General features: G+C 35.7%; 1 protein-coding gene, 1 long non-coding RNA gene and 1 pseudogene across 9 annotated transcripts in view; 1 reads left to right on the top strand and 2 right to left on the bottom strand.

Moving 5' to 3' along the window:
• The first annotated feature begins 1,809 nt into the window (after nucleotides 1–1,809).
• Nucleotides 1,810–6,298, top strand: LOC145823786 (uncharacterized; annotated as a pseudogene).
• Nucleotides 6,299–37,548: 31,250 nt separating this feature from the next.
• Nucleotides 37,549–48,077, bottom strand: LOC114297630 (uncharacterized). Of its 8 annotated transcripts, XR_014366593.1 has the most exons (5): nucleotides 45,996–48,077; nucleotides 45,165–45,206; nucleotides 44,817–45,055; nucleotides 44,623–44,702; nucleotides 37,549–38,854 (listed from the first exon to the last, which is right to left on the bottom strand). It is a non-coding gene; the product is annotated as an uncharacterized LOC114297630 (long non-coding RNA). The 8 variants fall into 8 exon arrangements; XR_014366590.1 differs by adding an exon at nucleotides 42,989–44,108 and having other exon boundaries at nucleotides 44,817–48,077; XR_014366595.1 differs by adding an exon at nucleotides 42,989–44,108 and having other exon boundaries at nucleotides 37,549–38,392; nucleotides 44,817–48,077.
• A 15,868-nt stretch (nucleotides 48,078–63,945) lies between these two features.
• The window catches only part of LOC145823785 (uncharacterized), an 11,267-nt gene continuing 3,123 nt past the window's right edge, over nucleotides 63,946–72,089 (bottom strand). The window contains exons 2-4 of the mRNA XM_082923308.1: nucleotides 68,528–68,756; nucleotides 67,215–67,413; nucleotides 63,946–64,721 (exon numbers count right to left, since the gene is read on the bottom strand). Coding sequence (XP_082779434.1) covers nucleotides 63,946–64,721; nucleotides 67,215–67,413; nucleotides 68,528–68,756 — 1,204 coding nt within the window. The remainder of the gene's footprint in view (nucleotides 64,722–67,214; nucleotides 67,414–68,527; nucleotides 68,757–72,089) is intronic.

Here is a 72,089-nt window from a genome sequence, read left to right as displayed (position 1 = left end):
TATTTTAATAATTTTTTAGATTTTTGACTAAAATAAGAGGTAAAAAAAAATTAATATATTTGAAATAATTTTTTAGTTTTTCTGAAAATATATGCAAACAATAGAGAGAATAAGGAATCTTTAACTTTTTGATATATATTGTTAACTTTTTAATTTTTTTTATGACCTTTTAACTTTTAAACTAAAATTTTGAATTGTCAAACGAGACTCAATGTGCTTTGGGAGACTAAGGGACAACAATACACTTTGTATTGTTATTTGTGTAGTGCTGCAAATTGTCAATTCAATTTCGATCAGTTGATTTGGTGAATAGTGCTGTGTGTCTTTAAAACCGTAGTGCTCTTCTTAGTGCTGCTTTTGGCTGGTGTTTCGAGGTCTTCTCTGTTTTTGTTTCTGGCTGCTTCGAAGCACTGTTTAGGTGCATATTTGGCTGCTTCAGTGGAGACTAATTTGGGTCTATTATCTTGGGTTTTAAACAACTTATTTGAAAATAGTTTGTTTATCTATTTGATGAGGTTTCTTCTCTTAATTATTTATGATTATTTTAAATTCACTTAAGGATGATTTTGAGATTTTTTTGACTCATTTGTAATCATTTATAAATTCTTTATTGATAGTGAAATTGGATTACGGTCTCGTAGACGTACCTCATATTGAGAGAATCACGCAGGGCCGACCCTACCCTAAGGCAGGTAAGGCTTGTGCCTTAGGCCCCAAATTTTGGCCGAAAAATAGGGCCCCCAAATTTAAAAAATTGTTAAAGGCCCAACCTTTTTTTTTTTTTTTGGTTTTAAGATCAATTTAAAGGGCCCCAAATGTTTTATTGGGCCCATGTATAATTTAGCCCATATTTATTTATAAATGTGTTTGGCCCATATTTATTAAAATGAAAATATATAAATAAAAACAAAAAAAAAACAAAAACTGAAAATGTGTTTGGGCCCAACCTAAACCATACATACAAATACAATATACAATACATGTCCAGTGCACTGCTAGTGTGGTGAGTACTTCTGTTTTCAATTTCTCTTTAACGAAACGAAGTGATGAAATGAAATGAAAGACTTTTATGTACACCAACTTGAAGGCAGACAGACGCAGAGCATAGCATAGCACATTGTGAGCGACTCACTCTCCCTCTTTCACACACTCCTCCTCCGGCGATTCACTCTCTCTCACACACACTCTCTCTCATGTAAGTCCTCTCTCTCACTATCAGATTTTATTAAATAAAGTTGCCCTAATTTTTTTTATATTCTTTCTCTATCAATCAGTGGAATAATAAATTTGCCCTAATTTTTTTTATTACCTTCTTTATCCATTAGATTTTAATGGAATAAATAATTTAGCCCTAATTTTTTTACCTAGGTATTTATCTATTTTAATTGAATAATTTGTTTGCCCTAATTTTGTTTCATTAAATTTTTTTTTATAATTTATTTGCTATCAGATCAGTGGATTGTGATTTGTGGATTGAAGTGTTTGTGATTTGTGGATTGATTTGAAGTGTTTGTGATTTGTGGATTGATTTGAAGTGTTTGTGATTTGTGGATTGAAGTGTTTGTGATTATAGCCATGTTTCCTAGGAAGTATAGTTCTGGAAATGAAAAGAGAAAGAAGATGATGAAAGTAGAACAATTAATTCAATCTTAATCGGAAGCACTTGATAAATATTTTGGTACCAAGAAACAAGTAGATATTTTGGGTTCAAATGACAATGATGATGAAGATTTGGTAATTGAAGAACCTACTCATTGTGTGAATAATAATGAGAATGATAATTTGGTGATTGAACAACCTAGTGAACATATGAATGGGAATGAGAATGAGAATGAAGATTTGGGGAATGGTGAATCTAGTGAAAGTGAAGATGTCAATGTTGAATGTGGACCTCTAAACATTTATGACCCTAGTAATTGGGACAAGATTGATCAAAATTTAAGGGATTTACTAGTTGAAAGGGGTCCTATAAGAGGTAATGGTGTGAATTTTTCCCTAGATGGCAAAGATAGGCATTTTTCTTCTACATTTTACATGCGACAGTTACAAAATGGAGAGAAGCAGGATAGGAAGTGGCTAGTATATTCAGATGCTTCAGACAAAGTGTTTTGCTTTGTTGCAAGTTGTTTAAGCAAGATGGGAACAATATTCATTTGGCTACTGATGGATTGAAAGATTGGAAGAATATAGGCAACAGGCTTAGAAGTCATGAAACTAGTTATGAGCACTTTATTTGCATGAGCAAATGGATTGAATTGGAAAGTAGATTGAAGAAGAATGAAACAATTGATAGAATTGTTCAAGAACAAATCAACAAAGAGAGGGAACACTGGGGACAAGTGTTACTAAGGATAATTGCTATTATAGCGATCCCGGCTCTTCCTCCTTTGGTTGTTGTATTCGGACTTGGTTCCGTGGATGTCAGTTGTGGTTTATATCTTGTTTCCGTCCTTTAATACTTTGTATTTGAGTTATAGGATGTTTTGGGCAGGATTGTTACAGGTTGGGTGTGATTGGGAGCAAATGGTTGCTGTCCAGAATTTTGGTTCTTCGCTCGAGAGAGGCTTTTGTCGCTCGAGCGAGCTCTGTGTTTTAGATCCTTCGCTCGAGCCAGGGTTCCTTCGCTCGAGCGAGAGTTGAGTTTTGTATCTGGTGGCTCGAGCAAGAGGTCCTTCGCTCGAGCTTGTGTCTGCGTCTAGTTCTGGACCTGAGGGTTGTAATTCTTCGCTCGAACGAGCTTTCCTTCGCTCAAGTGAGCGAGGTCTATGTTTTGGGTTTCTTCGCTCGAGCAAGCATTCTGTCGCTCGAGCGTGCTTCTGGGTTGCATACCTGAAGCTTCGAATTGTTGGCTCAAGCGAGGCTTTCTACGCTCGAGCGAGTATTCTTTGTGTTTGGTCGCTCGAACGACCATTTCTTCGCTCGAGCGAGCCTGTGTTATATCAGTAGACAGAAACGGGATTACACTTCACTTTTTCATCTCTTTTATCTTCAAAACCCTAGATCCATCCTCTCTCTCTCTCTATACACCTTCTCTCTAGGGATTGATCTACTTTTAGTGTGTTTCTACCCTAAGTTCTTTGTAAGAAAGGTAGAGGGTGGTGTGGGCTTCATTTTAATCTGAAGAATCTTGGATTTGGAGCACTTTGGGTTTTGGTCATCTTCTCCATTTGAGCTCTTCATTTTGAGGTAGGGATAACCTACTCCATCTTATGAGTTTTGACATAAGTTTCATGCATTTTGAGTAGTTGGTGATGTTGGGTAATTTTGGAAAAAGTTAGGGTTTGATTTGTAATTTGATAAAAATGGGGTTTTTCATATATTAAACTCCATGTGTATATAAGACTTGAAAAATGGTATTATTAGTGTCAAATTGAGGAAATTGAATCTTAGGGTTGATTTTTGATAAAAGGGGGGGGGGGGGGAATGCCCTAATTATTGTGATAAATTAGTTGGTATAATTAATTTGGGAAAATATGAAATTGAGTTGAGATCCATGAAATTGGAAAATTATGGAATTGAATGGTGTAGTTGGATTAATTTATCAGTCACATATGGAAATGTTGAGATTATATCTGTTTGATGCATTTATTATCTATTTAGAAATAACTGCTTTGGGCTATCGGTGGAGGATAGTCTTGATTATTGTAGACACTGTATGTTGATTAGGGAAAACTGAAACTAATCACATTGTATACGACGGTTGGAATAATACATCGAAGTTGTGTATTGATTGAACATGTATATGATAAACGTTTATATGCATTATGTTGTGTGGGAGGAGATAAGGGATGTACTCCACGGTTTAGGAAGAGATAGGGGATGGACTCCTAAACCGGATGTTATTTGGGAAGAGATAGGGGATGGACTCCAATGATACAGCAAATATGTGTATTAAATGGAAGTGTTAATACAACGAATATGTGTATTATTTGAAGTATGGAGGTGTTTAAATTGTGAGTCATAGACTCATTTGAATTGTGAATCAGGGTTATGTTTTAATGTGAGATGTGGTCTCACTTAACTGTTTGGCCAGGTTCTGAGCCATGTCCATGGAATGATTTGGATAAGTAAAGAATTATGAAATGAAACATGGACTTTATGTCATGGAATTGGATGATGTTGTAAATTGGTTTATAAGTGTTAACCATCTATCAAATGCTATTGTTTTAGTCATTGTTCATATTTGGTTTAGTATATCTCTACTGGGCTGTAGCTCACCCTATATGGGACATCATTTTCAGGTACAGATGGTATGCCACCACCAAGGACGTAGCTGGAGAGGCTAGAGGCTGAAAGATTTTTTGTATTATCTTTTATGTATTGCATGTAAATCGAGCCAGGGGCTTACTTTGTATAAAGAGTTAGTACTCTTCTTTTGTTGTACCCAAGTGTTGACTTGGAAAGTTGTAAGCCTATAGGGCATTTACTTTTATTGTCAACATGTAATACATCTGTAATCAATACTCTGATAAATAAAAATATGCTTTACTCTCTTATGTCAATGCATGTAAAGAATGTTGGGTTTTATGTATTTTTTTTAGGGCGTTACAGTTATTGTGATCACTCTTGCTAAAAATAATTTAGCTTTTCGTGGAGACAATGAGACGATTTATCAAGAAAGAAATGGAATCTTTTTAAGCTTAATTGAAATGCTTGCTAAATTTGATCCAGTAATACAAGAGCACATTCAACGTATTCAAAGGAGTGAAATTCATTACCATTATTTTGGCCACAAAATCCAAAATGAATTGATACAGATGTTAGCGAGTGAGATCAAGAGTACGATTGTGGCAAGAATCAAAGAAGCAAAATATTTTTCAATTATTCTTGATCGTACTCCAGATGTTAGTCATGAAGAACAAATGTCTCTTGTGATAAGATGTGTAGATGTTTCAACTAGTCCGGTAAAGGTAGAAGAATTCTTTTTAGAATTTTTGAAAGTGGATGATACATCGAGGTTTGGAATTTTTAATGTACTTAGAGAGGCATTGCACACACTCCAGCTTGATATTAGTGATATAAGAGGGCAAGGATATAATAATGGCTCTAATATGAAAGGGAGACACAAAGGTGTACAAAAAAGGGTACTTGAAATAAATCCAAGAGCATTCTACACACCATGTGGGTGTCATAGTCTTAATCTTACCCTTTGTGATATGGCTACCTCTTGTTCCAAGACTATCTATTTCTTTAGAGAGTGGTACAACGCATATATGTGTTGTTTTCATCTTCTACAAAGAGGTGGAAAATTTTCAAAGACAATGTGGAAGGTCTCACACTTAAGCCATTATCACAAACTCATTGGGAAAGTTGCATTGAAAGTGTTAAAGCTATACGGTACCAAGCTCCACAAATTAGAGATGCTTTAATTCAGATGGAAAAAGAAGCTGATGATCCCAATACAAAGCGTGAAGTTGAATCCTTAGTTACATCTGAAATTGAGAACTTTGAGTTTTTGCTTGGCATGATTATTTGGCACAATCTATTGTTTGCTGTTAATTCTGTTTGCAAGACATTTCAAGCTGAAGACATGCATATTGATGTTGCTATACATCAATTAAAAGGACTCATTACATTTCTTGAAAAGTATAGAGAAACTGGATTTTTGGAGGCCATGATTGAAGCTAAAGAAGTTGCAATTGAAATGGAGATTGAACCTACATTTCGTGAAAGGCGTGTCATTCATAGAAAGAAACATTTTGATGAGAATGTTGGTGAAGAGGTTGCACAATCAGCTGAAGAATCCTTTAGAGTTAATTATTTCATATATATAATAGATCAAGCTCTTTCTTCACTTAAGAGTAGATTTGAACAATTTCAAATATATGAAGAAAGTTTTGGATTTTTGTTTGATTTGAAGAAGTTAAATTCTACCAATGATGAGTGCTAGAAGACTTATTGTGCTAATCTTGAAGAGTTTTTGAAACATGATGGGCTTATGGATGTTGATGGGAGAGGTTTATTTTCTGAGTTGAAAGTCTTCAAAGAAATTTTGCCAAAAGAAATCAATAGACCAATTGAGGTGATGAATTATTTGAAATTGATGGATGGTTGTTTTCCAAATGCCTAGATTGAGTATAGAATATTATTGACTATTCCAGTTACCGTTGCATCTGGAGAAAGAAGTTTTTCAAAGTTAAAATTGATCAAATCCTACCTTCGATCAACAATGTCACAAAAAAGATTGAATGGATTAGCTATATTGTCTATTGAAAAGGATTTGGTAGTTAAATTAGATTATACAAACTTAATTAGTGATTTTGCAGCTAAAAATGCAAGAAGAGTAGTATTTAAGTGATCGTTGGGTTAATTGTAAGCTGGATATTGCTAAATTATAAAGCAACAAAACCAGTTTTTAATATTTTTGAGTCATTGTACTGATTTCTTCCTATCTTAATATATGAAAGTAAATTTTAGTTTATAATTTTAATGATTATATGTTCAAGTATACTTAAATAAAAAATTTGTGAATACTTATCATTTTATGCATAAATTTTTTATTAAAAAAAATATATTAGAGGAGCCCATTTTCATAGTGCGCCTTAGGCTCCACAAATCTCAGGGTCGGCCCTGGAATCACGTTAAATTGTTATGTCGTTGTTGATTTATTTTTTTGCATTAATTTTATTTCCTTCGATTGATTTATACTTGTGAAAAATCATTTATTTTTCTCTAACACTTTCTATCAATATTTTAAAATTGAGCGAGGAAAAAATTACATAAAGACAAGATTTGAAGTTTGAGAACTTGTTACAATTAAAAAGTGCAGGACCAAAGTGAAATTCAAATGAAAATTACAGGTTGAATATATCTACATACATGTATATTAGCTTTCTAAAGTCCAGTTGGCAGTACATGTGTGGTTTGCGTAGAAAAGGATTGTGAATTATGTTTTTACCTTTCCAATAATATGACTGGATAGTCACGCCGGGGTTTTTCGTTTGCTTCTCTAACATGGGTTATACATTGGACTCAAATTGGAACTTGATCAAAAGTTTGAAAGGTTTATTGTCACAATTAAAAGGTTAAGAGATAAAATGACACAGAGTATAAAGTATATGTCACTAAGTGTAATTTGCCTATCAAAATTTGATTGTAACATTGCTATTTTGACATTAACAACGAGAGAAGCCAATTCTTATGCTGTAAAAAGATTTGACATTGTTGATTGTTGCACCTAATGTACTTTCACAATAGTTATTATTTAACTAGTATGTGCTTAGACATGAAAGTGTTTTAAAGATAGAAAAATTTAGATTTGTGCGGAAAACTCTTTTGAAAAGTCTAGAGACGTCCCGTTTAGCGTGATTATTGATTTAGGCAATCTAATAAAAAATTAATACAACCATGATCAATATAGAGAAGAGAGAGTAAGAGCAAATCAATCCATGACACAAGATATTTTTTACGTAGAAAAATCACAATTAGAATCTACCAACTTGTGATAAAAAAATCACGAGTCATCAGCCAAACGAATAATCCACTATGCAAGAAAGGTAGGACAAGAGATATCGTACAAAGGCCAATCCAGGCACATAAGTCCACTCACCGGCACACGACTTGCTCAATCTACAGGTAACTTTGCAATCTCCATTAGATATCCACTACAGTTGTCGAATCACCACGACACCAATGATTTCAGAATCCACTGAAATTTACAATCTTGGAATCTACCAAGAAGGTTCACTTTTTGAAAAGGTGAAGAACTTATACAACAACTTGATGATTAGCTTTGAGGCTCTTGGATGATAGTGTATCATCAAACAAATGAGAGTACAAACAATCCTCACTACAAGATCACTCTCAAATAATAAACTCTCTTACAAACATACACCCTCTCAAAAATGTATTTCTCTCAAAACTAAACTCTCTAGGGTTTTTGTAATGTTGAGCTCAAGAGAAGTTTTGGAGAGCTAGAAAATATGCTAAGAGATATACAAAATGGTCTTGGAGATGTGCCTCAACAAATGAGCAAAGGATCATTTAAATAGACTTGAGGCAGGACAGGTTCGCAGGTGCGGACAAATTTTTCGCGGGCATGGTAAGCCTTGGTCGTGACCATGGTGTCCCTACGTGGGTTACAAATAAAGTACTGGGAGTTGGACTTTTGGACTTACCATGGTCGTGGGAGCGATTAGATGGACTGTGGGTGCGATGGCTTGATCTACAAATCATAGGCACTAACGTCTGGGTCGCGGGCGCGGCTATGTATACTGGCTCAGTTGTTTTTTAAGACTTTTGCTGCAACTTTCTTCCACAAATTTGGCCATGCTCCCCATGCGTTGACAACTTATTTTCCCAAGACAAATATCCTCCTTTTGGGTTGGGAAGATTACACAAGTTGTCCACCAAAATCTTTGAACCATGCTTATGCCAACAAGGTCAAGCAAACATGTGAAACTCCATCTCTTCACCCATGTGTTGCCACCAAAAAGCTAAGACAAACAGCCAACAAATCTTTGTCCTAACATGCCTAACTCATCTTGGAGCCACCAAAACCAAGAAGATAAAAAACCAACTAATAAACAATTTTTGTCAACTTTGTCTTGGTATTTGCCAAAATAAATTACATGCAACAAAGATTAGGATTAAAAATCCTAACAGTCTCCCCCTTTGGCAATGCCGGTACAAAACTACATCCTACACAAAATCTTTTAATTCAAACAACAAAATGAGACAAAAATGATTAAGCAGGAAATCATGATTTTTGTCTTTGGAACGGGATTGCCAACTTACATTGTAATGCACACAATTAGGATTGACAATCCTAACAATCTCCCTATCATGATGCAAACCCGCCCCTATAGGTTTAGCGTCGTAACCGACCAGTAATCCTGGGATTACCGAAGGCCTCTGAATCAGATTAACAAAATAAGGGGCTAGTAGAAGCAATTAGCAAAATACAATGTCCATAGAGTTATGCGGACTTATATGGGATATAAATTTAAAACTTATATTTACATATAAGTGATGTCATTATAGCATCATCACATGTACAGATAAATAGGAAAGGACTTAGCCCTATATACAAAACAAACAAAAGAAAATAAGAGCTTAAAACTTGTTCATAACACATTGATTTCGGTACTCATCCACAAAAAACTTTCAATAACCTCCACGCGAGGCTTGATAGTTGGCTTGACAAAACAGAATCCAAGTTGTCATCTCTAGACCTGGTCATTCACCTAATCACCTACATATATAATATAAATAATGAGCTAGAGCCCAATGAATAACAATAGAGTAAAGGTTTTATGAATGATGTCCATAATAGATTCAAAAATCAAAAACATATTCATAAACATTATCAGATTTTGCAACCAGTTATACATGGTACATCTATTAGCTAACATATCAGATTGGTCATAAAGACCCACATACAGAGTAATTGGTCATATAGATTTATATTCACATGAGATGGTTAAGACCCACGTGCAGATCAAATCAGATAATTGATTATGCATAATCAGTTCCATGTATGGAACCTACATGAAACCCTGTTACTAGGTAACAGATAACAGATATCAGATACAGATTTAAATGATGCTAAGGATTCCATGAATACAATTCAAAAAATTAGGCATTTATTCATGATTCACAAAATAGCATTTCAAAAAACAAATCATATCATATCAGTCAAAAAATACTTTTACTTAAACATAGTTTTACAAAGTTATTACTCACAGATAGCTCCAGAAGTAAAACAGATGACTTAGACAGACCGGACTGATCAGGCGAACGATAGCACGTGACCACATGGCAGATACACATTGAAACACACATTTTGAAAACACTTGGCTTATTATATTTCTCTCTTAGTATTTCTAACTATTTTTCTCATTATTATGGCTTAAACAATGGCTTAAGAATGCCTAAGATGGAATGAGGATACAATTATACACTTTGAAACACTTGAAAAAATTTCTAAAAACAAGGTAGTTCGCTCGAGCGAACCCCTTGGTCTGCAAAAGTATTGGATGTTCTCATTTTACGCTTGAACCAACTTCTTGGTCGCTCGAGCCAAGACTGAAAATAAAGGGTGGTCGCTCGAGCCAACCTTCGAACCCTACAAAAGTACTAGGAGCTTGCAAAGTACGCTTGAGTGATGGTTTCACCACTCGAGCAAACTGTGCAAATTCTAGAATTTCCAGATTTACTCTCCAAGTTCAAAACTCAAATTCAAAGCCTCAAAACTCATTATTTTGGGCCAAAACTTATGAAAACACTTAGAAACTTGTAGAAAATCTTGAATTGAAAATCATTTCGCCAAATCAAGGCCTAAAAGCATGTCAATTCTTCAAAACTAAGTTGAAACTTCAAGTATATTGTACATACACACAATTACTTGAAATCTTTGCTTTCATTACATAAGTTATTGAAGTAATAAAAGTGGAATCATGTTGAATTCTCAAATTCATGCAAGTATAGGCTCATGCATCATTACAAGAAATAACACATTTACCGACCACTTTTGCCGACCAAAAATATTTTTGTCGCAAAAAAATCACATTTGGCTACTAAGAAAAAAATTGGTAGGCAAAAGTTCATACTTTTACCGACTAGAGTAATTTAGTCACCGAAAAGTGATTTTTCGCAACTAATTTGAAATATTGGTCGCCAAAAATTTAGGCGGGAAAGTGACACACTGGGAGGGAGATTAAAATCTTTTAGCAACTATTGCAATTTAGTCGTAGATTTCAAAATGATGTCGTTTTGCTTGTTAAATGCACAAAGTCCAAATAGCCGACCAACACTGTTGTAAGGGAAAACAAATTCAAGAGCCTTTTCCCAAATTAAGGCAAAATAGCAACCTATTTCCCAAACTTGGCCTAGTTTGGACGTATTTCCCAAACTAAGCTAAAACGTGGTTATGAACCACGCTTTCACCATTTTTCAGGCCCTCTCGCGGAAAATTTGGAAAATCTTAAAAGCGTGGTAACAAACCACGCTTTTAATTGAGAAAACGTGGTTACGAACAACGCTTTTAAGGAAATTTGATTTATAGAGAAAGCGTGGTTACAAACCACGCTTTTAAGTAATTTTTTTTTTTGAGAAAACGTGGTTACGAACCACGCTTTTACTGTAGGCAAAGAAAGCGTGGATGATAACCACGCTTTTAGCTTTTAAATGAAAGCGTGGTTCGTAACCATGCTTTTACGAATTATATAGAATTCCCCCAGCCCCCTCATTTGCAACCACGCTTTTTACACTCAGGGTTTTTCGACTTCAGCCTCTCTCTCACTCTCTGCTTCTCACTCTCGCTCTCTCTCTCTGCTTTGCTCTCTCTCTCTGCTTCGCTCTCTATCTGCTCTCACACTCTCTCTCTGCTCTCACTCTCTCTCTCTCTCTGCTCTCTCTCCGTCTGTGGGTTGCTCTCTCTGAATTGCTGGTATGGCATCTGTCTCTCTCCGTCTCAGATTGAATTTTATGTGTTTATTGTGTTTATGAAAATGTGAATGTGGGTACAATGTGGGTAGAATAGGGTTTGTGAATGTGAAAATGTTGTGAATTGATGAAAATGTTGGTAGAATAGGGTTTGTGAATGAAAATGTTGTGAATTGAAATTGTTATCAATGTGGGTAGAATAGGCTTTGTGAATTGAAATTATGGTTTTGAATTGGTTAAATGTTGTGGTTTTGAATTGTGAAAATGTTCTAGGGTTTTCAATTGAACGTGAAATCATAAATTAGGGTTAGGGTTTTGAATTGTGAAATCAAAAATTAGGGTTAGGGTTTCAGAAATTAGTGTTTTGAATTGTGAAAATGTTCTAACCCAAATTTTTGTTTGAATTTGTCTGACAATTCTAGGGTTAGGTAGTCATATTCGTATCTATATGTATATTTGGTTATGAGTAATATTGATTAATAGTTTTATAATTATAGATCCGATTTTATTAATATTGATTTTGTTTATAATATTGATTCACACAAAGATATTAAACTCTTCTATATGTGTGTTGAATCCATAATTTTATATAACTTTATATCGTGATCCACAACCACATGGTAAAAGCGCAGATTCTTTTTTCGACTTTGAAAATTGTAGTTGATTGTAATGATAAGGGTTTTCAAACCCCAATTTTAATGAATGCTTTCCAATTTTAATTTTTTTAGTTTCGATTTTGGATTGTCACGACTAATTAGAGTGATCAGAGCCATAAAAATTTTGAAATCAAATGAGACTAAACCAATTTGAACTCCTAATTTTAAAAATTATTGTTATTAATCACATTATAATCGAAAAATATTACTCATAATTTAAGATTTGTTAGATAATTCTTCAGAGTTAAATTTACCACTATATTAGAATATAAGAGTAGATAATTACAGCTTGTATAAATAGTTAATTTAATTCAATTTAAAATCGGATCTATAACTATAAAACTATGAATCAATATAATTCACTTATTTTAACCCTAGTCCAATTAATTCTAAACAATTCAAACTTCAAATTGTCAAGTTAGTAGCAAATTTTACAACATTAAAATAATCCAATAAACATCATATTACTAACCCTTTGGGAGGTCTTTGCCATGTGCTCCACAATAGAAACATTCCAATGATATGATACTACTTTTTTTTTGAACTTTTGATGCAAACATGATTAGATTCCATAATTTGTATAGTTCGAGTCCTGTTCTTTGAGTTAATCTAATGGAGATGCTCTTGCTATAGTAAAGGAGAAATTATTTCGCATTCTGAAAACACAACGTGATTATATGTCACTCAATAACACAGTGTAACATTTCACAAATTTTTTAGAAAAAATTAGAACAAAAATGATCATGTTATTGTATCATAAATCACGTTGAAATTCTTAACGCACCGAATGATTTTTTTTAATTATTATACAAAGTATAGTTGTTAATTTGCATCATAGTCCATTGTGGTTTACTTTTTATTGGATTGTGATCAAAAGGCCACTACTACATTAAATATTTAAAAAATATTTGGAGAAACAATTTTTAACACTTTCCACTCCATAATGGGAAAAAGTAACTCTTAAGTTAAAAATATAACTAAAAGTTTAATTAATCTTATGGAGATGCTCTTGCTATAGTATATGAGAAATTATTTAGTATTCTGAAAACACAATGTGATTATATGTCACTCAACAACACAGTGTAACATTTCAAAAAAAAAAAAATTAGAAAAAATAAGAACAAAAAAGATCTTGTTATCGTATCATAAATTACTATGAAATTCTTGACACACCAAATATTTCATTTAGATGTTCAGAACAAAAAGTTAAAAGATCTTCAAAACAAAAAGTTAGCTAAATTACTGACAAACCCAAAACAAGATAAACTGAAAATAACACACACAACAAAGTAGGAGGACGAAACAAACAAAAACACACACAAGACTAAGATATTCCACAAGACACGAAACGGTCCAAAAGAATCTTATCTCCATTCTCTCAATTTGAAAAATAGAATTTTATCAAAATTGAGAATGTTCAACAAAGTGTAAAAAGACGCTCTTACTTGAAAACCATTGGACCGGCAAACATGAATCCCATACAAAGGTAGTGTGTTATGTGAATTGAGAATACCATGTTTAGCAATGCCATGTAGAGATCAAATTTGAACATTTTGTATCAAAAATTGAACCGCTCTTTTTGGAAGTCAAACCTCAAGTTTTTCAAAGTATTTTTTTTTAAGAGAGAGAGCATTTTTCCAAACTTCCATAACGTCCTTCTTTTTTCTTTTTTGTTAATTACTTTTCAATTTTTTTTCTTTCATTTCAAAAATTCGAATGAGGCTTTCACACTGCTAAGAGCAGTAACTGAATCCAATAAATCATGAATTTTATCCTCTCAAAAATGGCAGTTATAATACACTCTTACATGTAGCCCTTTCCCTCGAGCTTAGCACAAAAGCAACAAAATATTTTTCAGTTCAACTCTCATCATCATACATGGAGTGCTTGGTATCGGTCAATCTGCAAGAGTTAAGGCACAAAAATTAACACATTGTTCAGGATTTCTCATAAGCTATCAATAAACATTTAATCCTACTAAAAATGTGTACAAAATGTGATCATGTTCATCAATCCTCAAGTATTCAAAGGAAGTAAGAATTACACAAACCAAACATGTCATGCAAAATAAAACAAAGTTTTTCAAGTCTAGAGACAAAATTCCTTTTTGACCAACAACGATTTTTTTCTTTTTTTCTTTTTTTAAGATTTTAAATAACTCAACCACACAAAGACTCACAAGACTTGACAAAAATAGAAACACACAATTTTTTTTTAAAGAACTCAAAAATAAATTTTAAAAAAAAATGTATTTACAACACAAGAACATGAAACCCTTCATCCCAAATCGTTTTTCCTAACCTAAACAACTCTGTTTTTAACATAAGGCATTTTACCAAAGTTGTTGAGAAAGTCCGTAAAATTCTAAAAATCCTTTTGACAATTTGGGTTTTTGTTGGGTAACAAGGGTTGCTCAAAATTCTAACATGCTACCTCTATATGGATTGTGGCCATGAAGCAAATAATAATAGGAATGAAGATGGCCTAATTTTTCACAAAAATCACAACAAAAAAAGGCTTACCACCATTTGGATACCTTTTGGCTAGCTTACCCCATTGAATGTTCCGCTTATGCACATGTTGTTGCCTATGAACTTGTCTAGAAACACCTTCATCCCTGCTATAGTTAGCCTTATACAAATACAAGCAATGAGGCCTAATATGACCACAATCTCCACAATGATGACAAACATGCATAAATTTCTTCTTTAAAACATTTGCATGAGAAAAACTTGAAGTCAAAGAAATTGTACCTTTTTCCTTGACAAAATCTTTTACCTCTTGTGTGCGTGCACCATTGTTGGAAGATAATGCTTCGAACATGGAGTTGCAGTTGTTGAGGTAGCCTAGTCCACTCTTATCACTCGCCATTTGTTGTGAATTTAGAACATAGCTAAATTCTTTGAACTTGTATTCCACAAATTGAGTGTAGCATTGGCACCGATCAGTTCAAGTTCCCTTTTTGCACACTTCTCCTTAAGCTCTTTGATCATCTTGGCACAAATTTCAGCATCTTCTTTAAGAAGATCATTTTTCTTTTCGAGCTCGTCATGTGCGCCACAAAAATGACATCTCTCCCTTCCATAGGTGGAGAGTGTATCGATCAAAATGTCGTTTTCATTTTTTAGGACATTGATCTTTGCTTAAGCCTCTAAAAGTTCATTTTTCAATCGATCCTTCTCCTTCACACATTTTTCCAAGCTAATTATGAGTTTTTCCTTTTGTTTTAGCAACTTACAGCATTGGAGGTACATCTTATGTGTTTCTTGAGAATTCCTATCTTCACTATCAGAAGTGACTTCATGTTCTGAAGCCTGGTCAAGACTTGCAACCAAAACAATGTGGGTTGCATTTTTCTCAAGTTTGGAAAGACATTCAATTGAAACATGTCTAAACCCATGACATTTAGAGCATTATGTTTCTTGAAAAATTATTTTCTTTTTGTTGGGTTTAGAAAAGTTTTGCTCATAATTAAATCTCTCTCTCTCTCTCTCTCTGTTGTATTTTTCTCAAGTTTGGAAAGGCATTCAATTGAAACATGTCTAAACCCATGGCATTTAGAGCATTATGTTTCTTGAAAAATTATTTTCTTTTTGTTGGGTTTAGAAAAGTTTTGCTCATAATTAAATCTCTCTCTCTCTCTCTCTCTCTCTCTCTCTCCCTCTCTCACTCTCTCATTTAAATCCTTCAAATTAGGCTTTCTCATTTCCACAAATTGTTGAAACGTTTTAGTAAACAAACCCATCATTTTGGATTCAAACTCTTGATCATTTTTGGAAGTTTTAACGAAATTGTTGCCTTGAATTGAATCCATAATCTATAATCACTAAAGATCACACTCCTATAACTTTGAAAAACAAAGTACGAGTGACCAACTCTAATACCAATTGAAAAATTTAGATTTGTGCAGAAAACTCTTTTGGAAAATCTAGATACATCTTGTTTAATGGGATTATTGATTTAGGCAATCCAATAAAAAATTAATGCAACCATGATAAATATAGAGAAGAGATAGTAAGAACAAATCAATCCATGACACAAGATATTTTTTAAGTGAAAAAATCATAATTGGAATCCACCAACTTGTGATAAAAAACCATGAGCCCTCGACTACACAAATAATCCACTATACAAGAAAGGTAGTATATGAGATATCTTACAAAGCCCAATCCAGGCACACAAGTCCACTCACCGGCACATGACTTTGCTCAATCTACAAGTACCTCTGCAATCTCCACTGGATGTATACTACAGTTGTCGAATCGCCACGACACCAATGATTTCAAAATTCACCGAAATATGCAATCTTGGAATCCACCAAGAAGGTTCACTTTTTGAAGAGGTGAAGAACTTATAGAAAAACTTGACGATTAGCTTTGAGGCTTTTGGATACTAATGTATCATCAAGCAAAGGAGAGTACAAACAATCCTCACAACAAGATCACTCTCAAATAATAAACTCTCTTACAAACATACGCTCTCTCAAAAATGTATTTCTCTCAAAAATAAACTCTATGATTTTTGCAATGTTGAACTCAAGAGAAGTTTTGGAGAGCTAGAAAATGTGCTAGTAGAGATACAAAATGGTTTTGGAGAGGTGGCTCAACAAATGAGCAAAAGGTCCTTTAAATAGACTTAAGGCAGGACATGTTCATGGGTGCAGATATGTTTTTCGTAAGCGTGGTAAGCCTTAGTCACGGCCGTAGTGTCCCTTTATAGGTTCCAGAGAAAAGTACTGGGAGCTGGACTTTTGGACTTACCATGGTCGCAGGTGCGGTTAGAAGGACTGCGGGTGCGGTAGCCAAGGTTGCGAGCGCGGCCTGGTGGTCGCGGGCATGATGTCTTGATTTGCAAATCGCGGGCACAAACGTCTAGGTCACAGGCGCAACTGTGCATACTGGCTCAACTATTTTTTGAGGCTTTTGCTGCAACTTTCTTCCACAAATTCAGTTGTGCTCCCCATGCTTGACAACTCATTTTCCTCAGAAAAATCCTGTCATGACCCATACTTGTCCCTAGAGGTTTGGATCATAACCGGGTAGTAATCATAAGATTATCTGCGACCTCAGATAGATTTCAAAACATATTTAAATATATGAGGCCAAAAGTAGAAGCAAAAGCAAAAATATAAAATTTTGTCCAATGAGCTTTGCGTATATGGCATAAACAAAAACATTTCATACGTTAATAACTCACAACCATATAATACACCTTGTTCATACATTCATTACAGACTTTCATACAAGGCTTAAGCACAAAAGTGTTATTCATGATCTTACAAAACTTAAACTTCGTATAAGAAAGAGGTGGTCAAGCATGACCAATAAAAAACCAAACAAGAGACAAAAGCCTCGCGCGTGAGGCATCCTTGGCTGACTCCACAAAACTTGGTATTCCTCCTGGACATCTCGCTGCTCACCTACATACATATATATATGTAGACCGCTCGAACGCTCTCTGCGTGCCCCCCTTTCGGAGAGGGCGCAAATTGGGTTCTAGCTACTACAGTTCGAACTCCTGTCACAGTTCTGAATCTAATCTCACAAAGTGCAATGCAAGACTGATAAACCACCAAAGAGTCCAAATCCGACAAATCATTTTGGAAAATCGATTTTAATCAAAAAGCGCCAAACATGGACTGCTTTGCCAGATTTTAGAGTCGCCACCTAAATATTTTGTTTTGGGAAATTTAGGAAACCCTGACTCGTGCCTAAGGCCACGTGTCCGTCATCACCAAAGTTGCCTCGGCTCGAGAACTTGGGTACGAGGGGGAAAGGTCATGAAATGAGCACCCCCGCTCGCCCGATCAAAGGATCGGCCTCTACTAACATGATATGTTATTTTTGAAAATACATATGTTCTTATTCCAGTTTAGTAGCTAACCTTACTATGTGATGCGCACAGCATACAAGTATAGACTCAATCACTCGATTTGGAACAAAATATCTCATGTTTGTTTTGAAAAATGGTTTGAATGTGCTACTCGCAAGTAGGCTAAAGCACGGATTTGCCACCCTCAAGTGGGCTTAAAACAACATGATTTTGCCACTCCGCAAAGTGGGCTTAAAACACACATTTTGATGAATTGTCCCAATTCAAGCAATGAAGCCTTCATCCACAGGCATTCATGCAATTATAGCAGTTAAGCAAATAGCCTCATGGCAAGCATGCTAACATGGCAACATACACATCTCATGCAGTGATGCTAAAGCATAAACACTTACAGTGTACTCCGAGCCAAAACAAAAGCTAGTTAGTAATCATGCATGATCCTAGCTATGTTAAGATGCCTAATGCAACACATGCAATGATGCAACTAAAATAGGCTCGGCTATTCTAAGATGGCATATGAATGCAACACCCGATAACATGCTTTGAAACATATATTCAAGTAAGTATTGAAATTCAATGCAGTTTGAATGATGCGCCGAGCCTGGTGCATGCAATACGGATGAATAATGCATGCATGCAAAGCATAAGGTATGCTAATCAAAAAGTGCCCTAAAACTAACCATCGAAAGCTGATAAGTAAAAGGGAGAAAGAAATGGGGGTTGGAAGACATGCACACACACATGCACACTTATTACAACATTTGCCCTCTCAACGGAGGGTCCGAATGAAATGAAAGCTAACTAGCTATGCTAATTAAGCTAACTATTACAAATCACAACTAATTAACTAGAATCAACGAGTTAACCATCTAAGCAAAGCAGCTAAAAGGAGCCTCGGGGTGAGGAATGCATGCATGCTCGGTTGCTTCTTCCCGAAATCCCGTCGCCTTGCCACTGGTTACCTCTGTTTGCATTCGCTTTGATCCCAAACACTGAACCAATTCCCAGACTGCTTCTGCTCCAGAACCAGAATCACTTTGAACCATCTTCAAGCTGGTGGACTGTCGGCCACCAGGGGAGGCTGTAGGCCACTTGTTGGCCACTTAAGGAGGCTGTAGGCCACTTCCTCTAGCCGGTCGGCCAGTTACATCTGCATACTCCAGTTTTGCTACAAACAGAGTACAAAAGAGGCAAGGCAACGCATTTGCAGGGTATGTGTATACAACCACCCTCCTTATCATTTCTCAAGCTCAAATGAGTGCGGTACTCAACTCTCGGGCCACTAACCGAGCATCGCAATGCACGATGGCTGAGAAGCCAAGTTTGTACAAGTTAATGAATGCACAAGTAACACACAAGACTCAAGAGGCCTCCACCCTATCATGCACAATCAAGGGGGGGCGGCGACTAAGAAATGAGGCGCGTTTCATCACTTTGAGTATGAAACGTCCCTTATTTCTCGTGTTTGGATTAACGTCTGACCCAAACACACGCAATGCATCATAAACATGTTATCTTGACATGTTTTACTTTGATTCATTTTGTTTACTCGTTTTAGATTACCGATAAGCCCTTTAACCGGTTAAGTCCAAAAATGAGAAGTCTTCTAATTTGAAAGACGAACCAAGCAACAAGCTTCTTGAGCATGAAAGAAGCATCATGCCATTGGGCACGAACGCCTCAATTTCGTGTTCAAACCAACAAAGGGCTTAAGACTTCTTTCAAAGTGATACGACAAATGAAAGATGGCATGCCATGGTATACATTTCAACACTAAAATGGCACGACAAATGATGCTAAAACACGCTAACAACTCATGCAATGCATGCTAAGAGTCAAGAATGCCGAGACTAGCGAAGGACACAACACTAGAGGCATGCAACACTATCACAAACAAACAAATCAGCCCAAGACAGAGCTATAACAGGCCAAAACAATGGCTAAAATGAACCAAGAAGATAGCATGAAAAGCAAGAAAATGATGTTCATGCATTGGCTCATAAACGAGGCATAAGGCTCAACTCTCAAACACAATTAAAGAGCAATATATATGAGTGTATGATGGAAGTATATGCTCTGAAATACTATGCCAAATGATGTTATATCATACAAACAACACACATACAACATGTTAAAGGCCCTAAAACTCAAGGCTAGTCAAGGCCCTTTACACTACAACCACACTAAGCGATGCTCAAAAGACCTTAACCATTCAAAACAGACCTAAGGCAGGTCAAAACAATAGCAAAAGCATGCTAGACTCACAGCATAGATGGCAAGAAAGATATGCTCACACATTAGCTCACAAACAAGGCATAAAGGCACAACTCTTAAACACAATGAAAGAGTGATAAACATGAGAGTATGACAGAAGTTTATGCTCTGAATTTACCTTCCAAATGATGCTATATCATACACACATCACAAATAGAGCATGCTAGTGGTCCCAAAACTCAAGACTAGTGAAGCCATCTATGCTATAGCTATACAAAGCAAGCCCCAAAAGGCCAAGAACACTCAAAATAGTCCTAAAGCATGTCAAAATAATACCAAAACATGCATGGAGTATAGCCAAGACAAGCTAGAATGAAAGGCCAAAACACCAAGTACACTAGGTTAAGGAGCATGATTGCACTACAAGTGCAAGAACCAAGCAAGAGGTGATCCAACCAACTAAAATCAGAGTTGAAGCATGTTAAATAATGGTCAAAACATGCTGGAGTGAAGCCAATACATGCTAGAATTATAGGCTAAGACATGAAGCATGTTAGGCTAGCGAGTAGGATTACACTACAAGTGTATGAAGCATGCATAAGGTGACTCAACCAAGTCAAAACAGAGCTACAACACACTGAAATAAGACCAAAAATGGGCTGAGATCAAGGCAACACATGCTAGAAAAATATGCTCAAGTATGAGGCCAACAAGACATGGAACCAAGAAGCGAGGAGGAGAGGCCACCCCCTCCTACTTTAGACCTTAAAAAATGGTTTCTACCACTGAAATTCCTCTGAGTTTCAGTGGTAGAAAGGCCAAACAAAGGGTGCCTCTGAACCTTTAAAACATGGCACCAAGCTTAAGCAAATAAGGCATACAAGAGGGTAGAACGGCCTCAACACCAAAGAGGCCTCAAACAACCATTTTAAACACTTAAAAATAGAACATTTTGTAGTTGAAAGCTAAGCCTAAAATAGCATGCAAGGATGGCCAAATAAGCAATGAAAGTAAAGCTTTAAAGAGGATATGGGACTCACCCTTGAAGCACAGCAATAATAGCAACTTCTTTGAGCCAAAACCAACTTTTAGAACTTAAATATGACCTCCAAGAACCTCAGCTCAATGATGGTGGTATTTGGCTAAGAGTCTCTTTGCAAAAATGTGAAGAAAGCTCACTTTCAAGCACCAAAAGGGAAGAGAGAGGGGAAAATTTGCTTCTCAAAATTCTGAACCTCCTCTAAGGGGGAAGCACATCCCCTTATATAAGCAAAGCAAGGAGAAGCTTGCTTGACAAGCTTAGAGCTTGCTTGAATCCCTCCATACACGTGTATGGAGGATGCATTTTGTGCCCAACAGCTGGCACAACTGACACCAAAAATATCTACAAAAACAGAAAAAAGGCTGTAGGCCACTTAAAGTAGCCTACCGGCCACTTAAAGTGGCCTACAAGAGGAGCAAGTGACCTATAACTACAAAAAGTGGCCAATAAGGCTAAAAAACAAGAAAAATGGCCGTAGGCCACTTAGGTGGCTGATTGGCCACCTCCACTAGCCTATAGGCTACTTCAAGTGGCCTACAAGAGGGAAAAGTAGCCTACAGCTACAAAAAGTGGCCGACAGACCCTCCCCTCCCTCCAGGCAAGGGGTAACAAGGTATGATCCAAAAAAAACCAAAATGAAGGGATCTAAGAGGCCTCGAGACAAGGCGCTCAACCGAAAGCCCCGAAAACTAGCCTACGGGCCACTACAAATGGCCTACAAGAGGGAAAAGTAGCCTACAACTACAAAAAGTGGCCTACAGGCTTCTCTCTCCCTCCAAGCAAAGGCACCAAGGTTCGATCCAAAAACAAACCAAGAAGAATAGAGTTAATAGGTCTCGAGGCAAGGCGCTCAGCCGAAAGTCCTGGAAACTCATAACGAGCACAAACATGCGCAATCACTAAGTGCACAAACGATGACATCAAAGTCTTGAGGTCAGTCAAAAATGGGGTGTCTACAATATAACAGAGTTAGCGAAAGCCAAGTGAATAACATCAAAGTAAAGGGGTTGTTTGAATGAGTTCTAATACTTGAATAAAATCATTCTCAAAATAATTTTGTATTATAGCAGAACGACCTTGGGTCTAATACATGACAGAACGACCTCGAGTCTAACATAAATAGAGATTGAGAACAGATACAGATCTTACTTATCGGAACGATCTCGAGTTCTTTGAATTTTTCCTCGATAATTTAGTGATGTATCTCATACATCTTAAGTGATTGATTGTCAATTAAAGGGAGATTCAGTGGAATCCAAACCTTGTTCGAGGTTGTGGAATCAACTTAATAAGCTTCAAATTCCAAAAGCAAATTGGATTGAAGATGGGATAACATCTCCAGATCAACTGGGTATAGATTCACTAGGAGGTAGATTAGGTAAGCTTTGTCTTGGTGGATTTTCTTAGCCTTTTTGGCTAGTGATTTTTAGCAATTTCATTTGGTGGACTCCAATTGGAATTGCTTTTTCCACATTAAATCCATTGTGTTCCATCTATTGATTTCTATGTTCAAAGCTAAATCAGTTTTATCGAAAATAAGCATTGATTTAGATTTGACTTAGTGTGTTGAGAATTCTAGTAGCCATCATTTTGATTTGTGTATCGGATTAGAGATCATCATAAATCACGTACCTAGAGTTTAGGTTTTCTTTGTGTGCACTAAGTTATCAATGAATACAAAGCCCAATCTAATGACTATTGTTTAATTGTGTTATGCACAAATAAAACCAAATCTGGAATACCTTTAGATTTAAACCACTAAGTAGAAGAGGAAAAATAAGAAATATAAATTCTAGACAAAGAACATGAAGTTCCATCTCCAAATGCCAACCTTTTTCTTGTTTGTATAGGGATGGGTTACATTCCATAGATTAAAAAGTCACTACTTTCGATTTAAATTCAAAATTACACCACTTGGTTTAAACTCACAACTCACATCTCTTTATTAATTCATAAAATAGAAAATATATATATTTAAATATAAATGATTCAAGAAGAGTTAGGATGGGATTGAAGGTCCTGTTTGGCACTAGAGTGCGTTTAGTTTAAACGCTTTCATAGTTGTTAGGATTTTTAATCCTAATCTTTGTTAAATGTGATTTATTTTGGCAAATACCGAGACAAAGTTGACAAAATTGTTTATTAGTTAGTTTTTTATCTTCTTGGTTTTGTAAAATGCAAAGTTTCAGTTTTGGTGGCTTGAAAATGAGTTGGGCATGTTGGGACAAATATTTGTTGGCTCTTTGTGTCAGATTTTGGTGGTAACACATGGGTGAAGAGATGGAGTTTCACATTTTTTCTTGACCTTGTTAGCATAAACATGGTTAAAAGATTTTGGTGGGCAACTTGTGTAGTCTTTCCAGCCCAAAAAGAGGAGATTTGTGACAACCCCGTCATATATTCTGTTTTTAATTCTTTAATAAGACATGTGCTTATGTGCTAGGTGTGAATTTGAATGTTAATTATGTTATTAATGTGGTTTTTGACTTCATATCTGTTGATCGTAGGAATATCTATTATGATTTCTGTTATAATCTGAAAATTGAAGGCCTTAATGGCGACAGAAATCGAAATTGGTTAGTTTATTGAGATCAGCATAATTTTTAGAACCTATTGGAAAGTTTGATTAAAATTTGATTCAATTCAGAAATATTAAGTTTTGATTAAATTAACTTAAGCATAATTAATTAACTTAAACCTTGATTAAGGCTTTAAGCTAATTGCAAGTATATATAGGCTTTCTGTTTATTTTTGGCCCACACGCCACAGACTTCGCTTCACAATGGCTTCACAAGTGAAGTTAAAATGGATGCTTTTATCTGGTAGTATTATGATTCTTTAATAAAAATGACTATGATGGACTTCTTTGATAGTTGTGTACTAAGAAGAAGAGACACAAACATATGACATGGATTTATCATGGTACTAGCACCAATGGAAGCATTAGTTTTTGTACCTAACATATTTAGCCAATGTGGGTAAACCAACATTATTTCCTTACTTTAAAAGTTGTTGTTGTGTTGTAGCCATTTTATAATTCATTTAAATATGTACTGGAATATTTCATAGATAATTTCTCATCGGGCTTATATATGAACTACTGTTTTACATGTTTCATTTACATATCCATGTACTGTGGTGATACTCATGCTACATCTTAGCTCCGAACTCTTAGGAACATAGTCTGTGTGTATTACATTAGAAACTTGTATATAGGATCATGCATATGTATACATATTTGTATATACCATGACTCGTATTGGAGTACTATGTGAGCATTTCGAGCTTTAGCATATTGCGTGTACGTGTTCCTTACCATATGTGTTGCTATAACATGAGACTAAGTACTTAAGTGAGATATCTGTTTGAATGCCAGTGAATAGAGATTGTGCTATTTATTTTTGGAGTGTAGATGATTCTTATGCTGTGGATTTTATCCAAGAAAATCCCTTTTTAAAAAAAATGAAGTCAGAGCATAACCAAAATTCACTACACAATCTATATTTGAATGACTTAATAGTAATGATAGCATTTTTAATAATCAGAATATGGATTTACTTTGATTATAAAAACAACATTATGACTTAGTAGAGGTCGATCTTTGATCGAGTGAGTGGGGTGCTGAATTAATGACCCTCCCCACTAATACCTATGTTCCCAAGTTAAGACACTTTGGTTATGAAGGACGGTGGCCTTTGGCATGAGTCACGGGTTTCTAATTTTCCTAAAAGATTAGGTGGCGACTTTGAGATCTGGTGATGTAGTCCATTTTCTGGCGTATTTTACAATAAATGGATTTTCTATAAAAGTTGACTCTTATTTTTTTTTTTTTGCATTGCACTAATGAGACTTGATTAGGAGATCGGGAGTCTGAACTGTTGGGCACACTTGGTAACCCCAAAAGCATCCCACAGTAGCCATTGGTGACTAACTTCGTTTTAGTAGCTGAAGATAAGATAATTAGCGACCAATGTAAATTTAGTCGCCATTGACTATTGCCAACAAGGCTTCAGCAACTAAGTGAGCAACGAAAAAATTTAGTTGCCATTGAATGTTGGAGACTAAAAAAGAGTTTTCGGCGACTAAAAATTTGGTAGCTAAAAGTGTAATTTCTTGTAGTACTAGTTTCCCACCTTGAGACTTAAGGAATAGGCTTGAATCCATTGGTGCCACCGAGTATCTGCTTTGTACTAGAAATTCTGCTATTTTGCCATACCATGCCCTCGGCACTTGCTTTAAGCCATACAAGGCTTTCTTTAATTTGCAAACATAAGTTGGATGGACTTTGCTTTCAAACCCAACGGGTTGCTCCATGTATATATCTCGATCTATTTCACCATGTAGAAAAGCATTTTTTACGTACATCTACCACAGCTTCCAAGACTTGCTGGCTATAAGTGCTATTAGTACTCGCACCATTGTGGTTTTGCTACTGGACTAAGTGTTTGACTCAAATTTATATTATAAAAAATGAGTGCCTATTTTTCAAATTATGTATGTCGTCTAATTTTTTAAAACAAATGTGATTCGAACATATAACTACTAATATTCAATTATCTTGATTTTTTTACATAATTGTTGTACTTAGTTCCAAAATTAGTTTATTAAACTCAAACGCTCTCTCAAATTGAGTGACTAATTTAAAAGAATCCATACCCTATTTACAATGTATGTTATTTTTCTATTTTTTTATTTTTAGAAAGATAATGTATGTTATTAATGACACTTTGTAATCTTGAGCCTAAAACAACGATTTTGTTCTACAATGTGGTGGGCATACCACCTACTCTTTTACCATCTTTGTCTCAAAACCTTGGGTCGAATTCAAATGCTCCCTCCATCAGCTAATAAATCATCAAATGCTCCCTCCATCAACCTCAGCAAATTTTTTCTAAATTAACATTTTCTTAGATTTGCTATAATACCTCAACAGCTTTGTTGAGGCACTGTTCATTCGTTATATAATTTTTTATTATATTTTCTACAGGAAAACTGAGCCAAAAATGCCGAAATATAGGCTAACCGGTCGACCCGCTGGTAGAAATGGCAACGAGGCGGGGCGGGGCCGGGGATCACACTCCTCGTCCCCGATCCCCGATTGTGAAAATCTCCCCGGCCCCAGCCTCGATCCCCGACGGGGAACCTACCACCGTCCCCATCCCCACCCCCTAACGGAGATCGGGTTTCCCCGAACCCGAAAATTTCCCACCCCCCAAATCTGTTTCAACACCACCATCAACAACAACAACAACAACATCATCATCAACAGAATCGTCAACATCAACATATCATTTTCAACATCAACATATCAACAAAATCATCAATAGATCATAAACCAAAAAAAATAAAAATGGACAGATCGGATCTGAGATTTGTGTATACATACATGTATACATATATACCTGTGTACATACATAAAATGTAAATGCATACAACAACAACAACGTCAACATAAAAAAATCATCAATACATGTATACATATACAAACAGATCTGAGATCTGTGTCACAGAGAGAGAGAGAGAGTGGACGATCGGATCATCAACACATACAGATGGAGGACGATACACACATACAGATCTGTGGTGGACGAAGGAGAAGGAGGACGATCGGAGATTCAGAGGCGATGGATGGCTGTGACTGCGACGACGGAGGCCATGGACGACGGAGGAGGTCGATCGGCGTCGCGGACAGTGCAAGAGTGAGTGAGAGAGTAGAACAGTGCGAGAGTGAGAGCTTGAGAGAGAATCAATCATGGCGGTAGAGAGACGAGGCGGAGAGATGAGAGACAGAGATGCGGAGGAAGAGGGAGAGAGAGAGAGATCTGAAATGAGAGAGAGGAGAGGAGGTGTGTTTGTTTTGGAATTGTTAGCTCTGACTGAGATATGAGAGAGAGAGAGAGAGATATGTATATAATATATATTAGTAGGTAGGTAGGTGAGTGAGTATATAATATTTATTAGAGAGAGATGAGTATATAATATATATTAGGCGGGGTAGAAACGGGAACGGAGAGGGGGGCCAGGGTCGGGTCGGGGCTGGGGTGAAATTTCTTATCACCGTCCTCGGCCCGAAAATGACCGGGGAATTTTTTTTAATACCATCTCCGACCCGTCGAGGGTATTTTTTAGAAAAAATTCGTATTAATAGAGATCGGGTCCCCGTCAGGCCGGGTTTAAATTGCCATCCCTACCCGTCGGCTGATCGGTCAACAACATTTTTTTTTTTTTACATTTTTTAAGAATTGTTTGGGTAGCACCTTATCAATTTAATAAAAAAAGAAAGAATAACAAATACAATAACAAATAATATTTTAATAAGATTGAGTTAGGCCATCTCCAACCGTTTACCAAATCCAACATCAAATTCAAATTTGATGAAAAAAAGCTTCTTTTTGTGCTCCAACGGTTGCACCAAAATAGTATCAAATTGAGAAAATATCAAACGTTTCATCAAACTGAGGACGACTTGCTCCTTTCACCAATTTACTGTGCATAGCCGTTAAAGCAGAAATTTGTGAAAATTTTACACTACGGGGTCAACCCCCCTAGTTGACCGTCCGGTCGACCGGCTCATGCAAAAATTGGCTTGCGAACTGGTTCAAATTGTTCAAATTACTGGTTCAAACGGTTCAAAAAAAATTTGAGCCGATCAACCCACCGGATGTCCTTTTCCTTTTTTGATGCACACTACAGTAACCATAACCATTGGAGCTACACGTATCAGATCAAGAAAATCAACTTTTTTTTACTCAGATTTGGTGAAAATTTTGCTAAACCGTTGGAGATGCTCTTAGAATAGATAGTTTGATGCAGTGAATACTAACAAAGTGACTAGTTAAAATAGAAAAAGTGAATGTTGGGTTAAATTAGCTTAAAAATTTGAAGAGTTTGATGCAGATACTCTTAGAGGTGGTTTGGGATGATCTAAATAAGTATACTTTTTGACTTTTTGTGAAATATGAACTAGCCTATCACCCGTGCTATGCACGGGATAATTATAGATATTTATATTTGTTTTAGATTTTTTTTAATATATAAATTATGGTTTTTAAGATTTTTTATAAAAATAATTTAACAATCTTATCACTAACCATAGTGTATGAGAGAAGTTGAAAAGTGTATTGCAGTAACTATACACAGATTGTATCTATAATTATTTGTATAAGAGGATTTTAAATGCTGATCAGAGAATTTTGATCAAATTAATAAATGCAGGCATGTGAAAAGACATGTGGATTGAAAAAAATTAATAAATGCTGATAAGGGGATTTTGACCAAATCAATAAATGCTGAGTTTTTTTTTTAAATAAAAAATTTAGAAAATTCAGATTGAGATATTGAAACTCCCATAGGCCTTGAGGTTAAAAACTCCCTTTTACTTAATATATGGCTTATTTTGGAAAGATGGTAAAAAGTGGCTTTTTGACTTTTAACCAAGCTTTTGACTTTTTTAGACAAATGATTTAGAAAGTTGGTAAAAAGTGACTTTTGACTTTTTTTATTAATGTTTGTTTATGATGTCAAATCATAATAAAATGACCAAACTATCCCTATTTATTTAAAATATTTACAACTTCACCTATATAACATATTTTGACCCATGAGGGTAAAAGTGTAATTTCACTGTTGGCTAAAAACCAACTTCCCAAATGAAAAAAAAGATAAAAAAGCCAACTTTTAGCTTTTGCTACAAACCAAAAAAAGTAGCTAAAAGCTAACTTCCCAAAATAGCCTAAATATAGATTGGGTATGAGTTAGGTTTGAAGTCATGTAATATAAAATAATAATTTTTTAACTTTTTGACTTTTTTAAAGTATTCCAAACCTTAATAAGTCTGAATATTATAATGCAAAAAAAATTTAAAAAAACAAAAAAAAAGTGAGGCTCAGATCGGTGTACGGATCAGGAGAGAATGCGACTCCGCCATGGCTGCTAGGGGTGTGCGCGGTGCGGGTCGGTGCGGTTTGAGAGAAAAATAGAAACCGTATGGCGGGTGGCGGATTGATAAAAGTGTCACTAGAATTTTCCATTTTCCTTATCAAAAACCGGCGGTTCGGTTGGCAAATAATGGCGGATTTTCCTTGGCGGTTCGGGCGGATTGGCGGTTTATAAAAAATATAATTCAAATTACAAAACTTAAATCAAAGAGTAAAAAAAAGACGAGAGATACCGTGATGTTAAGCATCTTGCGAAGTTTTCTTCTGATGCAGCAAGTGTAGCAACAACATGATAATATCAACGACTATGCCATCAGTTCATTACAAGCATCTGTGGAAGCTACAATGATCAAATACAATACATAAAATTCCCCTTGAGCAGTAATGTAATACTATATTCTAAGGTATAGAACAACAAGCAAATTTAAGTAAAAAAGAATTTTTAGAATCTTATAAAACATGATTTAATAGCGGTGCGGGTCGGTGCGGTTTGGAAGAAAAATAGAAACCGGCGGATTGATAAAAGTGTCACTAGAATTTGCTATTTTTCTTACCAAAAACCGGCGGTTCGATTGACAAATAATAACGAATTTGCCTTGGCGGTGCGGTTCGGTGCGGTTTTGGCGGTTTCAGCGGTTTCGGCGGTATTATGCACACCCCTAATGGCTGCAACAACAATTGTCTGTGACAGAGAGAAGAAATCTCACACAAACCCTCCGAGTTGCCCAGCCAAGAATCGGGTCCGGTTCTCAGTGTCTGACTCAAGAAATCCATCGTCACTGCCTCTAATTTTTCCCGGGAGAAATTATTAATTTCAATGCTCCAAGAGGTAGTGCCATCACAGCCTCAAACCCCATTGAAATTTTTATTTATTTTATTTATTTATTTTTGGTTTGGTTTGGTTTTTGTTTTTGGTCAAGAAAAAGGTGGATATCATCCAACCTTCCACTTGCGCGCACACACACACGCAGAGAGAGAGAGAGAGGGGGCTATTGATTTTGGAGGTGAAATCATCGGCCCTGATGATCTTTTGATCGATCATCTTGTTTTTGCAGAGAGGGTCAACCACCCCCAGAAACTTTCCAATCTCTCTACTAGGAGCCTCATTCATTCTTGAGCCTAACCCTAGTTGTTGTCTCAAAGCCCTCTATTTGTGGTGCATCCAATTTACTTTTATACCTCCTTTTGACCACTTATTTACATCTTGTGTGAGGTTGAATGGTACGAGGAGTAAGAGCATTTTAGACATGGGGGTCCTTGGCAAGTTGGGTGAGGTTTTTTTTTTTTTTTTTTGTGTGTGTGTTCAAATAGTATTAAAAAGGGTAAATTACAAACATCCCTCGAGATTTGGTGAAAATACAGATTCTCTCTTGAGGTTTGAGAAATTACATTTTGTCCCTTGACGTTTATTTTTTCATAATAAATTGCCCCCTGAAGTTTTTATTTTCATACAGATTTTCCCTAATTTGTTATGCAAATTTGATCCTCAAGGAGTAATTTGTAATTTCTCAAACCTCAGGAGAATCTATATTTTCACCAAACCTCGAAGAGGGTGTTTATAATTTGCCCTTATAAAAAATATAATAGATTAAAATAATTAATAAAATAAATATCATATCAAATTTATAATTATTTTAATTTTTCTCTCACAAACATCACGTCCAACTATAAAAATATTCAATCTTTTTTTCCAAACATAATTATTTTAACTTATTAAAATATCTAAAAACTAAAATAATCAACTTTCCAAACGATGCCATTGTGTAACCATGTAAGTATTGGTGTTTGATAATTTAATATTTAAAATTAAAAAAATTATTAAGGGAAGATCAATTAAGTGGGTTTGATCATTGCAATTGATTCATTTAAAATTAGGTAACTACTAAAATATAAATTAGAAAGTAAGAAAATTTTAATTAATACAACCTTCAGTTAGGTTTCGTTTGTTTCAACGTAAAATATTTTTTATTTAAAATATTTTTACAATTTTTTTTTTTTTTTTTGCAAATTTTAAACTGTCGGTGTTTTTTGACATTTTAAATTTTCGGTGTTTGGTTAACATTGAAAAATATTTTTCAAAAAAATATTTTTACTATTTAGCGCAAACAAGATATTTTCCAAAAAAAAAAATATTAACTTTGAAAATGACATTGCACTAGTTTTTTTTGGATAAATTATAAATACACTCCTAAAGATTTGTTTAAAATAAAGATTGTCCCTTGTGATTCTAAAAAATTACAAATATCTCCTTGTAAAAATTTTTTATTTTACAAAATTAATAGAAAAAATAAAATTCTTAATTACCTTCCGATATAATAATAAAATTATCAAAAATAAATTTTTAATATCATTAAAATTGTCAATTAGTTTGATAATTTATTATTAAAATGAGTAATTCGTTATGTAATTAGAAATGTGAAAGTGATAGAATGTAATTTTCAAAATTGCAAAGAATAATCCTTTTTTTTTAATCGGCAAACAAAACATAACGACAATGCTAGGTAGCTCAAATTTTTGTGGCTCAAATGGCTCAAATCTGTCAAAACGACGTCGTTTTGACAGATTTTGAGTGTAAAACGACGTCATTTTGACAGATTTGAGCCATTTGAGCCACAAAAATTTGAACTACCAAACATTTTCCTTTATTAATGAAATCAATAGCATTACATCAATAATGGAAAAAGAAGAACTGCAAAAAATTGCATCATAACAAAATCACAAAAATCACGTTCAAACATTTCCAACACACCAGTAGCAGCTTCACAGGATGACAATCATACAAAACATAAGAAAAAGGTACACCAAAGTAATAGCATAAAATAATCAAAGCCTCAATATAACAACAAACATCATCAGTTCAAACATCAGCCACTGCAATTATACACCCAGCCACTGAAAATTAACCCCTACAATCACCTCTCTGTTTTCAAGAACAACAAAACAACCCCAGTTCCTCCAAACACTTGAGCAGAGTCAATCAACAAAGCATGCGAACAGCTGAATCCCTATTCAAGACCAACCACAAACATGTACAAGAGACAACCATGTCAAACAAAACCAACTCCCAGACATTGCTCCTATTGAATACATTATCTAATTCTACTAATTTTATAACAATAAAATCACAAAGATCAGTGATAAAATTACAAAATTAATCTAAAAAAATTAAAACAACATATTGTCCATATCATGAAACATACCAAAACAAAGCAAATAGCAGTTGTCTCAAAACTCGTCTCCAAACAAAGAAAATAATTCTAACAAAACATTCTAACAAAAACAATCAAGCTTCAACATCCTTCAAATACCCAAGTCTAAATCAATATAGCTAAAACAAAGTATTCATGCACTACCCCTTGAGTTGATATAGCTCATTTCTTTCTAAAATTTTCAAACCAAATCCTTCGAAGGTTATTGCTCTTGGCCATAAATGCCTTCCCCAACATCTCATGCTCTACCAAATAATCTTATTGGGTTTCGCAACTCATGGCGTATTATGTCAAGTATCGAGAAAGCTGAAGAAAATACCGAGATATATAAAGGCAACTTCCAACCTTGGCTAAAACTTGAAACGTGCTCAAGCCCCATCAATATTTCCTTCGGTATTTAGTTTTAAGCTAATTTTCTTATCATAAATATTTTAAGACAAAGTTTTAAGTTTATCTTGGATTGTAATTTGATAATAATAATTTTTATTTTTATAATTGATGTATTTTTTTTTTTTTTTTTGAAAACAACGATTAGAAACCTTTAATTAAATTAATTTTTAAATTTAGATCTTACTATGATGCCCAAAAATTTTGAGGCATCACAGTTAATTGAAAAAAAATTAATTTACATTTCTATCCTTCAATAATAAGCCTACATTTTGAAAGAATAATAATAATAATAATAATAATAATTTACAAAAACAAAAATACAACTTTCTCTACCAACCACATTTCTAAATTATTCACCAACCTGGACTTGCCCCACCAGCCACCAGCACCTGCTCTTTCTCTGCCGCCAACCACATGTCTTTCCTTTCACTCACCATTTCTACCTCCACCTCATCTCTACCCCCAGTTCCCTTACCACCCACCACCTCCGCCTATACCTTATTTTCTAACCCACATCAGCCCACTTTCCTTCCTCTCTAACCATAAACTCCTCCCTTATTCCTACCCTCCTTTTTCGTTTAATTTTCCAGCTCCACTTTACTTCCCACACCACTCAAACCCCCTCCCATTCCGATTTCCAATAGCAGAAACGCATTCCCCAATGACAACAATGCTCCGACCCGATGGTGGCCCACCTTACCCCACACTTATGGGTGCGGTTTTTCTCCAATTCTTTCCCCCCGCCCCGTTTGTTGTTTCTTCTGTCGTAAAATAGAAGAAACAAGCAAAGCTTTTGATATGGGCAAAAGAATATGCCAACTAACCATGCTTTCTCAAATTGCTAATATTAACTAATGAAATAATATATATATTATTTTTCTCTCTATGTTTTTCACATACACACTTTGAAAATTACTTTTATAAGGACTCAATAAAATGCTTTCTTTAAAAATATTATACTTATTTTTTTTATTATTTGATTGAACAAAAACTAAGATATTTTATCATAGTTCCAAAAATGACTTGTCATTAAAAATTTTAAAACATTTTGTTTGAATGAGATGATTTGGTGAAAAATTAAAAGAAATAAAAAAAAATACTTTCATTTGTTATTTCAAGTGTCAATGAAATGCTAAAAATTATATATTTTTTTTTTGTACAAAATTAATTTACATGAAAATATTCTTCTTCTTCTTTTTGTAAAATAGATTATATCGAAACAAATGAATCCTAATCTACACAATTTTTATTTAATTTTTGATTTATGATTTCCTATTGTGAGATCTGCCCAATAACTTAAAAATTATTTATTTTATTGATTTGTTCCTTTCCTTCACTTTCTTCTCTTCTTAAATGTTTGGCTTCCCTCCAGTCCCAGATCGAACTACTATTGGGTCTATGGAGGTCCACCACGAGTCTGATTTTGACAATCCAAATCATTCAATGTGTATAACTCATCGAATATTATATGTCTGTAAAAAATCACGTTAACCTTCTATCAACTGTTTATTTTTTCACCGTCTATTTTTTTATATATATAAAACTGATTTGATCATGTAGCTATCGATATCCAATCAACGTGATTTTTTGCAGACATATAGTACTCAACAAGTTCTACATATTGAACGGTTTGAATTATCGAAATAGGACATGTGGTGAGCCCCATAGACCCAACAATACCCTCCAGTAGACTGGGAGGAAGCCAGTTTCAATTTTTATTTTTCCTTGTAATGAGTAGAGAAGGAGAACAGGGCGGGGATGTGCGGGAAAAACTAAATCTTGTTAGGGGCGGGAGTGATGATATAAAAATGGTTCCTGTTAGGAATAGGAGATAGGGGATAGAGATGAAAAAAAGTTAAAATAAAAAATTAAAGACGAAGAGTATAACTCGTTTCGTTGCCATTCTTATTTCCCATAACCTCCCTCCCAAAACCGAAATCACTCAAATCAAACAACCAAAACCATAAAAATAAATAAATAAACCAACATCAAAAGCCCTATATCAATTCAACCTATCACCATAAAAAAAAAAACCTTTTTCTTGTCCTTTGCTATGATATGCTCAAATCACCCAACAATGGTGAATTTTAATGATGCAACTTCCGAAGCTTTGTTCAAAGATATTCTGGTTGTGCTTATATAATGTATATGTATGGGGGTGTTTGGGAAGAAAAAAAATAGCCAAATTTAAGCTAAAAATCACAAAAAGACAAAATAGACTAAAATAGCTAATAAGACAAAATATCACATCTAACCCATAATCATTTCACTTTTTCTCTCACAAACATCACATCCAACCACAAAAAAATCCAATCATCTTCCCAAACATAAAAATTTTAGACTACCTAAAATAGCCAAAAACTAAAATAGCCTACTAAAATAGCCACTTCCCAAACGAGGCCTATATATATGGTTATGTTTGGTTTCAACATATAATAAGGGCATCTTGGTCTTTTTGAAGACAAGGCTTTGTTTGGCATACCCACTTGGGGCTAATTTAGCCACATAAGACAAAATAGGCTTTTTAGTTCAATAAGACAAAATATCACATTTAAATTATAATCATTTCATTTTCTCTCTCACAAAAGTTTAAAAAGCCAAAAAATTTATTCCAAACGAGACTTTTTAACTCCAAGCTAAAATAATTAAAAACCCAAAAAATCAACTCACATCTCAAACGAAGGCTAAGTACATCCAAAGTAAAAAAGAACATATTGGAAGGAGAGCGAGTCCTAAGAACTTAATAAATTTCTTAACACATCGGCAACAAGACAACAGTCTTTAACTCGTTATAGGATGATGGTTGGGCTAACCTTACGAGGTCAATCAAACGAAACTGCAATGAGTTCCTCATTAATAAAGGAAATGATCAAAGATGTCTGACTTTGTGAAAGAGGGATCAGTAAATGAAATTCAATCCAATTCCCTAACAATGTCACAACATAAGGGGTTTAGAGTAGGGATGGCCGCGGGACCAATTTCGGATAGATTTGTCATCCGTCGTCTCTGCTTCCGCTCTTATTTTCGAACCCCACCCCCCGCTTCCGCTTCTGCCCCAATCCCATTATGAGTGAAATTTTTTAATATCATCTCTGCCCTGCGAATACCCGTGAATATCCGATACTTGCAAATACCCGACCACATATCAAATAGCCAAAAAAATTAAGAACCATTTAAATCCTTAATACACTAAATATTTCTCTTGCTTCCATATATATAAACAGTGAAATTTTTAAGATTATTATTTATTTATGTTTAAATTGAATCGCAGACTTTTAATAATCCTTTCTTATATCTAATTATATTATATATATATATATATACATATATATTATTAATTATATCAGGTCGGGTTTGAATCGGAAGAAACGATACCTGCCCCTACCCAACCCTTGTTGCGGGTGACCAAAACATAATTCAGACCCGCCCCACATAAGTGTTGGCTCGGATAAAATCAGCCCTATTCAGCTAGGTACCCTGCAAATCGGATTAAAATAGCTATCTGTAAGCAAAATAAAACTATAAAAGAATTGAGTGTCAAGTTTTAAACATTAAAGAGGCAACTCAAAGTTAAGTTATGGTTAAGAGGAGTTTATTGTAATTTATCTTACTAATTATGTAATTTTCTTTTAAGAGTGAATCTAATAACATGATTTTATTTCTGTTAATTCCTTATGAGGCAAACTCTCAAGGAGACCGAAGTCTCTTATCAAGGAGACCAAAGTGGAATTGATGTATGGAAATAGAATTATCGCCAAACTCTAATCATGACAGACTATGGTATTCATGACAAAGGCTATGGTTATGTTTGATTCATTAATTTGAAGAAAAAAAAACAATTAAATATATATATAATATAATTATATTTTATTCACATTTTATTTATATTTTTTATTGCTCTTTTTTAAATCTTTAAACTAAATACAACCTAAATCATTGAACCAAACAAAATGCAAACGGAGTGGCGGTAATTTTCCAAACTAGGCAAATCTAAAAGTAGTGTTGGTAATTTGTTCAATAAAATAAGGGGGTTTTGGTAATAAGCCCTCAATTTCAAACTTTAATGCCAAAAGGACAAGATAAAAATATTTAATTTATTAAGGACAAAGTTTAAAATATTTTTAAAATATGACAATAATACTCTCAACTTCTAACATTTTCTTAAATTAGCACAACCACCACTGACCATTATCTGCCATCACTGACCACCGCTAGTCACTATTGATCACCCCGGCCAGAAACAATTTTCCGGCGAGATTCCCCGGTGATAGTAAAATTTTACTATTTACTTTAAACATATAAGCAGTGAATTTTTGCCATTTTTATCACTAACCACCACACTTACTATAATTACTATCATTATTCATATAGCTATTAAATGAAAAATCAGTCAGAACATAGAATTAATAAAGTTAATAGTAAAATTTTACTCTTATATAGAGTAAATTAGAGTAAAATTTTACTATTTCACTATTGAACATACTAAAATAACATTTTTGTTTGAGATCTCAAAATCAATATTCAAACTAATATTGACCAAAAAAAAAAGCAATAAAATAAAAATATATACATATATATATATATATAGAGAGAGAGAGAAATAGAGATAGAGAGAGCACATATATTACCTTAGATCTGGTTCAAACCAGAGTAAAATTTTACTATCTGAAAAACAGAGCAAGATGAGGAGAGAGAGAGAGAGAGAGAGAGAGAGAGAGAGAGAGAGAAAATAGAGATCTGAGATGATAGATCTCAAATCTGAGGTCGTCAATCTCAGATCTAAGATAATGATGGTTGTCAAGACCCAAACCCGCCCCTATAAGTTTGAGACCGTAATCGGCCAATAATCCTCGATCACCGAAGGCCTAATTGAGCAAAGTAAATAAATAGGAATAGTGGAAGCTTTAATATAAGAAACAGAACGCCCATTGAGCCGTACATTTACATGAGGCAAAAGGCATTGTTGTGCATATAACCATATATACCCACGAGAAAGTACAACAAGTTTGTTTAAAAGACAGCCAAAAGGAAGAAAAGACACTCCCATAGTCACAAGTCCTGACCAACACACGGGCGCTCCACAGAAGGGACGACATTAGTCACGTCAAAACTTGAGTAGGTGGGAACCTCGCGGTGAGGCACAACGGATAGCTCGACAAAACTGGAGTAAGACTGACGCCACTACATCTTTTCTTGAGCTGGGTTACCTACATGATATATCAAAATGTGAGCTAGGGCCCAGTGAATAATAACAGAATGAAGAGAATATAAATGATGATTATAATACAAAATGAATACAAGCTAAGTATGTTCATACAAAACTTGAAAAACATAACCTTTTTTGTAAGATATTCGCGTAGTACACTCACAAGCAGTAAATACAGGCGGTCTAAAAGACCAAACAGACGGTCACGGAGACCGGACAAGCGGTCAAGAAGACTGAACAGACGGTCATAAAGATCGATAAACCGATACGATAGCCATTATCATGTTAAGCAGGAATTCCAAGGAATGGAACTGATAAAACTGTACTTATATGAAGAGAAGCCCAAAATTATCATAGTAGCTAGTGACAACTGGAATAAAATCATCATTCAGTCATATGAGAGATATATTCGAATAACGTATAAGTTGAAGCAGAGAAAGATAAATTAAATTATACATATTCATAATAGTGTTACTCACAGTGTATACTAAGATGCGGGTGACTGGCACTTGGCGTTTGACCTACACAGACAAATATAAATGTAGAATGCTTAAGTGACATATATTTAACTTATTGGTTTCTTTGTTTAGGAATTATTTTGCCTAAACATTAACTTCTGCTAAAAGCTCATGTAATGCGCATGGATTGTAATTACAGGTGTAAAACATGCTAACGGAGGCTCGAGAGTGGAGTAAACAACCCAGAAAAATGAATCTGTGGCAGCCAAACAGCCGCATGTGCGGAGTCCCCTGGCCGCACGTGCGAGACTCTCTCCGCACGTGTGCCACACGTGCGCTCCTACGTGCTTTTTAAACAGAATGCAACCCAAGTTTCCCCTGAAATCTGCACGTGCGGGCCTACCCGCCGCACTTGCGTCGATGCTCTTCCACACGTACGGGCTCCCTCGCCGCACGTGCAGTTCTAGGTGTTCCAGAACCGAATTTCTGCTCTATTTTGGGGTTCCAACTTCCTCAAAATCAAACCTGAAATCCATTAAATCAAAGATCACAAATTCATAAACGTGGTGTACAATTAATTTCTATACTCAATTTAGGAATGAAACTAAAGATTCAAACTCAAATTCTACAAGCTCTTAAACAATTTCAAGGCCAACAGAAAATAACATCAATACATATTGAACTTCCATTTCTTCCACCAAACTAAGAGAATTTAGTTAGAAACATACAAAGCCAAGTAATTCAAGCCAAAACAGGTTTGTAGTACCTCCTATACTACCCAAACCCTTACTCTCCATTTCAATTTCAAGAGTTTAGAGTGAAAACTAACTAAATATAAGAAGGGATTGAGGGAATTCTTACCCTAAAGAGTCAAGTTGATGGAGTGATCACACACTTGCACTCTTTCTTCTTCCCTTCTCTTCTTGTTCACTTCTCTAGAACTCTCTCTCTCTCCCTTCTCAGATGATATTTCCTTTTCCTCACTTGAGGCCAATCAAACATTTATATGTATAGATATAATGCTAGGTTACTTGGTTTTAAATAATTTCCACTTATATCCACTTCCATTAAATTATCTCTTATCACAACTTAAACTAATTAACTCCCTCTTCGGCTAGTTAGAATAAATTAGGCTCTACCACCTACATCCTCATTTAATTAATAACAGAGCATTACAAGTTAACGAATGGGACAGATCTTTTCACAAAGAATATATCTGTTAACAGACACAATGCTTATAATAGACATATAAAGCTCGAATAAATGCATGATCCAGATTAAGCATAAAAGTAATCATAAAAACAATAGTTAAGGAGGAAGACAGGTGTTACAGTCTCTCCCCCTTAGGGTATTTGGTCTTCCAAATTCAAGTACCTTATTCAGTGAAGAGTGTAGGATCTAATGGAAAGAGTTCAGGATATGTCTCGTGCATCTCAACTTCTCGTTCCCAAGTTGCATACAGGCCATTATGGTTTTTCCAAGCCACCTTTACCAATGGAATTTCTTTATTTCTCAACTTTTTGATTCGACGACTAACAATCCGAAGAGGTCGTTCTGCATACATATAATTATCACTTATAGATATATGGGTAGGCTCAACAACTTCCTGAGGGTCCAAAAGAGACTCCCTTAGCATGGAGATATGAAAGATATTATGCATGTGTGTCATATCTGTAGGTAGAGCTATTCGGTACGCCACTGGACTCAGTTTTTCAATAATTTCGTACGGTTCGATGTAACGAGGCGCTAGCTTACCCTTAATCCCGAAACGAGCATATCCCTTCATTGGCGTAACTTTAATAAAGACATGGTTGCCTACTTCGTATTCTCTTTCTCGTCTACGTATATCAGCATAGCTTTTCTGTCGACTTTGAGCAGTTTTCAGCCGTTGCTGAATTTTCTTCACTTTTTCAGTGGTTTGTTGCACAAGGTTAGGTCCTAATAATGGTCTCTCTCCAACTTCCGCCCAACAGATTAGTGACAGACATTTTCGGTCGTATAAGGCCTTGTAGGGTGCCATGTCAATGCTAGAATGAAAGTTGTGTTTCCCCATTTCCTTGGAAATCCAATACACACATACGTAACATATCCTCAAGTGTCTGAATTATCCTCTCTGGTTGGCCATCTGTTTGGGGATGGTATGCACCGCTCAATCTCAACTCTGTCCTTAGTGCCTTTTGGAAACTTTGCCAAAACCTTGAAGTAAACTTCGGATCTCTGTCTAATACGATAGATACAGGAACTCCATGCAATCTCACAATTTCATTCACATACAAGATAGCCAACTTATCCACAGCATATGTGGCCTTAACAGGTAAAAAATGAGCGAATTTGGTTAATCGATCCACAATTACCTAGATAGAATCCATATCTTTGTTGGAGCAAGGCAAACCAACCACGAAATCCATTGTAATATGTTCCCATTTCCACTCCGGTACAAGCAATGGTTGAAGTAATCATGCAGGTCGTTGATGTTCTGTTTTAACTTGTTGACATTGCAAACATTTTGATAAAAATTCTGCAATTTCCCTTTTTATCCCCGCCAACCAGAAATTTTTCTTTAGGTCCTGATACATTTTCGTATTTCCCAGATAAATAGAGAATTTGGAATTGCGGGCTTCTTGAAGAGTTTGTTTCTTTACCTCATTGTCATTAGGAACACATAACCGTCCTTGGAATTTGAGTACGCCATCCTCTAAACTGAATGCCAATCTAGGTTTGGAATCCCATGCATCTACTATTTTCTTGAAGAACTCGTCTTGCAACTGTTTATTTTTTATCTCCTCAACTAGCATTGGCTCACATACTATTGTTTCCTGTCTGGTGAGTAAACAGGCCAAGTTTTCCACGACTTTTCGACTAAGGGCATCGGCCACTGTATTAGCTTTCCCAGGATGATACATGATTTGCAAATCATAATCCTTAATTAACTCGAGCCATCTTCACTACCTCATGTTTAGCCTCTTCTGAGTAAAGAAATATTTTAAACTCTTGTGGTCCGTATACACCTCGCATATAACCCATATAAATAGTGATGCCAAATCTTTAACGCAAAAATCACTGCAGCTAACTCCAGATCGTGAGTCGGGTAACTTTTTTCATGTGGTCTTAGCTGACGAAACGCATGGGCAATTACTCTTCCATTTTGCATCAACACGCACCCCAAACCTTTATAGGAAGCATCACTATAGACGGTAAAACCATTTGTGCCAGAGGGTAAAGTAAGAATTGGTGCTGTCACGAGTCTCATCTTTAACTCCTGAAAGGCTGCTTCTCGTTGGTCAGTCCACTCAAATGGTACCCCTTATTATGTCAACTGAGTGAGTGGCATAGCAATCTTGGAGAAGTCCTTCACAAATCTGCAATAGTATCCAGCGATGCCCAAGAAACTGTGAACCTCTGTTACATTCGTTGGCCTCGACCAATTTTTGTGGATCAATAGAAATACCCTCTTTCATTATCACATGCCCCACAAATGACACATTATTTAACCAAAATTCACATTTCGACAGCTTAGCTTATAATTTCCTCTCCCTCGGCATTTGAAGAGTAAGTCTCAAGTGATGTTCATATTCTTTCTTGCTCTTAGAATAGACCAAAATGTCATTGATAAAGACTACAATGAATTCATCAAGAAATGGCTTAAAAACTCTGTTCATTAAATCCATAAAAAGCAGCTGGTGCATTAGTAACTCTGAAAGGCATAACGAGGAACTCATAGTGACCATCTGGTTCGAAAAGCAGTCTTCTCTACATCCTCGGCTTTAACTTTCAGTTGGTGATATCTAGACCGTAGATCAATTTTAGAAAATACTTGTGTCCCTTACAGCTGGTCAAACAAATCGTCAATACGTGGCAACGGGTATTTGTTTTTTATTGTCACCTTATTCAATTCCCAGTAATCAATACAGAGTCTTAAAGTTCCATCCTTCTTTTTGACAAATAGTACCGGAGCACACCACGGAGAAGTACTAGGCCTGATAAATTTCTTATTAAACAATTCTTGTAATTGAGTTTTCAACTCTTTTAACTCAGTAGTTGACATCCGATATGGGGTCTTAGAAATTGGTTGGGTACCTGGGGCTAACTCAATAGTAAACTCAATCTCTCTATCAATTAAATTCCCAGGCAAATCATCTGGAAACACATCTGGAAATTCCTTCACCACAGGAATATTACCCATACCGGGTTTAGTAGTAGTTGACCCTATGAGTACCGAACATAGAAATCCCTTGCACCCTTTATTAATCAGCTTATTTGCTTTCGTAGAGGAAATTAAATATGAAGGAGGTATAACACTGTTCCCCTTGAATGTAAGTTTAGGCCCTTCAGGTAAATGAAATACAACTTGTTTGGTTGAGCAATCAATTATAGCGCATTATTTTGCTAGCCAATCCATTCCCAGTATAGCGTGAAAACATGCAATATCTAAAGGTAACAAATCCACATACAAATTCATGTTTTCAATGACAACCTCACATGTGGGATACACGGATGTACAGATCATAGTTTCCCCTGCTGGAAAGGTGACGACTAAGACATAATTCATTGGTTCCAAAGGCCTAGATAATTTTGGAGCAAAAGCATAGGACACAAAAGAGTGCGTAGACCCCAAATCAATTAACACACGAGCATTCTGAGAACAGATAGGAAGAATACCTGACATAACCATCTCTGTAGTCTGCACGTCGCCCGGCACCAATGCAAAAACCAGTCCTTGTTTTAGAGTTTTTTTCCTTGTAGCTGCCTTCGAATTTCCCTGTGGTGCTGACACTGATGTAGTTGAATTAGTCCTTGACTGGCTTGTGCCTTGAGAAACCAAAGGACAATCTTTAATCATATGGCCTGTTTTTCCACACCGAAAGCATGCACCAGAAATTCTACGGCAAACTCCCTTATGTATTTTTCCACACTCCGAGCAGATGGGTGTGTCATTCCCCTGACTTGAGTTAGTGAATGATCATGTGTTCTGTTTCTTGTTTGGTGGAGAATTGAAGTTGCTTCGACCCTTCTTAGAATTAAATCCCGACCTTTTTTCCCTTCCATTCACTCACCGGCACCTTCGCTTGTGTTAGAGCAGCAACGTTTGCTTCAACTATGATAGACCTTTTCAAAACGTCAACGTATTTTTCCAATTTTAGTACATTAACTCAATCAAGAACCTCAACAGCCAAACCACCTTCAAATTTTCTAACTTTTTTGTAATCGATGTCCACCATATGCGGCGCATAGCGCGCAAGCTCTGTAAATTTGGCCTCATATTCCGCTACTGTCATAGTACCCTACTTGAGCTGCTCGAATTCCGACACCTTACAGTCTCTTACACACTGTGGAAAATACTTTTCATAGAAAACTTCTTTAAACTATGCCCAAGCCATAGCAGTCTGTTGATTCCGAAAGAGCATCCACCATCTTCTCGCTTCCTCTTGCAGGGTAAAAGTTGCTAACAAAACTTTTTATTCTTCGGTGCATAGAAATACTTCAAACAACTTTTCAATCTCCAAAATCGAGGCTTCAGCTTTCAACGGTTCCAAGCCTCCCAGAAACGTGGGCGGTTTCAACTTGTTGAATTTCTGTGTTAGAGCAATAATGTCACCATTGTTGGGCGACTCTACTAGAACTGGTGGCGGAGGTGGAGGTGGAGGTGGAGGTGAGGTGGGAAGGGCTGTCTCTGTTGTTGTCTTAGTGCTTCTGTCAACAACTCCACCATTCGCTTTAATCGATCCATCCTTGCTTCAGAAGACTCGGATGTCTCTGCAGGTCTTGTGTTCTCCATCGACTTAAATACATAAACAAAAAGACAATAAACATAGGATATATAGAGTTTATACATGTATTATCACCATAAAACTTACTAAATACACCATACATGAAGATAATATGCCCTAATCTCTTCTTTAGGACATCCTATAGCTCATTTGGACGCGTGTGTGCGGTACAACTCGTGCTCTGATACCACTCTGTCACGACCCAAACCCGTCCCTATAGGTTTGGGACCGTAACCAGCCAGTAATCCTCGATTACCGAAGGCCTAACTGAGCAAAGTAAAAAAATGGGGCTAGCGAAAGCTTTAATATAAGAAATAGAACGTCCATTGAGCCGTGCATTTACATGAGGCAAAAGGCATTGTTGTGCATATAACCATATATACCCACGAGAAAGTACAACAAGTTTGTTTAAAAGACAGCCAAAAGGAAGAAAAGACACTCCCATAGTCACAAGTCCTGACCAACACACGGGCACTTCACAGAAGGGAGGACATTAGTCACATCAAAACTTGAGTAAGTGGGAACCTTGCAGTGAGGCACAACGGATAGCTCAACAAAACCGGAGTAAGACTGACGCCACTACATCTTTTCTTGAGCTGGGTTACCTACATGATATATCAAAATGTGAGCTAGGGCCCAGTGAATAACAACTGAATGAAGAGAATATAAATGATGATTATAATACAAAATGAATACAAGCTAAGTATGTTCATACGAACCTTGAAAAACATAACCTTTTGTGTAAGATATTCGCGTAATACACTCACAAGCCGTAAATATAGGCGGTCTAGTCACGAGTACCGGACAGACGGTGAAGAAGACCGAACAGACGGTCATAAAGACCGATAAACCGATACGATAGCCATTATCATGTCAAGCAGGAGTTCCAAGGAATGGAACTGATAAAACTGTACTTATATGAAGAGGTGCCCAAAATTATCATAGTAGCTAGTGACAACTGGAATAGAATCATCATTCAGTCATATGAGAGATATATCCGAATAACGTATAAGTTGAAGTAGAGAAAGATAAATTAAATTATACATATTCGTAGAAGCATTACTCACAGTGTATACCGAGATGCGAGTGACTGGCACTTGGCGTTTGACCTACACAGACAAATATAAATGTAAAATGCTTAAGTGACATATATTTAACTTATTGGTTTCTTTGTTTAGGAATTATTTCGCCTAAACATTAACTTCTGCTAAAAGCTCATGCAATGCGCATGGACCGTAATTATGGGTGTAAAACATGCTAACGGAGGCTCGAGAGTGGAGTAAACAACCCAGAAAAATGAATCTGGGGCAGCCAAACAGCCGTACGTGCGGAGCCCCCTGGCTGCACGTACGAGACTCTCTCTGCACGTGCGCTCCTACGTGCTTTTTAAACAGAATGCAACCCCTAAGTTTCCCCTGAAATCCGCACGTGCGGGCCGACTCACCACACGTGTGTCGATGCTCTCCCGTACGTGCGGGCTCCCTAGCCGCACGTGCGGTTCTAGGTGTTCCAGAACTGAATTTTTGCTCTATTTTGGGGTTCCAACTTCCTCAAAATCAAACCCAAAATCCATTAAATCAAAGATCACAAATTCATAAACATGGTGTACAATTAATTTCTATACTCAATTTAAGAATGAAACCAAAGATTCAAACTCAAATTCTACAAGCTCTTAAACAATTTCAAGGCCAAAAGAAAATAACATCCATACATATTGAACTTCCATTTCTTCCACCAAACTAAGAGAATTTAGTTAGAAACATACAAAGCCAAGTAATTCAAGCCAAAACAGGTTTGTAGTACCTCCTATACTACCCAAACCCTTACTCTCCATTTCAATTTCAAGAGTTTAGAGTGAAAACTACCTAAATATAAGAAGGGAGTGAGGGAATTCTTACCCTAAAGAGTCAAGTTGATGGAGTGATCACACACTTGCACTCTTTCTTCTTCCCTTCTCTTCTTGTTCACTTCTCTAGAACTCTCTCTCTCTCCCTTCTCAGATGATATTTCCTTTTCCTCACTTGAGGCCAATCAAACATTTATATATATAGATATAATGCTATGTTACTTGGTTTTAAATAATTTCCACTTATATCCACTTCCATTAAATTATCTCTTATCACAACTTAAACTAATTAACTCCCTCTTCAGCTAGTTAGAATAAACTAGGCTCTACCACCTACATCCTCACTTAATTAATAACAGAGCATTACAAGTTAACGAATCGGACAGATCTTTTCACAAAGAACATATCTGTTAACAAACACAATGCTTATAATAGACATATAAAGCTCGAATAAATGCATGATCCAAATTAAGCATAAAAGTAATCATAAAAACAACAGTTAAAGAGGAAGGCGGGTGTTACAATGGTTATTGCCTGTGGTACAATAGTATCGAATGGCGCTTGTGGTTAAGATGGTAGTGGTGAAACGGTGGTGGCGGTAGTAGCAGTGGCGGTGATGAATAGTGTCGATGGTTAAAACGGTGTTGGTGGAGACAGTGGAGATAGTGGAAACGATAGTAGTCATAGTACGTAGTCGTGGTAGTAGAGATGGTGATGGCAGTGGTGGAGTAGTCGGTGGTGGTGGAGAGAGCTCTTAGAAAGAGATAGAGAAAGAAAGAACTGAGAAAGAGATGACAAACTGATGGACAGAAAGAAAAGAAAGATAAGAGTGTGTGTGTGTCAAGCGATAAATTTGTCACATAAAATATAAATCTAAAATTTTTTGTCCTTACAAAATTTCTTTATTTTGAAAGAATTTATAAGCAAAAAAAAAATTAGAACTTGTCCTTTTCAAAAAAAAAAAAAAAAAAAAACCGCTAGGAAAGGATTATGGTCAAAAATCCCATAACAGGTCCAACTACCTCAACCTTTTTTGAAAAATTCTGGAAAGCACGAAATTATTAAACATCAAAAGAAACTATGAAAAAGAAGACCTATAATTTGGTTCCTTCAAAATAGAATTCTGATTCCGTTCCCCATTATTACTGGTTCATAAATTTTATACACTATAAACTCAGTTCAATATCAATTAGATTAAAACTCAAATAGAAACATGTCAATAGACAAACAATTAAACTTTCAAATTTTTTAATTCCGATAAATTTGCAAATCAAATCTCAACCTAACTACTCAATCTCCTAATTCACAACAACACTCAAACCAGATTACAAATTAAGATTGACCCAAATTGCTACAATAATATATATATATATATATTTGAGGCTCAGATCTATGTATGATCAGGCGAGAATCCGGATTCGCCATGGCTGCAACAACGGTTACCCGTGAGAGAAGAAAGAAAAGGGAACCCATATCTCTATCTCTCACAGACCCACCGAGTTGCCCCGCCAAGACACGGGTCGGGTTCTCGGTGCCCGACTCATGTGCTCAGAAGAAATTAATCGTCACAGCCTCTCTTTGTTTCGCCGGAGCAGCGCTCCCGGAGGGTTGAGTTTTTGTGCTGTCATCAACAGCCTCAAACCCCATCGGAAGGACTGCCAATGATTTTTATTTATTTTTTTGGATGTTTTTTGGGTGCAAATAGAATTACCTGCGAGAAGAAGATGGGAAGATCCAATCGTCCACTCGCAAACACACACACACAGAGAAAGAGAGAGAGATAGAGAGAGGGCTGTTGATTTGGGAGGTGAAATCATCGGCTCCAATGATCTTTGATCTGTGTGAGAGAAAGAGAGATCATCTTTTTGTGTTGCAGAGAGGGGCAACCACCCTGTAAAACATCCCAATCTCTCTGCTGGGAGCCTCATTCTCTTTGAGCGTAAACCCTAGCTGATGTCTCAATGCCATTTATTTGTAGGGAAAATGGCTCATACACCACTGGGGGACCCCAGTGAGGTGGCGGTTCATAATTGGATAAAAAAAAAATTATTATTTTTTTTTTTGGGTTTCGGTCAGTGGAGACGCGACACCTCACTGGGGTGCGACTCCCACCAAGAGTATGCAGCAGGATTGTTATTTGTAGTGCATCATCATCAAAGATTACTTTTCTATCTTTTATCAACCTTCACCAATATTACAAAATCAGACTGAGCTATTTAGAAATTATTTATAATTATAACTTCGTGAGTGAGATTTATTTTATACATAATTTTATATTATATAAATTTAATTTTTATTACATCATCATTAATTTAATTATTACTTTTTTTTTTTTTTTTTTTGGACCAATTGTAATGAGGTTAACGTTGTGATGGTGTAGGGCAATTTAGATATTGGTCGAGCATATTACTAGGGGAGGACTCAGAGCAATGGTAAGTTCAAAGAAATTATTAAAATTTTTACTAGACATTCGGACATGTGTGGGATCGATACTCAAATTGTCTCTTACTAATATGAAAGTTTGATAAAAAATTTAATAATATTTTTCAAAATTTTTACTATTTTTTGATGAGGAAAATGGTAAAAGTGAAGGCACTAACGAGATAAAAGTGATGGAATCAATGTTTAAGTTTTGTGTTTTAATTGATATTTTTATTAGTATTTTTTATATGGCATAATTGTTTTTGTTTTGTTAATTTAAAAAATTTAGATTAAAGAGTTCATTTTTTTTTAGCAGGATTAAAGAGTTCATTTGACATGTTAATGTAAAAACATTACTCTACTAAAAATGACCCCGAAAAAAATCATATAAAAAAATCAAAAAAAAAAGTTACCTATTTACTTTTTACATGTATTTTCATAAAAAAAATTAAAAAAGTTATTCTTTTAACACTTTTTAAACTTTTATCTCATATTTTCGCTATAAAAAATAGGATACTCAATTCATAAATCTAATTTTAAATTTTGTTCAATTAGAAGTCTAGCCACTCAAATATTTTGACAAACTTAGACAAAAATACCTAGTCTACATATAAATATATATATATATATATATATACGCGCTATATACGCAAACCAAACCCTCACCAAACGAGCAAGGATCCTCGGTCGCCCTTTCTTGCGGCCCGGCCTGCCGCCCTCCCCAAAACGACGTCGTTTTGGTTAGGGTTTTTTTTTTTAACTCAAAATTTGAGTTTCATCTTCATCTTCATCTTCCTCTAATATATATATATATATATATATATATATATATAGAGAGAGAGAGAGAGAGAGAGAGAGAGAGAGAGGAGTATAGACATCCATCTTGCAAAATGAAGAGATCAAAACACAAGTGAATTAGTCATAGATAGATTTATGCTATGTTTGGGTTCATTAATTTTTTCATTTTCTTCTTTGTTTCATGCACAAACCCCTCTACAAAAAAAAGTAAATAAATAAAAAAAATAAAAAATAAATTAAAAAAAAATTTATTTAAACATTATTAGGAGACTTGGAACAACTTTTAAGTAAAAAACAAAAACACAAATAAATTAATATATTGAGTTCTTGTATGGTTCCCTTTTTGTTAGTGTACTGCTGAATTTAAAGAGTGGGATTGAGAGTAAATGTAAGCTCAATGATAGTATCATCTGTAAACCCAGTTAAAACAAAAATTCATTGCATATATATATATATATATATATATAATGAAGATTGAAGATTTGAGGAGAATGAAGATTGAAGGGACCACATCTTACCAAGCCTCGCCTCGCCTCACCGTCGAATCGACGCCATCTCGCCCGCCGTCGTCGTCCTCCAACTCTACTCCTTCCGTTTCGTTTCTCTCCTCTCCTCTATTCATGGTCTTCTTTGATGGTTAGGGTTCACATTGACGAGAGAAAACAGAAAGGAAGGGAAAAGGGAAAGAAGGAAAAAAAAATTAAATTAAATTAAATTTAACGCCAAAACGACGTCGTTTTGGGACGTCGCAGGAAGCGCGGCAGGAAACCGCGACCGAGGATCCGGACTCCTCACCAAACCCCCCCGATGTCTACTCTCTCTCTCTTCGCTCCGTCGTACCGATAGCCATTGTCCACTCCTCACCCGCGCATCCACCTCACCTATCGCATCTGCCTCTGTCTTTGCTTCACCCTCCACCTCTTCCAACGCCGTGGTCTCACTTGATCTCCCCTAGGGTTTCGTCATCGGTGGCCGCAAACCAGAGCTAAGATTGGTGATCAAACTAGAGCTTCGTCGCCACCGTTATTGTTAGATCGTCTCCATTGTCAGATCGCCTATGTGTCACTGTTAGAAGCCTTTAAAAGCTAGAGTTTATCTCTCTCTCTCTCTCTCTCTCTCTCTCTCTCTCTCTCTCTCTTTCTCTCTTCATCCGGCGATTCCAATGTTATTTTACTGAATCATGGCGGTGATTTCCAGAGTTTTCTCGACTCCGTTCTACATCAAATCGAGGAGATTCAACTCATTTCCTTGCCATCATTACCACCATGGATTTTTTTCTCTCATATAGATATACAGAGGCGACCTCAAAACCCTATGATTTTGATCTATCGTATTCGAAGAATCATAGCCTCTTTTAACCAAGTGAAACCTATGAATTCAATTTGCTCTCGATTAATTCCTCTAAGATCTGTTTCAATGCTGACATTTCTCTGTTTCTCACATGCATGTTTGTGATTTGTACCATTCTTCATGAATTACAAGTTAATTGAGATTTGTGAGTTCTTTTAATTTTGAAAGTAGTGTTAAGAGATCAAGAGCAATGATGTTGAGCATTGTAAGGTGAAGAGTCTCTCATGGAGGCTTGTCTTCTTCGGAAGTCAAGTAATCGAAGAAGGTTTCTTGATTTCATGATTTAGTGTTGTTCAGAATCTGTGGTTCCGATTCGGAAAATGAATGTGAAGAAGAAAGCTTAGGAATGGCGGTTCTCTTTGATTTGAGACATTTCTGTAGCAGATTAACCACCATTGATGCCCTATTTGGTGCTTTTACTCAGTTCTGATACGGATGCGGTTGGAATGGATCACTTGGCCTCTGTCTCTAGAGATTGAGATTCTTTACCTCATGTGTCAAGTTCATGGATAAACATCTATGTATTTTTTTAAAAAAATTGATCTGGTTATTTTTTATTTTATTTTATTTTATTTTTTTGAAATTTTTGAATAGATATATTGTTTTATTGTTGTTGTTGATAAGATCCCATTTTTTTTTGTTTGGTTTGGAAAAGAGTGAAGAGCAGGTAGGTTGTTTTGTTGTTGTTGATGATGATGACAATGAATTTTAACAGATAAGAGAAATATGTTTGGCAAATTTCAACAGATAAAAAAAACAAGTTTAGTGAATTTTAATAGATAGTCACAAAATTGAACAGATAAAAAAGGTAGCTGAAAAATTGGAACAGATACTTGAAAATTTTGAACAAATAAATATAAATTTGCATAGACAAGAGCAAAAAATTAAAAAAAAAAATAGCTACAAAATTAAACAAATAAAAAAATAGTTTGAAAATTTTGAACAAATAGATATAAATTTGAACAGATAGTCAATAAAAGTCAAACAGATAAAAAAAGTGAAGGTGTAAAATTAGAAACAAAATGTCCTTAAGAACTTTTCACCAAATTATTTCACAATGTAAACCTCTCACCAATAAAAAAATATCCATAGGATCTAATACCTTATACTCTCCTTAAATTGAATTTATCATTAATTTTCTCTAAAATATAAAAAAGAAAAGTATTAAAAAATCACTTTCCAAACAAATTCTAAAGGTATTGAATTTTTTAACATATTAACAATTTTGTATAGGTTTTTTTTATTAGATAGAAGACAAAAATTTAAATTTGAAATTTATATGATAAATGAAATATTGAAGAAGGTGAAGTTTGGAATTAGCAAATTTTAGTGTGTTTTTATTTTTATTTTTTATTTTTTTTGATTTTTTAAAATTAAAATAATTTGATTACTCTGAGATTTGTTTAAAAAAGTACTTTTTATTAGTGAAAATGATGAATTTCAAACTTTTTTTTAGATTTTTTTTAGCACCTTCCAATCAAATTATGGTTTTTTTTTAATATATATATATATATATATATATGTATAACTTATTTAGCAAAAAAATTAATTTTTTAGATTATAAAAATCATTCTCTGATGTTGTATTTGGATCAATAGAGATCTGAAAAAAGAAAGTGTTGGAAGCTCATAATTTTAAATAGACAATTATGTAACAAAGATTAAATTGAGAATTTTTTTTAAAAAAAAATCTCAAATATTTTTCATATATTGTTTACAGAGCACAGACAAAGCTTCATATTCCATATTAAAAATATATTGTCAAAAACATTAGGAGGTTATTTGGGAAGTTGGATATTAGCACACTTTTTTTTTTTTTTTGGTATCTTTTTATCATTTTTAGATCACATTATCTCTCTACTTTTCTACATAACTTTTCTTAAAAAATTAAAAAATACACTTATTTAAATCATACCAAATAACCTCTAAATCTAATCAAATCATTTCAAATCCATTATTAAAAAATTATAAATTCCAAACTCACCCATTTTGTCCACCAATATATATGAACTGTTTTTTTTTTTTGAATTACTAGATAAATTGGGCATATTAACAAATATTTCAAGTATTTAAGTTATAAAAGAAATATATATATATATATATATAATCTTATATACAAAATTTTCGTATGTTTATCATTTTTTTAATCTATTAGTTAGTTATATAATACAAAAATAATATTAATATGAAAAATTTACTTATAAATCTCATATTGAGAATTGGTGATCCATTTAGTCCAAAGAATTTTCTTATAGACCAATTAGTCCCATTAATTTTGAAAACGCATATTTAATATATTATTTGAAATTTGGGTTAATGGTTATCCCCCCTCCCCTCCTTTTGTGCTAGAAAGGTAAGTGTAGACACCACATTTTGATCCGCTCTAAGATTTTGGCATTTTCTTTTGATTATCCAATAATGAAAATAAGAATGTATTTCTCATAACATTCTCATCAGTAAGAAATATAGAATTCGAGCTTTATTCCCAATTAATCCTAAGCATGTGTTTGCCAGGTGTTTAAGACCCGTTCAAAACTTTCTTTTGAAACTTTCTTTCCACACTTTGTTTCTAGCATTTCCGTAGTGTTACGAGGCTCATTTTTAAACTTCAAAATAAAATGTTTTCCCAGGAAATGAGCAAATAATAGTGTGAAAATAGGAGGAAATGATGATAATTCTGTCAAAAAATCCTATTTCATGCAAAATAGTTAAGCCAAGGCCAATATTTTGGCCGGCTAGCCAATTAATTGGCCTACTATCCAACTTTTTAGTGGGCCAACAAATTGACGGGCCGGCTAATTTGTCCAGCAATAGGACAATTTCGGCATAATTCTTGTTTAATGCGTGTGGGACGTGCCACCTCAGATATTTCTGATACATTCATGCACGAAATGTATACACACTCAGCCTTCATTGCCTAAAGGGCTTGCCCATTTAAAAAAGAGAAAGCTAAAGTAATAACCTATCATCTCTCTTTATTTTTCATTATGGTTTGTCCTCCATTGTTCTCTTTGTAACGCCCCGAAAATAAATTATAATAAGCTCTTTTCTCAATAATAAGTTAATGACAAGCATTCTGATTATAATGTCCTTCCATTTCATATGATTCAGATATACAAAAGATAACACATGCAATGATACATTCATAAGCTCTAACTTTAAACCTATAGCATGTGTTACAAGTTAAAGATTGGAAATAGAGGTTAAACAAGTAGTAAATGCCCTAAAGGCTTACAACTTTTCAAGACTATACTTGGTTATAACAAAATGGATTTAAATCCAATACAGTTAAAAGTCTTGGCTTGTACAAAATAAATACAACAATACACACAAAAAAAAAGCATTCAGCTTCGAGTTCGCCCAAGTTATTGCCCTAGTAGAGGCTTATCATCAACACCTGAAAATGGTTTTCCCACATAAGGTGAGCCAAAACCCAATAGAGATACTACAACATAGTTTATAAATCTTAACAAAGATATAAGGTGATATGGATATGCAATATTCGTGCCAAAACATTTTATATCACTTTCTCAAAACCATGCAATGCTAGATTTATCACAATTATGAAATCATTTCACTTACAACAGAAAACAAGGCAGTGAATCACAATAACTGGGAATGTCAAACAAATAAAACCTTTCACAGAAATTTCGTCTGTAGGAAACCGTAGACCAGTACCCATGTAAACGCGCGGTTTTTAGGAGCACATTTTCAATGTAGTAAATATGCAACAATACTCAATGCAAAATGATGAGAAATTATCTTTAGTTCTCCTAATTCTCATTCAATTTTTACAACAATTATAGCTATCATCCATCGATAGTCCAAACAGATATCTGTAAACAGATAATTAATTTTCATAAAGATAAACTTTCCAAATTCCAATATGTGAGTGGTAATACATACCCAAATCCCCCATCATCATCAACATCAATCCAATTTCACAATTCCAACATTAATTCCATTTATTTATACAAAATCAATATTTGAGATATTTAGGGAAAAACCACATTTTCTTCCAAAATCAAATTCCAAATATCAAAACCAACCATTTTCATCACAACTCAACCTCGTTTTCAATCCCACAACCATTTTCAAGAATCCATTTGAAAACCCCTTTTTTGGTTTTTAACCCAAAAACCCTAGATTTGTCCAAAAAATCCCCAAATCACAATATTGTTTTAGAAATAGCAAATAATTAAGTTAAAAATCATAAGAAAGTGCGAAGAATCCCTACCTCAAAGCTAGAAGACCAAGGAGAGAGAGAAGAAACCACAATGGAGTGGAAATCCAACTTTGCTTCGATTGGAATAAAGCCTTCGTCGTGCTTTACCTTTTTATCACAGGGGCACGGGTGAAGAAATCAATAGATCTAGGTGTATTTGTAGAGAGAATGTGAGTTTTAGAGAGATCGTGAGAGAAAATAGGGTTTTGAAATGTTTAGAGAGAGAAAGAGATGAAAAAATCACTTAAAAATGTGACTTTACGATCTGATATACGCGCAGACCACTCGAGTGCAAGAAGTGTCGCTCAAGCATCCAGACACAAAAAGTGTTACCGCTCGAGTACATGAAGTGACCACTCGAGCGTAGAATACAATCTCTCAGAAGTTTTGTAGACAGAAAACCACTGCTCGAGCTCAAGAAGAGACGCTCGAGCCAACATTGCTCGAGCGAAGAATACCAGCTCTCAGTATCTCTGCAGATCTACAAAAGTACTGGGAGTTCACAAAGACCACTTAAGCGCAAGAATCACAGCACAAACGAATGAGCAAAATTCTGGGCAACAACAGTTTTGAAAAACAAGCTACTAACCTATTCCTAATGCAACCGAGACACTCCAATAACCAAACTCAATGAGGAATAAGGAGAGACAAAGCATGAACAACCATATAAAAAAATGAAATCCGAATCCAAAACATCAAATGGGTCGGGTTTAAATTAGAATCTCTATAGTCTTCCACTTGTCTTCTACCATCTTCTTGACTAAGTCTTCCACTATTATAGCGACTATGGTTTTGACCCGGCATCTTATTATGTTCCGGACTAGGGTTTCATGGTTCAATGTTGTTGTCCATCTCTTTTTTTCCCTTGTTGTTCCTTGGATTGGTCATTTGGATTGTAGTTGTATGTTTGGAATAAGTTAGTTGCTTGTTTTTCCAAATCTATGTTGCCTAGATTTTCGCTCCTCCGCTCGAGCGGCCATTCTTGCTCTCGGGCGGGCTTTATAATTTTTCTTCTCTACTCGAGCGGGCTTTGCGAACTCTCAGTATTTTTGCAGACCTGCAAATACTGGAGGAGTATATTCTACACTTGAGCGGCGTTTCCTACGCTCGAGCATCCAATCTTGCGCTCGAGCGATGTCTTTCATCTGCAAAACTTCTAAAAGTGTGTATTCTACGCTCGAGCGTCATTTGTTGCGCTCGAGAAAAACATTATGTCTGACGCTCGAGCGTCATTTTTTAAGCTCGAGCGGACTGCGTGTATAACAGTCCGTGAAAACGACCTTTTCCATCACTTTTTCATTCCTCTCTCTCTCTCTCTCTCTCTAAAACTTTCCAAAAACCTAGATCTTGAGTTTCTCTCTCTAAAACTCATCTTTTCTTTACTATTTCACCTAGATCCATTGGGATCTTCACCCTAATGCCTTTGAGAAAAAGGTAGAGCGTCTCAAGAGCTCCGTTTTAATCCGAGTAGAAGTTGGTTTCAAAGTCTTTGGAGTTTCTCCTTGGTTGCTTTGATCTTCTAAACTTTGAGGTAGGGTTTTTCTACACTTTCATATGGTCTTTTGCTTAGTTATTTGTCGTTGTGTAACAATGATGGGATTGGGGAGTAGTTTGAACAAGCCTAGGGTTTGGGTGTGTAATAAAAAGAGGGGTTTTTGGTGAATGGAGAATAAATGGTTATGGAGTTTGAAAACGAGGTTATATTGTGTCAAAATTATTGATTTTGGTACTTGGGTTGATATTTGAAAAAATAGAGAGTTTTGCCCTAAATGGATCAAATGGTTATTTTGTACAAATAACTAAAATTGATAATAATAATGTGCAATCGGAGGATTATTGATATAAAAGGTGGAGTTGGACACGTGTTGTCTCTCACCAATGGAAATTCGATTAATTTATCTATTGAGAAAATTATATATCTGTTTAGAAATATCTGTGTTGGGCTATCGGTGGAGGATAGCTATGATTGTTGTAGAAATTGCATGAGGATTAGGTAAATTAAAACTAATCTATTGTCAATTGTCAGTGAATATGATTATGTTTAAATGCATTGTATATGTATAATGTTTGGAAGGAGAAAGTGCATGTACTCTATTATTTGAAAGGAGATAGGAGATGGACTCCATTAAAAAATTAAGTTGGCTAGAGTGTCCAGGGTGAAAGTCCCGAAATCTTGTGTATACATGGGTGCTGATCCCGCGGACGAAATTTTCGTAAAATGGCAGATTAAAGTGTTTGTATGGTAGTTGTGTTGATTAGATAACCACTGAGTTCTAGTCTCAGTTAGGTTGTTGAAAGATAATGAAATTGGCTCATGGATTGAAATGAATTGAAGGAAAATGGAATAATAAGATATGAATTTGGTACTGTATGATCATTAAAAATGTGAATGTTTTGTCACAGGCATTATATATGCACATTGTACTTGTATCTTTATTAAACATCATATATTGTGTTAGATTATTCATACTGGGCTTTGGCTCACCCTATTTGGAAAAACCATTTTCAAGTACTGGTGACATGTCTCCGCCAAGGCAATAGCTTGGAGGGACTTTTGGGAATCAAGAGCTTCTTTATTTGGTTTTTATTATTTTGTATAGCCAAGGGCTTTAATTGTATTGAGCTAGGCTTCTTTTTGTGTAACCAAGCAATGACTTAGAAAAATGTAAGCCTATAGGGCATCTAACTATATGTTTAGTTTTATTTCTCTCAACATTGTAACACATGCTATGGATTTAGGATGAATCGGTGATTGTATATCGCATGTGTTAACCTTTGTAAACGAACTCTGAACTCTGAACTCTAATGAATGAATGTATCTTATTTCTATTATTCTTCCGCTTATGAGTTGTATTTATTGTATAATTTTGAGGGCGCTACAACCATTGCCTATACGAGAGATCAGATTATTGAAAGGGGTATGGGGATGGGATAGAAGAAAAAGTTTGGTTTGAATTGAGAGTTGGCCAAAACTTCCATTCTTGTAGCTGTACACTGTTATGGCTCATTTTTCATTACCAAAACCATCCAAAAACTCATTATAATCAAATTCCAGAGTTTTGATCAAAGAAATCTTTGCCAAGTTGGAGAAAATTAGTTAGTTAACCATTTTCCACCACACATATTGTTAAACAATCCCAAAACACCATTATAACTACAATTTCAAGTTTTCAAATTGAAGATTGAGAACATAATTCACAACCTTGAGGGTGATCAAAAGGAAGTTTGGAAATCAAGAAGTTCATCATTTCTTTGGAAGGTGAATTTTCAATCTTTTTCATTTCCTTGTACATTCTTTCTTATATTAATTTTCTTACTTTGATTTCATATTATAAACTGTTGTAATCTAACTAGAAGTGGTTAGTTGAGCTACCTACATATCCCTTGTTTGTTCTGTTTCAGTGTTGCAACAAAACAGGTTTTGCCAGGCCTGATTGGCCGGCCGGCTAATTAATTGGTAAGTAGTCTTCTGATGATGAGCAAAATAGTTTCCAAAGGTCTCCGAGGCACATGAAGTTCCTATTTTTCTTTTAAGTTGAGAGATTTGTGAGGTTTTATTTTGTTGTAATATTTTCTTCCTCTCTTCATTTATTCAGATATGTAATTATTCAAGTGTTGTAATAATTTCTCACCCTACTTTTTTCTATCTCGTTCTTTTACTTGCTTTCCATGTTTGTAAATATGCATCATATTTTGCTTTTCATCGTGTCCATGCTTTGCATTCATGTTTCATGCATCTTGATTCGACTAAATTTGCATTTATGGATTTAATCAATTCCTATGTGATTATGTGCATTACCTCATGTTCTTGAGATGATTCATATGTCACATATTATAAGTCGAATCTTTAGTTGCATTTCATAAGTGAATTGCATTAGGATTTTGTATATAAGATCATGAATGTTTTACTAACTTTATTTTGTAGCTGTTCGCGGGACGTCGATAAATATATAAATTTTTATGCTTTGCATCCTACCTGTGTGTGTTTTTCTTATTATGTTTAAGCATCCTACTATGTGGGTACTCGCTTATTTGATAGAGGCTGATTTTTGATTGGGTGAGTGTGGGTGCTCAATTAAAGACCTTCCCCTCTCATACCTAAGGTTTCGAACCGAGACATCTTTGGTTACGACGAACAGTGGGCTTGGCACGAGTCATGGGTTTCCTAATTTTCCAAAATATTAGGTGACGAATCTGAAATCTGATGATGCAGTCCATTTCTGGCAATAAAATAAATTTTCGATAAAAGTTACCAGATTTGGACTCTCATCTATGTTTCACATTACACTCGTGAGACTAAATCAAGGAAATCGAGGGTTCGAACTTGTCATGACCCGAACTTGCCTCTAAAAGTTTGGGTCATAACCCTTTGGCCTCAAACAAACATATAGAGTAATTATAGTAATGGGGCCAAAAGCGGAAGTATACAACAAAAGAATGAGTCCATTGAGTTATGCTAATATGAGCAAAAGGTAACACAATCACATCATTTACAAGCCCATGCAAAAGAATATAAGTATCAAAGGAAATTTGTACATATTGTTTACAAACCCAAGACCATAATAGCAAAAAGAAAATAAAGTCAAGATATGATGTGAGTCGAAGACAAAACTCCATCTCTGAGGTATGACTCGATTTGGGTCTCAAAAAATAGCTCCTGAAGTTGACTCTAGGAGTGTGCTCCATGCTGTGGATCACCACATGCGCATACATAATATTGGGTGAGCGAAACTCAATGAGTAATAATACAGTAAAGCAATGTAAATAGATAATCATAAGATTCTCATATTATCCATAATCATATAAACAAAACGGCCTTGGGCCCAATCATATATCAAAACAGCCTCGGGCCCAACATATTTTAAAATGGCCTCGGGCCCAACATATATCAAAACGGCCTCGAGCCCAACATATATCAAAATGGCCTCGGGCCCAACATATATCAAAACGGCCTCATGACCACATTGCACATGTCATATAATATTAATGAAGTTTCTCATTTCAATCAAATCACAATGTCAGCACCAATCACCATTCATGGTTCGAGGTACACAATAAAGAACATATATGTATGATATTATTACTCACAGTGTGATTGATCTTGTGGCGTTTCCTCCAGCACACGACTTACACTAAACATGTCACACATATTCGATAAATAATTTGTTCATTATATACACTTTTCTTTTAGCGATTCACAACCATTTTCAATAGTTTCTAATCATCATTTCACTCCTAAAAGGGTTTAAATAAGGTTGGTAATGAGTTCTGGAGGTCAAGAGTATCAACATAAAAAATAAAAACAAAGATTTTTCCTCCTGCTTGGGTATAAGTGCGGCCGGTCCAACCGCTTGAGCGGTCTAGCTCCGCACGTGCGAAAATTCTAGCCACTCGAGCACACAGAACCACCCATTTTTGGTTCAAGGCATAGGCCACTCGTGCGGAGCCTGTGGTCGCACGAGCGGTCTGGGCACACCAAGACAGTCCGAAAATGGCACAAAGACACAAACTGTCCCACCTCATTTTTAAGCCCAAATTCATGCAAAAACAACTCAAAAACATGATATACCAACATGATTCATGGGTAATTCCACATTAAACCTATCAATCTTGCTCCTATTTTAGATTCATTGTTTCATTTCTTTCTTATATTCATACATTACATAAACAAGTTCAAAATACATAATCCATGAATAATCTTCCAACAAATTTTGTTACCATGAATCATCTACGGTTTATTTCTTGGACCAATCACAAGAATGAACTTCAATCAAGTAAGGGTGAAGAGATTAGGGTCCAATTTCATGCATTAAGCTCTAGTCATTACATAACTCAAAACCCTAGCTCAAAACTCCCAATTTCTTCTTGATTCCATGACAAGGACGAGTTAGAGACAAAGATTATAAATAAATTTTCATACCATAGCTCAAATCGTTGGTTTGCCCCTTGATTCTCTTCAAATCTCTGGCTTTCTTCTTTCATTCTCTCTAACTCACTTTTTAGAGCTCTCAAGCAACAATGAAGAACACGAGGACCAACACACATATGACTTAACTCTAAAATTTCAATTTAATCATTACGAATCGTAATTTTTCAAAATTTCACCGTAAGCTCTACAAATCATGCTAATCACAGATATAAAGTCGGTTTTTGTTTATCGCGCCGCTAAGGTTTTCAATTTCAGTTCAAAGTTGGAATTGTAATAGATATTCCTACGTTCGACAAATATGATTCCAAATTCACATAATTCACATATTCAAACTTGCAAATTCATACCAAACACATAATCACATGTATAATTAAGCAGAGTACGGGTTGGGTTATCACAGTCTTCCCCCCTTTAGGAAGTTTGGTCCTCCAAACTTGTTTACCTTAAGTTGAAAACAATTTGGGATATTGTTGCCTCATTTCTTCTTCCCATTCCCAAGTGGCATCATTCCTATGATGTTCCCTCCATTCCACTTTTACCTTTGGGATAGTCTTGTTCCTTAGTTGCTTGACTTGCCAATCAAGGATTCAAAGGGGTTTCTCTTCATAACCATGTCGTCATCTACACAATTTGATGATAGTTAATAACATGAGAAGGATCTCGAAGGTAACCTTGCAACATTGATATGTGGAACACATTGTGCACTTGCTCCATGCCCGGTGGTAAAGCAATCCGATAGGCAACTAGACCCAATCTTTTTAAATTTTGAAATGGCCCTATGTACGGGGGTGACAATTTTCCTTTCTTCCCAAACCTTGTGTGCCCTTTCATTGGGGTGACTTTGACAAAAACATGATCCCCAGCTTCAAATTCCAAGTCTCTTCTTCTTTGATCTACATAGCTCTTTTGTTAGCTTTGAGCAGTTTTCAATCTCTGTTGGATGATTTGAATCTTTTCTGTAGTAACTTGCATGGCCCAATCAACGACCTATCCCCAACCTTAGTCCAACAAATCGGAGTTTGACATTTTCTCCCATACAAAGCTTCATATGGTGCCATTCCAATACTGGAGTGGAAACTGTTGTTATAAGCAAATTCCGCCAAAGGTAAATAAGTTTCCCAACTTTCACGGAAATCCAAAACACACATTTGAAGCATGTCTTCCAATGTCTGTATAGTTCTTTTAGATTGTCCATCCGTTTGTAGGTGAAATGAGGTACTGAACCTCAACTTCGTCTCCAATGCTTTTTGTAAGCTTTGCCAAAACCTTGATACAAACTTAGAATCTCTATCTGACACAATGGAAATCGAAACACCGTGCAATCGAATAATTTCAGCAATGTACATAGTAGCAAGTCTATCGGCATTACAAACAGTTTTCACAGGCAAAAAGTGAGCAAACTTAGTCAATCTATCCACAACAACCCATATAGAATCCATACCTCGGGGTGTTCGTGGTATGCCCATAATAAAATCCATGGTTATATACTCCCACTTCCATTTTGAAATAGGGAGAAGTTGAAGTAACCCTTCTGGTCTTTGGTGTTCCGCTTTCACTTGCTGACATTGAAGGCATCTTGAAATGAACTCCGCAATTTCCCCCTTCATATTGGGCCACCAAAAGCTTGTTTGAGATCTTGGTACATTTTGGTATTCCCGGGATGCATAGCAAATCTAGACTTGTAAGCTTCTTCCAAGACTCTTCCTTTAATTTTGGAAACATTAGGAACACACAATCTTCCCTTGAATTTCAACACTTGAACTTCCAAAGAAAATCCTGGTCTCGGCTTTGTTTCTATCTCATCATATAGTTTCTTAAGAAATTCATCCTCCAATTGCTATTTCCTCATTGATAGCCGGTTATGCTGCCATTACGGCTAACATTCCACCCCATTCATGTAGCACAATTTCCACTTCCATTCTTTCCAAGTCAAGTAATAGTTCATTCCGCTCCGTAAGCAAATATGCTAAATTCCCTGTTGACTTTCTACTAAGAGCATCCACTACCGTGTTGGCTTTGCCAGGATGATAATAAATTTGCAAATCATAATCTTTGATAAGTTCTAACCACCGTCTTTGTCGCATATTAAGCTCCTTTTAAGTAAAGAAATATTTGAGGCTCTTGTGGTCGGTGTAGACTTCACATGTTGCTCCATAAAGGTCATGCCGCCATATTTTCAACGCAAACACCACTACAGCTAATTCTGAATCATGCGTAGGGTAGTGCTTTTCATGTGGCTTTAACTGCCGAGATGCATACGCAATCACTCTTCCATTCTATATAAGTACATATCCCAATCCCTTATGAGAAGCATCACTATAAACAACAAACTTTTCTATACCTGATGGTAAGACAAGAATTGGTGTTGTTATGAGCCTTGTCTTTAATTCTTGAAAGGCGGACTCCCTCTATTCTATCCACTCAAATGGAACACCTTTTTGAGTCAACTGGGTAAGCGGCACCGCAATCTTGGACAAATCTTTAACAAATCTTTGGTAGTAACCCTCTAAACCTATAAAACTATGTACTTCTGTAACATTGGTAGGACCATGCCAATTCATAATAGCTTCTATCTTTTGCGGATCGGCAGAAACACCATCCGTGTTAATCACATGCCCCAAAAACACAACTTCATTCAGCCAAAATTCACATTTCTTCAATTTAGCATATAACTTCCTGTCCCTAAGTGTTTGAAGAATTAATGTCAAGTGCTTTTCATGTTCCTCCCTACTCTTCGAATAAATAAGAATGTCATCAATGAATACCACCACAAACTCATCCAAATACAATTTGAAAACCTGATTCATCAAACCCATAAAAGCTGCTGGTGCATTCGTAACCCCAAATGGCATGACTAAAAATTCATAATGGTCGTACCTAGTTTGGAAAGCAATCTTCTCCATATCCTCTGCTCTGACTTCTAACTGATGGTATCTAGATCTCAAGTCAATTTTAGAAAACATTTGTGCCCCCTGTAATTGGTCAAAAAAATATCAATCCGTGGTAAAGGATATTTATTGTTCACCGTTACCTTCTTAAGTTCTTGGTAATCAACACACAACTGAAGGGTCCCATCATTCTTCTTCACAAACAAAATAGGTGGGCCCCATAGTGATGTACTCGGTCGGATGAACCCTTTGTCAAGCAATTCTTGCATCTATATTTTAAATTCCTTCATTTCTACCTTAGACATTCGGTATGGAGCCTTAGAAATCGGTTGAGTACCAGGTACAATATCAATAACAAACTCAATCTCACGGTCTATCAAGTCCCCTAGCAATTATTTAGGAAATACATCCGAAAATTCACTAACAATCTGAATATTTTCAACACCTAGCTCAGTTGTCTTTCCATGCAAGATGCTACACAAATAACCCCTGCAATCTTTTTGAAGTAGTTTGCAAGCTTTCATAGTCGATATCAAATAGGGTGGAGGGACTACCCCATGTCTCACAAAAGTAAACTCATCTTGACCTGGTGGGCGGAACATAACTTGTTTAGATACACAATCGATGGTTGCATGATACTTAGCTAACCAATCCATTCCCAAACTTATATCAAAGTGTACCATATCAAGAGGCATCAAATTAGCACATAATGGAATATCTCCAAGTAAAAGCTCACATGCAGGATACATAGAAGCACATAACATATAGTCCCTAGATGGGAGAGACACGCACAACACATAATTCCAGGGTTCCATAGATCTTTTCAAATTAGGAGCAAATGTTTTTGAAACAAAGGAATAAGTGGAACCAGAATCAAGTAGCACATGAGCAAGTTGGCCATTGATGGAAAGCATACTTGAAGCCACTGTGTCTGAATTCTGGACATCACCCGGAGCAAGAGCAAAGACTCTCCCTTGCCTAACATTGTCGTTAGAAGTAGTAGGCCTTGCTGGGGTCTTTGTTGTAGGAGTAGAAGTGGCTGAACTAGCAGTTGGCCGATTCCCTTTCTGTTGCCCAAACATAGGACAATCTCTCACCAAATGCCCTATCTTCCCACAATTAAAGCAAGCTCCTGTTGCTTGATAGCTGTCACGACCCAAACCCGCCCCTATAGGTTTAGCGTCATAATCAGCCAACAATCCTTGGACTACCAAAGGCCTCTAAATAGATTAACACATAATGAGGGGCTGTGGAAGCAAATATATAAAACATACATAGTCCATAGAGCTGTGCAGACATACATGAGACAAAAATATTATACTTTATATACATAAAGGAAACGTCATATGAGCAACAGTCTTGCGCCACTTCACTATTGATAACCAAAATAGGACTTAGCCCAACGTACAAATGAAATAAAGAAAACTTAGATGGAATTCTGGATCACAAAACATTAACCATAAACAGGTTTCGGAACCTCCGCAGAAGGCACTGTGATTGGATGGAAAAAACTGTCTCCTAGGAAACAGCTTAGGCCTGGTCATATGACTGATCTCCTACCTACATAAATAATATGGTGAACTGGAGCCTAATGAATAATAACAGAGTAAAAGTTTTAATGAATGATGTCTATAACAGATTCAGAATTCAGATTCTTATTCAGAAGCAGATACATATTCATATTCATGTTTAAAGTTCATATATTTCACAAGATCATACATGGTATATCCATTAGCGTTACCAAATCTGATGACCCTTGAAGGGAGAGCCATAAAGGCATTCCGATGACCCATAAAGGGACGGCCATAAAGACATTCCGATGACTCATGTGCACAGACATTTCCGATGACCCATAAAAGGATGACCATAAAGGCATTCCGATGACCCATAAAGGGGCAGCCATAAAGGCATTCTGATGACCTATAAAGAGACGTATATCATATGATGCTAAGAATGCCATGAATACATTTTAGAAACTTGAACAATCATTCATTCATACAAAACATAGCATTTCAAAAAACTAATTATTTCATATCATCAGAAAATAATTAAAGTTAAACATAACTTTACAGAGTTATTACTCACAGATGGCTCCAATAGCAGAGTAGACGAATCAAACAAACCAAACGGCTAAGGCGTACGACCTACACAAACACATAGCAGATACACATATTGAAACACACACTTGGATAGTACTTAACTTATTTTGTTTTGTTCTCAGTGTGTTTCTAGCCATTATCATCATTATAATGTCTTAATTATGTCCTAGGAATGCCTAGGATGCAATGAGGATGCTAAAATGCACAACACTTAACAAAATTTTCAAAAGCAAGGCACCTCGCTCGAGCGTCACTTCCTACGCTCGAGCAAGCCCGTAGGTTTGCAAAAGTACTAGTTGCATGAATTTCCACTCGATGGACGCTTGACGGTCACTCGAGCAGAAGACTAAATAAATAGGGTCCTCGCTCGAGCGGTTTGCAAAATTTTCAAAACTTCTGGGAGCATGAATTTTACGCTCCAACCAACTTTTACTCACTCAAGCGAAAGTGCAAAACCAAGAGTGGTCGCTCGAGCGCAGAATCTGTCGTTCGAGTGGTGATGCAGATTCTGGAATTTCCAAATTAATGTTCAAGATGAAAACCTCAAGTGTAAAGCTTCAAAACGCATCTTTTGTGCCCAAAAACTCGAGAAATCATATCTAAGCTTGGAAAACATTGTGAATTCAAAATCATTTTGCAAAATCAAAACCCAAAAGCATGCCAATTGTGCAAAACCAAACTTGAAACTTCCAAAACATAACATGCATGAATTGTCATGAACTCCAACCTTCTAAAACATGACCAAATGATATAAAATGACATGAAACTTGATGAATTTCCAAAACGAAGGTGAAATATGGGCATGCATAAGAGAATTACTTGAAATCAACTACAAAATGCTATAGAATATACATGTATGTATGAATGTTCTTCCTTTCTCCCTTCTTAAGCTTAATTCATGCATTTACTTGCTCAATCTACTAGAATATAATTATTGGTCAACTTAATTACAAGTTAGAGGAGTGACTTCCTACCTTAGACTTTGAATTCACAAGTGTGGAGGCTTAATTCTTTCAAGGTTGAGCAATTCTTAATTTCCCTTCTAAATCTTCTTCAATCTCACTCTCAATTGTTGAAGTTCCTCTTTTAACTCTCACACTCCTTTCTCTCTCACGTTTGAGTCTAAAGATGAGGAAATGAGAGTGTAAAATAATGGTCTAAGTCGACAATTTGCGTTATATAGGCTTGATCAATGAGTCTCAATTAAGCTTGGCTTAAGCTAATCAAATTGGCATTAATTATCCTAATTAATTCACTCCGAATCAAATTTCAATTAAACCTACCATAAAATTCTAAAAATTCCAAATAACACATAAATTAAGTCAATTTCGTAATTAGATGCCAATAAGGCCTTCAATTCGCAGAACAAGATAGAAACACAAATATATATTTCTACGACAGACAGATATAGATGCAAATAACATGTAACACATGAAATTAACACAAAATTTCCTCCTAATTACTTATTAGGCATCCTTAATCATGGTTTAACAGTTGGTCACAAGTCGGGGTTGTTATAGTCTTCCCCCTTTAAAAAGTTTAGCACTTCAAACTTGAATTACCTTCGTTCTGGAAGAATATTAGATCTAAAGGGAACAAATCAGGGTATCTTCTCATCATATCCTCTTCTGTTTCCCATGTTGCAGATGTCCCTCCATGATTTTGCCAATCCACTTTCACCAATGGAATTTTTTTGTTCCTCAATCTTTTAATTTGGCGATTCACAATTTGAATTGGCCTCTTTTCATATGTATAGCCATCCTTCAAAAGCACATATGTTGGCTTAATAATATGTAACAGATCTCATAAGTAGTCTCGAAGCATGGATACGTGAAAAACATTATGCATATATTCCATGACAGCGGTAAGGCTACCCGATATGTCACCGGATTGATTTTCTCAAGGATTTCATATGGCCCAACATATCTCGATGCCAATTTGCCTTTCACTCCAAATTGCGTTTGCCTTTTCATAGGAGTTTAATAAACACATAATCCCCGACTTCATATTCTCGATCTTTTCTTCGGATATCCGCATAACTCTTTTGGCAGCTTTGTGCAGTTTTCAATCTCTGTTGAATCAATTTCACGTTTTTAGTTATTTCTTGCACAAGTTCTGGTCCCAACAAAGGTTTGTAACCTACCTCGGCCCAACAGATCAAAGAACAACATTTCCTACCATATAAAGCTTCATAAGGAGCCATACCGATACTCGAATGATAACTGTTATTATACACAAATTCAGCTAATGGTAAGTAGGTCTCTTAATTTCCTTGGAAATCTAACACACATATTCTGAGCATATCTTCCAAGGTTTGAATGGTTCATTCAAATTGGCCATTTGTTTGTGGGTGATAAGCACTGCTCAGCCTCAACTCAGTTCTCAAAGCTTGCTATAAACTCTGCTAGAATCTTGAAGTGAACTTAGGATCTCTGTCAGATACAATAGATACTAGCACACCGTGTAATCTCACAATCTCATCCACACACATGTTAGACAATTTATCTGCATTATAAAAAGTTTTGATAGGTAAAAAATGTACGGACTTAGTCAAACGATCAACAATTACCCAAATCGAGTCCATACCTTGAGAGGAGCGAGGCAGTCCAACAATGAAGTCCATCGTAATATGCTCCCATTTCCATTCCAATACTAGAAGCAGCTGAAGTAGTCGAGCGGGTCATTGATATTCAGCTTTAACTTGTTGGCAATACATACATCTGGCTACAAAATCGGCAATACTTTTCTTTATTCTAGGCCACCAGAAATTCTGTTTTAAGTCATGGTACATCTTTGTATTCCCCTGATGCATAGAAAATTTAGAGTTGCAAGCTTTAGTCATAATACGCTTTCTTAGTTTAGAACAATCCGGTACACAAAGTCTACCCTGAAATTTCAACACAACATTTGCAATCATAAAGCCTGGCCTCTGTTTCGAGTCAATATCATTCACAATCTTCTTCAAAAATTCATCATGCAATTGCTTTTCTTTAATTTCTTCAAGTATAGCAGCTTGTGCAGAAATGGCGGCTAAGACTCCACCTTGTTCATGCAACACAATTTCAATTCCATCTTTTTCCAAGTCACATAACAGTTCTTTCTGACTGGTGAGCAAACATGACAAATTCCCAATAGATTTTTAGCTCAAAGCATCTGCAACGGTATTGGCTTTCCCTGAATGATACAGAATTTGCAAGTCATAATCTTTGATTAATTCGAGTCATCTTCTCTTACTCATGTTCAGTTCTTTTTGAGTAAAGAAATATTTGAGGCTTTTGTGATCAGTATACACTTCACAAGTTACTCCATACAAATAATGGCGTTAGATTTTCAAAGCAGAAACCACAGCTGCGAGTTCAAGGTCATAGGTCGGATAATTCTGTTCATGTAATCAGAGTTGACGAGAAGTATAAGAAATCACTTTACCATTTTGCATTAACACACATCCCAGGCCTTTGTTCCATCAGTTCCATTGGACAATGTCAAAATAGGCGCAGTTACCAATCTAGTCTTCAGTTCTTTGAAGGTTGACTCTCGTTGATTAATCTAATCAAATGGTACCTTTCTTTATGTCAACTGTGTCAATGGCATGACAAGTTTGGAGAAGTCTCTTACAAATCTTCTATAATAGCCAGCAAGCCCCAGAAACCTTCTAACTTCAGATATATTTGTTGGTCTTGGCCAGTCTATAATAGCTTCAATCTTTTGTGGGTAAACTGATATGCCATATTTATTGATCACATGCCCCATAAAAGTCACACAATCGAGCCAGAATTCACATTTGGAGAATTTTGCATAAAGTTTCTTTTCTCTCATGTAACACAATTCTCAGATGATTTCCATGTTCTTCTCTACTTTTAAAAAAAAGTCAAAATGTCATCAATAAATACAATAACAAACTCATCAAGAATTTGTTTGAACACTCTATTCATTAAGCCCATGAATGTTGCAGGTGCATTAGTTACCCTAAACGGTATTACCAAAAACTCATAGTACCCATATCTAGTTCGGAAGGCGGTTTTCTCTATGCCTTCTGCTTTAACTTTCACTTGGTGGTATCCGGATCTAAGGTCAATTTTTGAAAAGACTTGGGCTCCTTGGAGTTGGTCAAACAAATCATCTATTCGAGGCAATGAGTATTTGTTCTTAATAGTTACTTTATTCAATTAACGGTAGTCAATATATAGCTTCAAAGACCCATCTTTCTTCTTGACAAATAGGACGGAAGCACCCCAAAGTGAAGTACTCGGTCAAATAAACTTCTTGTCTAATAATTCTTGAAGCTGGACTTTTAGTTCTTTTAATTCAAAGAATGACATCCTGTATAGGGTTTTGGAAATAGGTTGTGTTTCAAGTATTACATCAATGGTGAATTGAATTTCTCTATCTATCAGATCTTCAGGCAAATCATTAGGGAACACATCAGAAAATTCATTGACTACAGGAATGTTCTCAACGTTAGTGCTATCTGTGGGCTCGACCGATACACAACACAAATAACCCCGGCACCCCTTTCTCAACATTTTAGTAGCCTTCATAGAAGAAATCAAATATGGGGAGGAACTATACCATTCCCACTAAACATAAACTCAAACAAACCAGGTGGTCAAAATACAACAGATTTATTCACATAATCAATAGTAGCACAATATTTGGTCACCCAAAATACAATCAAAATGAGCAATGTCCAATGGCAGCAAATCAACATGTAATAACAAATCCCCAATCATGATTTCATATGCAGGATACACATAAGCACACATCATAGAACCCCTAGTAGGTGCAGATACAGATAACAAATAGTTCATGGGTTCTTAGTGGTCTAGTCAATTTTCGAGAAAAAACATGCGACACGAATGAATGTGTAGAACAAGAGTCTATCAACACATATGTGTTTTGAGCATAAATAGGAAGTATACTTGACACCACGGATTCAGTGTTTTGTATATCACCAGGCACAAGTGCGAATACTTGACCCTGCCTTAAGGTTTCGTTCCCAGTGTTAGCTCTCTTGTATTCATTCTTTATACAAAAGCGGATCCAGCTAAACTTGCTGCTGGACGGTTGGCATTTTTGAACCCGACAGGACAATCTCTCATCATGTGGCCAGTTTTACCACACCTGAAACAAGCACCCATTGCTTAATAACAAACGCCCTTGTGTTTCCTACCATATTTTGAGCAAGTCGAAGTAGATCCACTACTTTGGCTTGAGGTGCTGTAGGATCTCGTATTTTGTTTCTTTAGAAATGACCGACCCTTTTTGAAATTGAACCCAGATCTCTTACCTCTCCATTCAGTTGTTGGGGCTTTATTCTAACTCTTTGTGGCTAAGTTGGCTTTAGCCACGAGAGCTCAATCAAGTACATCCACATATGTGGGCAGCTTTAAGACACCTACCCAATCAAACACGTCTAGGTCTAACCCTCCTTCAAATTTTCAAGCTTTCTTACAGTCCGTATCCACTATGTGAGGAACAAATCGGGCTAATTCAGTGAATTTGGCCTCATACTCAGCTACAGACATTTTACCTTGCTTGAGTTCTTGGAATTCATAAACTTTTCGGTCCTAAAAGCACTGAGGGAAGTACTTGTCGTAGAAGATCTCGTTGAATTGAACCCATGTCATGTTCCCATTGTTATTTCGGATTAGCAATCACCATCTTCGGGCTTCATCTTTTAACGTATAGGTGGCCAAAAAACCCTTCTGAGTCTCGAAGCAGGGAAATACTTCAAATAATTTCTACATTTCAAGTAACAATGTTTCTGCCTTTAATGGTTCAATACCATCCAAGAAAGTTGGCGGTTTCATTTTCATGAACTTCTGAGTTAGGTTGATGATGTCGTTATTATTCGGATAAATTTGCACTGGCGGGGGCAGAGGGGGCAAAGGTTGTTGCTTCAATGATTCTGTTAAGGCTGCAAGAATTTGTTCAATACGACTCATGCGAGCCTCAGAGGATTCAACTGTACCATCACTTCTCATATTTTCCATTTGCTATAGGTAAACAGAGCACTAATAAACACAGACAAATAACTCTATTCACAGTGTTCTATTTTAGTTCATTTCTTTCAATTTGATATATTCATATTCATATTTAGTTCTCGCATTTACAGAAGTTAGCATACACTCACACATGCATATGAAATGCCTCTACTTTTCTAGGACATCCTATAGCTCATATGGACTTGTAGGTGTGATATAACTCGTGCTCTGATACCACTCTGTCACGACGCAAACCCGCCCCTATAGGTTTAGCGTCGTAATTGGCTAGCAATCCTTGGATTACCAAAGGCCTCTGAACAGATTAACACATAATAACGGGCTGCAGAAGCAAATATATAAAACATACATAGTCCATAGAGCTGTGGAGACATACATGAGACAAAAATATTAAACTTTATATACATAAAGGTGATGTCATATGAGCAACAGTCT

This window comes from Camellia sinensis, chromosome 4 (genome assembly GCF_055761805.1).
Source record: "Camellia sinensis isolate YWXY chromosome 4, ASM5576180v1, whole genome shotgun sequence".
NCBI classification, from domain to species: domain Eukaryota; kingdom Viridiplantae; phylum Streptophyta; class Magnoliopsida; order Ericales; family Theaceae; genus Camellia; species Camellia sinensis.
Note: the sequence above shows the minus strand (reverse complement) of the source record. Positions and strands in the feature narration are given on the sequence as shown.